At 41.7% G+C, this 72,089-nt stretch overlaps 1 protein-coding gene across 3 annotated transcripts; it reads right to left on the reverse strand.

Annotated features, from left to right (window-relative positions):
* Positions 1-6,379: 6,379 nt before the first annotated feature.
* On the reverse strand, positions 6,380-41,615 carry LOC106571616 (leucine-rich repeat transmembrane protein FLRT2). Of its 3 annotated transcripts, none has more exons than XM_014144885.2 (2): positions 41,230-41,615; positions 6,380-12,283 (listed from the first exon to the last, which is right to left on the reverse strand). In XM_014144885.2, exon 2 carries the CDS (start codon positions 11,797-11,799, stop codon positions 9,787-9,789), a length of 2,013 nt encoding a protein of 670 aa, XP_014000360.1. In that variant the 5' UTR covers positions 11,800-12,283; positions 41,230-41,615; the 3' UTR covers positions 6,380-9,786. The 3 variants fall into 3 exon arrangements, with proteins under 3 accessions (XP_014000360.1, XP_014000361.1, XP_014000359.1); XM_014144886.2 differs by lacking the exon at positions 41,230-41,615 and adding an exon at positions 15,066-15,406; XM_014144884.2 differs by lacking the exon at positions 41,230-41,615 and adding an exon at positions 14,581-15,048.
* Between the last annotated feature and the right edge of the window lie 30,474 nt (positions 41,616-72,089).

The following is a 72,089-nucleotide window of genomic DNA, read 5'->3' on the forward strand; positions in this document are numbered from 1 at the left end:
TGCTCTGTCCCACCTGGAATTGTGACCCCCCTTGACCCTGTAGCCCAGCGCATATGGAGTTCCTACCATGCGCCATGCTGTCTAGGGGAAAAAGAGAGTTAAAAGTTTAATCTAGGAGTCTGTCAGGGAATTTGCTCTAAGTTTATCCTGGCAGGTGGTGTTTTAATTATTTATTTAAATGCTTGGTACACATTTAGCAGTCCATTACTTTTTTGCAGCCTTAAATGTAAATGTGTTTATTGCAGAGGCAATTTGGGCATTTTGAATTCCCTTATTTCCTTTGTGCTTCATTTTGGCTCTGCATGCATAAAGCTTCCCCAAAATGAGCATCTTCTGCTGTTGCATTTCAGTAGCGTATACCATTGAAAACTCAAGAGGCAGTTGACATAAATGTTTTTTTCTCTCCCTCAAACAAGGATACATACTGAACGACAGTTTACACAACACACTCCAATCACTCTCCTATTCTATTATTGTATTATATTTATTCCATTCTATTATATCAACGCATTTGAATCATATCAATGCATTTGAATCATTCTTCTGTTCCATATAGTTAATTATAAACGGGGTGTCACGTGCTCCCTCTCCGGCCTCTAGGTCACTAGGCTGCTCATTATGGCGCACACCTGTCACCATCGTTACGTGCACCTGCGCATCATCAGACTCACCTGGACTCCATCACCTCCCTGATTACCTTCCCTATATATGTCACTCCCGTTGGTTCCTTCCCAAGGCGTGATTGTTTCTGTTTCAGTGTCATGTCTGTGCGTTGTTCGTGTTTCTTGTTTTGTATTATGTTGCGTTTATTTATTAAAACATTCACTCCCTGAACTTGCTTCCCGACTCTCAGCGCACATCGTTACACTGGGTGGTTCGAGCCCTGAATGCTGAAAGCCGTGGTATATCAGACCGTATACCATGGGTATGACAAAACATTTATTTTTTACTGCTCTAATTACATTGGGAACCAGTTTATAATAGCAATAACGGCACCTCGGGGGTTTGTGGTATATGGCCAATATACAACGACTAAGGGCTTTTCTTATACATGACGCAACGCGGAGTGCTACCATGCCGTGGTATATTGGCCATTTACCACACCCCCTCGGGCCTTATTGCTTAAATAATCAATTTCCCTGTGATCTTTCCAAGTACATAGTGCTTATTACCTGATTATAATTAGCTATAGCAGGTAATGGCCAAAAAAACAATTACGTTCTTGTAATCCAACACCTGAGATGGAAAGATACATTTTGCACCAATAAGAAATGTGTAGATGACATTGATACTATTCTGATGTCAGTATGCAAACTGATGCTAAACGGGTTATAGATGAATCAACTGAATGAATGGAATATGCTAATTGTTTACCAACTGTGTTATTCAATTATTTAGCACAGAGGTAATTAACATACTTGAGACCTATTTTAGCAGCACTGGAAAAATATGTAACTCAGGGACTCTGACACATACAGTGTTCTGACGATTGATCTAGAGACATACATAATAGTGAGGTTTGATCTAGTTCAAGACAAGCATAACATGAATTTAGGCCAGTGCTTTTTAATGATCTCTTATAATCCACTTTTAGATTCTAAAAGGGACAATTCTACATTTTCTACCTCAACCAAAAACATCATAGTAAAATTGTCGGTTTTAGTGGGGTAAAGATGGCCGTTCGTGAGTTAGGGAGTATGGAGCAAGACAGCCTGTGGTTGTTATTGGGAGTGTAGGGACTGGAGAGACATCCATGAGATGTTGACAGCCTCAGCACTGCCATAGCTGGGTCTCTGGGGAACTACTGCTGGAGCAGATTTTAGACGGTTATTTTATTCAGAAAAACATTTTGTCGCCAATTAGGTCCGGGAGTAGCTGGGATGCGTCTGCTTGTAGAAGTTCTGAGAGGCAAAACAGAATGTATTTTGAGGACGGGTGTGTTTGGAAAAGTAGGGAAGAGATTTTTACTGGGTTCTGAAAGCAAGTCTCTTTGGTGGCTGTAAACTTGTCATGTTTTCATACTAGTGTTCCTTTTTGGTAAATAGGGTATATTAGTCGGTAATCTCCATTGGGTTACATTGCTCATATTTTCAATCCAGTTGTAGAAACCTTGGAAGGAATGGTCTGTATACACTTGTTTACTAGTACTAGTAATGTCTAGACAGGTCATTTGTAGTTGGGTAGACATTTCCTCACGTCTCAAAGCATAAGGTAGCATAAAGATGTGTACACTTGTTCTTAAATATTTATTTTACTGCGTGAACTTCAGAAATAGGTAGCCTTGGGATTTCAATGGAATCCGATGTTTTGGCCATGAAGGTAAAGGTTGTGGGTTCAGCTCCCAGCATCGTATTTTGTGCAAAGCAAGCCATTTAGAAAAACTAGTACAAAATAAAATAAAACTTTTGCATATTACAAAAAAACTCCATGTTCCGATCAACCCCTGAGCCAAAACATTTTACTCACTAAGCGGTAGCCTACTTAAAAATGTTTCCACTCATTTGTGTGTTCATATGATTTCACCCAGAGCGGTCGACCAAGGCAATGATCTTCAGTGGATTTGCTCTCTCCCTGTACTTAATGATTATGACCCTCTTCAGTGGAAGCAGACGGGCAGAAATTCAGTGACCCATTGTGACTCAAATTAACCCTACAGAACAGGAACAGAGGGCAAGGCCTCACCTCCATGCAGGCCATAATTAAAGCCTATTGAAGGGGATGGAATCAGGGGAATTGAGTCAGAATTAGTGCTTTTGGCAGGCAAACTGCTCAAGTGGAATCCCAGTTGACTATACTTACTGGACATCAATGTAACATTTAATGAGAGTCCATTGACTGGTTCAACTATTTCCAGTTTTCTGTTAGGAGTAATTTTAAGAGCTTGGGAGATATACAGTTGAAGTCGGAAGTTTACATCCACTTAGGTTGGAGTCATTAAAACTTGTTTTTCGACCACTCCACAAATTTCTTGTTAACAAACTATAGTTTGGCAAGTCGGTTAGGACATCTACTTTGTGCATGACACAAGTCATTTTTCCAACAATTGTTTACAGACAGATTATTTCACTTATAAGTCACTGTATCACAATTCCAGTGGGTCAAAAGTTTACATACACTGAGTTGACTGTGCCTTTAAAGAGCTTGAAAAATTCCAGAAAATGATGTCATGGCTTTAGTAGCTTCTGATAGGCTAATTGACATCATTTGAGTCAATTGGAGGTGTACCTATGGATGTATTTCAAGGCCTACCTTCAAACTCAGTGCCTCTTTGCTTGACATCATGGGAAATTCAAAACAAATCAGCCAAGACCTCAGAAAGAAAATGTAGACCTCCACAAGTCTGGTTCATCCTTGGGATAAATTTCCAAATGCCTGAAGGTACCACGTTCATCTGTGCAAACAATAGTACGCAAGTATAAACACCATGGGACCACGTAGCCATCATACCGCTCAGGAAGGAGACACGTTCTGTCTCCTAGGGATGAACGTACTTTGGTGCGAAAAGTGCAAATCAATCCCAGAACAACAGCAAAGGACCTTGTGAAGATTCTGCAGGAAACCAGTACAAAAGTATCTTTATCCACAGTAAAAAGAGTCCTATATCGATATAACCTGAAAGGTCGCTAAGCAAGGAAGAAGCCACTGCTCCAAAAACCCCATAAAAAAACAGACTACGGTCTGCAACTGCACATGGAGACAAAGATCTTACCTTTTGGAGAAATGTCCTCTAGTCTTTTGAAACAAAAATAGAACTGTTTGGCCCTAATGACCATCGTTATGTTTGGAGAAAAAAGGGGGAGGTTTGCAAGCCGAAGAACACCATCCCAACCGTGAATCACGAGGGAGGCAGCATCATGTTGTGGGGGTGCTTTGCTGCAGGAGGGACTGGTGCACTTCACAAAAAAGGTGGCATCATTAGAAGGAAAACTATGTGGATATATTGAAGCAACATCTGAAGACATCAGTCAGGAAGTTAAAGCTTGGTCACAAATGGGTCTTCCAAATGGACAATGACCCCAAGCATAGTTCCAAAGTTGTGGCAAAATGGCTTAAGGACAACCCTATAGAAAATTTGTGAGCAGAACTGAAAAAGCCTGTCCGTGCAAGGAGGCCTACAAACCTGACTCAGTTACACCAGCTCTGTCAGGAGGAATGGGCCAAAATTCACCCAACTTATTGTGGGAAGCTTGTGGAAGGCTATTCGAAACGTTTGACCCAAGTTAAACAATTTAAAGGCAATGCTACCAAATACTAATTGATTGTATGTAAACTTCTGACCCACTGGGAATGTGATGAAAGAAATAAAAGCATTCTATGTACTATTATTCTGACATTTCACATTCTTAAAATAAAGTGGTGATCGTAATTGACCTAAAACAGGGAATTTTTACTAGGATTAAATGTCAGGAATTGTGAAAAACTGAGTTTAAATGTATTTGGCTATGGTGTACGTAAACTTCCAACTTCAACTCTATACTGATTAACTCTGAGCAGCCAGAGTTACTGTTAATGACATAACTAATATGTAATCTGAGGTTACATGTACTGTAACTACAATGGTTAAATGTCATTATTTTTTACATTATTCTAATGAGACCATGTTGGCACCAATCATGAGGAGTGATACAGACCAGAACAAAATGTTATTTTTCTGAGGGAAGAACATGAGAATACATATGTTCCCTTAATGATTCCGAATGCCGGATTTATATTTCATGAAATCTGGGCCTAACGAACGTGGTGCACATTGTCTGCTAATTCAGTGATATTACGGCTATCCGAGTCATTAGCAATAACTTTTGGTATGCTGTGGTTAAACACAGTGTGTGGTTAATTGTCAGAGTGAATTAAGATGAGGCTAATGTGTTGTTAGTGGGGTGGGGTTTGTAAAGGCCTTGTGGAGAAGTGAGAAGGAATGTTAGATTACTGTTGAGACATTTTTTTTACATTGTGGATAGGAATATAGCATTTAAATAGGGATGCACTTGTGTTAAACAGTAGAACAGTACTGTGTTCAACTGAAAGCTAAGCAGTATAGTTATACTGTGACGTGTGATGGATAACTAGGTACAAATAAGTGGATAACTATTGGTAACACACTGTAGGAATAAGTGGATGGAAAGGTCAAATAAGAATAAGTATATAACTCTGTAGATAGGTATAAAGGCCCAGTGTTTGACCCAGAACAGTACTCCAATACATCATTTGACTGTCCACACACACACACACACACACACGCAGGATAACAAGGTCAGTAATATTGTCAGTGGAGCAAGTCAAGGAAAAGTACCTCTTCAGTACATCTATTGACATCTAAAATACACTCTTCTCCGTATTTATTTGGACAGTGAAGATTTGTTCTTTTTTTGCTTTATACTCCAGCATTTTGGATTTGAAATCAAATGTTTCATATGAGGCGACAGTAGATGATGTCACCTTTAATTTGAGGGTATTTTCATAAATATATGTTAACTTGGCAAGTCAGTTAAGAACAACTTCTTATTTTCAATGATAGCCTACTAGGGAACAGTGGGTTAACTGCCTTGTTCAGGAGCAGAATGACAGATTTTTACCTTGTCAGCCAGGGGATTCAATCCAGCAACCTTTTGGTTACGGGCACAACGCTCTAGCCACTAGGCTACCTGCCGGCCCATATCTAAAACCCGCATTTGAAGAAGTCATAAATATTTCGACAAATTCACTTATAGTGTATTAAAGTCGTAAAAAGTGTAGTATTTGATCCCATATTTATAGCACGCAATGACTACACCACCCTTGTGACTCTACAAACTTGTTGGATGCATTTACATCTTGTTTTGGTTGATTCTGATTATACTTTGCTCAATAGGAACTGATTGGTGAATGATGACTGGAGTACTGTAAATACGATTTTTCTGAACACTAAATTAGTCCTGACAATGCCATGACTAAGAAAAATCATAAATGAATCATGAATAATGATGAGTGAGAAAGTTAGAGGTTACAACAAAACATGCTAACCTCTTACCATTAGCAATAACATGGGATGTTAGCATTTTTGGGGGGGCATGATCTTTGCGACCCAACACGTTTGTAGTCACAAGCTTGATGTAGCCATTGTGTACTAGGAATATGCGACCAAATACTAAACTGTTGACTACTTTAATCCACCGTAAGTAAATTTGTCCAAATACATAGTGTTTTCTTTTCTAAATGGTAAAACAGATATTTATGAAAATACCCTCAAACAAAAGGTAATACCGTCGCATTGAGTACAGAGCCAAACAAATGAAAAAATGCTTCACTGTCCAAATGAATATGGAGGGGAGTGTAAATTATATGTTTCAATGAGCCTATAATCTTTTGACTGAAATGACGATGAATGATATCAAATCACATATCACATAATGGCTCTTTTATTTGCAAAAAGCTTAACTTCTATATTTACATTTTGTGCAAAAACATTTAAAGGTTTCAAGGACTTTACATCGTAAGTTAACCTCAAGGCACATACATGGGACAACAACAATATTTTATCATGAGAAAAGAAATGTAACTTTGGTTCCTAAGTAGCATATTGGTTTACGTTATTAAAGTCAAAACAACTCAATGTCGAAATGAAAAGCCATAATAGCCGAGAACCCCAAGCCAAATGATACGCGTTGTTAATTTTCAGCATACTTTCTTCTGTCAAATGATACATGAACAAATAACCTGTCGTTGTTCATATTATTTCCATTAATTCGACCCAGCAGCTGTAAGGGAAAGTGTTTATTATCCAAAACACAGAAAATGTAATTACTTCAAACACCCATGAATAGTTTGCTGAAGACTTCTAGTTTGCTGAAGACTTTTATGTTGGTCTACAAGGTAAATTTCACATGAGGGTTTTGCCGTCAAACTGAACAAAGACGACTTAAAATGTATTCAACTTTATTCACTTGGGTGCTTATTTTGATTTGACCTCTCAGTGATTTAACATAATTATTCCAATGAGAATTATTGAGCTTTAAGGAAATTACTATCAAAGCCTGAAACAGTAATAAACAGAGGTTACAGTCACTCTTTTTCTTTCACTCTTTCTCCCTCTTTCTCTAATGTGTTCGGTCTAATTCCATTGGTCACGCCATTGCGTTTGTGTACTTTCTTCAAATGAGGGAGGGAATTAAGAGTAATGTACTGCCACAAATAAACAACAAGGCTTCTCAGTCACTTTGTATCATTACCCAGCACCACTCAAGGCGTCGTTACGAATGAACAGGCTTTCATTAATTATGTGTTGGGTCTATTGCTGTCTGTCACTCTTAGTTTTTTTCACCAATATGAAAAAATGTGCTTTCCATACAGTAACTATTCAATTACTGTCATTGTCTCTTTCACAGTTTAAACATTACTTCTTCTCTGAAAAAGTCCTTGAACAAACTAAGTGCAGTTAGCCGGTACAGTACTGCATAAAGGTAAGGCAATAAATGGACCTCTATCACTTCTTGGAACATTCTTTAATTTGGGGAAAAGTGTTGCAACAGGTTGGCCTGAAAGACTAACATTACATTTAAATCCTAATCACTAATGAAAATAAAGATACTTTGCTGTATGGGATTGTTGTCAGACAGGCTGACTTTGCCACAGGCAAAAAGCACTACGGCCATGTAGCCGTGTAGTGTGACCTTAGGTCAGTAAATGTCGGTGGGATGTTTTACATAACTTGCCATGTAGCAGTGTCAAACTGACTTCAGGTCAGCTTCCGCTGGTGGAGCTTTAACACAGGGTGATAAACCGATATGTGTACGTTTGTAGACAAAGTGGTGACACTTTGATAACCACAGAAGAGCAACTGTTATTTCTAAACGAAACAAATTATTCTGATTTATAAATATAAATTTGACTCAAAACCCTATGAAAGCACACATGAAAGCTTAAGCATCAACGTGAATAATGGCATTATAGTGTCTATTGCGTCATAAGCTCCCTACCTACTATTTCTGGATCTACTGAAGGAGTTATTACTAACGGCAGATATGCACTGGCATGGCAATTCTTCAAAGAGAGACTAGACAGCAGAGAATTTGTCCATTAACACCTGAGCACAAAGCGAGAGTTCCACTCTTAAAATTGTGTTTACTATTGATACTTTCAAATTCAAGCCAAAACAATGCAATGTAGTGGTTTTACGGTGTATTTAAACCAGTGACTTGGTGCCCTGTGAATGGTTAACTCTTGTCATTTGACCTTCCCCTCTCTCTCTCACTCTTCTCCCTCTCCCAGCTTGTGATTCGAACTGCCAAGTGAAAAATAAAGTCTGCATATTTTCTCCCTTTTTTGTATGAGGATTATGAGTGGGGCAGAGGGGGGGTGGATTCTTTGAACTCGGTCTGCAAAATAAAATCTTGTCAAAGCAAATAAAGTCTGAGTAAGAAGTGCATAATAAAGACTCCTCAGTGGTACCAGGCATTCCTAACTGGGAGCCAACATTGTTTGGAATTGATGATGAATGTGTAGCTCGAACCAATCAATCAATTAATCAATAGAATAGCCAATCCCATGTAGACAATAAAACACATCACATGCTACAGTAGGAAAGTCCTTCTATCAACACATTGTAAAGCAGATAACAGATAAATGCCTCGACTGTTTATTGTGATTCACACTCAATTTTCATTTGAGTACTTAACAATAAAGGACAAAAGAAAGGCCGAGGAATGTATAACTGTGAGTGTATCTGCTCCACATTCATCATCACGGCAGACACCACCTGGCAAAGACAAGACACGCAACACAACCTCATGGACCTCCGCCATGATAATATCCGTATCATTTAGCCGCTGAACAACAGAGCTGAGTACTGTTCATCTTAAATGATTCCATAAGTAGCTCTGCGACCATTAATACTCTAAACAATGCCATTTGAGAATGAGTAATGTAATGTAATGCAATGCATCTGAGGTAATGGACTCATGGGATGCTGGAGGTAAGGGAACTCTTAGACTACCGCTACCTCTCTCTCTACTCTATACTGACTGAGAAAACATGCCCCCTAGTGGCCACAACTGGAAAAACCTCCTGTATCAATGGAGGCAAATCTATATCCAACAGCGACAGCATTATCCCTCCCATCCCTACCACATTGAAAATTGTTCACTTAGTCCTGTTAAGGTAGTCTCCCTCCCATCCCTTCCACATTCAAACGTGTTCACTTAGTCTTGTGAGGGCAAAAGGGGGTGTTGAAGAGTGTGCCCATTCCTCTGATGGGATTTCCACAAAAAGCTCATTTGAATGGCTGCTTACACTCTCTGTTGCATTAGGAAGTGCACTTTGATTCTTAAAAAAAATACCACCAGTGCTTATTTTCCACTGCAGTCTAATCAGCAGTGTTAGTTTTGCCAGACCACTGTGTTATCTTAACTAGTGTTTCTGTGAGGGGGTGGCTCTGCACAAAGGCCATATTTTTGTTTCTGTGGTTAGCAAAGAATCCCAGCCCTCATAGCGCCCAACAACCCAAAATCCTGACAGACAGGACACCGTTCGTCCGAACCAACCCAGCGTGCCGTGATTGTACAAATTTCTATGTACAGACAATACTTGAGCAAAAACCACTTACTGTACTTAAAACCCGCTGATTAGAAAACACATGTATTCCTTTTTTACTAAGAATAAAAAAAGATTGCAGATAGAATTCCACATTATTGTCCACAGTATAAATTACATCGTAGACAGAACTTGGAAATATATATGGTACAGTATATTTAACTACTTTGTTGTTTTTTTCTTCTGTCAGACAACCGGTGTGGGAATATCCTGTGAGAAGCATCACGTGTGGCAGAACTCGGTGCTGGGAACATTGCTGCTCTTGCAGTAGGCTAAGCTATTGTCACTGAGGTGGCAGTCTCTGAAGCCGATGCCTCCGTTGGGTGTGTAGATGGGCTGAATCCTGAAATCCCCTTTCAAAAGTTGCTCATTGTTCAGCGAGACTATCTGGAAGCTGGTCTCAGTCATTTCCAGTATAGAGTTATCCTTTTTGGTCCCAGCCTCGCAGTAGTCGTCTTTTCTCCTGCCCCGGTTGTATTTCCACTTGGACGACTCCGAGCGGCTCTTCTTGTGCATGTGCCAACAAAACAGGCTCAGCAGTATTACCAGGACGACCAGGACGGCCCCACCAATCACCCCGGCCAAAAGGAGGGTGGAGTGGGCGTCCTGTTGGGCTTGCTCTGACCCTGTGGACTTGTTATTGGAGTTGGATGAGGCCGACTTGGTCCTGGCCTCTGAGCATATTGTATCCTCGCCTGGGCGGTAGGAGTTGAGGGTGTCCAGTACGTACACACATATCCGGTACACTGACTTGGGCTCCAGGTTGGTCAAGCTTAGCTTCCGCCTGTCCCCACTCAGCGTCCTCTCGCGGCTGACGTCGCTCATTAGGCTCTTGCCCATCTTGACCCAGGTCACCTTGTAGGCCGTAACGGTGAAGTAGGAATCCCAGCTCACCTCGATGCAGGAGGCGTTGACCACGTGGAAGGATATCTGTAGGGGATCCTCGTAAGGGGGCAGGGGTCCAGCGGGGTGGGGAGGCAGAGCAGGGGGAAGGGAGGGCGATGTGAGGTAGGAGGAGGATGTGGAGATAGGGATGGAAGTGGTCATGGCGGTGGTAAGGAAGGTGGTGGAGGAGGTGGTGGGGAGTTGGGGGTGTGGGGGCGTAGAGCGCAGGGTGGGCCAGAGGTCGGGCTGGAGGTCTGTCCCGGCTGAGCACTGGATAGCATCCAGGGTGAGTTCTCTGATTGCCATGCCGCGCACCCTCTCGGGGCTCTGGCACATGAACCCGCGCACGTTGATGGAGCCTGGCAGTGACTTGAGCCACACCACCACCCATTTGACAGTGCAGTCACAGCGCCACGGGTTGTTCCGAACGGTGAGCTGTCTGAGGCTGACGAGGCCATCAAATACCCCCTGTGTCAGCGTCTGCAACTGGTTGTTGGATATATCCAGTCTCTCGAGCCTCTGAAGGTCGGAGAAGGCCATCACTGGAATATGGTCCATCTGATTATCCTGCAGGCTGAGCTTGACCAGGGACTGGGTCGGGAGGAGGGGTGGGGGGAATGTCAGAGAGTTACGAGCCAGCGCCAGCTCCCGGAGGGTGGACAGCTCCTGGAACGTCCCCGGGGCCACGCCCTCATCCGTCAACAAGTTCCCATCCAGCAGTAGGCGTTGGAGCCGCGTCACGTTCTGAAACGCTTCCTCAGCGATGACGGCGATGCGGTTCTCGTCCAATCGCAGCTCCTTGAGGTCCTCCGGAAGACCAATGGGGACACTGCTCAGGTGGTTCTTGGTGAGGAAGAGCAGCTTGAGGCTGACGGCCTCCCGGAACGCCCCCTCCTCCACCCCCACGGTAGAGATGGAGTTATCATCCAGGTGGAGCTCCTCTAGGCGGGGAAGCTGGGCCAAGGCAGCCCTGGAGATGGTCTGGATGTTGTTCTCCTGCAGGTGGAGCACCCGGATGTTCTTGGGCAGGTTGAGAGGAAACTCATCCAGCTGGTTGCCATAGAGAAACACCGTCTCCACAGAGGCCACATTGTGTAGTTCCCATGGGAACCCAGCGTTGTTGATCTGGTTGTTGTGGAGGTAGAGGATCTTGTAGCCCTCTGTCACCCCCAGAGGTACCGACGTCAGGCTCCGCTCGTTGCAGTAAACAAATGTTTTGTCGCAGCGGCACTCCTCCGGGCACGAGGCTGCGGGGCGGCTGAAGTGCAAGTTGAGGCTCAGGAGGACTGTCAACCAGAAACGCAGAAATGAACCCCAATTTTTATTCCACAGCCTGACCTGAAACTCCATAGTGGAAAAACAGAAGGAGGGGAACTGCCTCAAAAAGGGAAAAGGATTGAAGGCGATGAAGTAAATCCCCCAAAATAGTAGACAAAAACGAAAGTCCTCTAAAATAGTTTGATAATGCTCAGTTCACTTCTTCACGGGGTGGTAGAACAGGAAGCCGTAGGGTTAGGCTTAATCCCCGTGTAATTGGTTAGTCCTCTGCTTTAAGAGGAAGGAGTGTCGCATTAGGAAGAGCAGGTCCTCTGACTGAAGCTGACTCTGACTCCATCCATGCTGATATATTAGACCATGGCAGGGCTCCACAATCTCAGCTCCTCCTCAAAGCACAGGGCCAAGCCTGGGCCAATTTAATGCCAAGTCGCAGCTGAGAGCTACCGTGTCCGGGGCCTCCTTCTCTCCTCTCCTCGCCACACGCCCGTCAACGTCACACACTGCTGGTCCCCGCCCGGGGCAGCGTCCAGGTGGTGTGACATTTGGATCCAGAGACCTGTTCCACAAGACAAAAGAAAGGTGAGATAAGTGGGGGGGCGGGTGTTCAGGGCAGGGGTGGTCTGTTTCTCTCCATGAGAAAAAAAGAGCTGTCTATAACTCACGTGCACACAAAGGCTGAAAAAATTACTCTGTTTCACATACATATTCAGACCCATAAACACATAGATCGTAGACACACACTCACACACACTCTCTCTCTCTGTCTCTCTGTCTCTCTCACACACACAAACATACTTAACCTGCACACAGATCCACACACACTGACATTCTCACACCTTGAAATTGAAATTTATGCACAGGCTATTTCTTTAAAAATGTCATACCATCTGATAAAAATGCAGGAGCGCTCTAGCACATCCGGTTTAGCAGACATAAAGGGGCTTTCATTCCTTCCTCTCAGTCAAAGAGGAGAGAATATAATAGCTGCTAGAACAGCATGGACATTCTGCGGTTTCTACAACAACAAGTCAATGCCTCAGTGCTGAACAACACGCTAATACACACATTGCAATTATTTTGAACTGTCTGAAACATAAATTAGACATAACGGAGACATAAAAGGAGAAAAAGCAACAGAAAGGAGATACAAATACTGCCTGAAAGCAAAAATACTGCCTGAAAGACTTATTGGGCAGCCCTTTGACTTGTGTGAAAACAGTCTCTTCTTTTTCTTTGCCTTTGTTAGAGCAGACAGTGCTTTGAAGTTAGAGCTGATAAACACATTGTGCTCACAGTAGACAGAGAGAGGTGTTGTTTTGCCTCTTAAGGTGCACCATGCACATTACATAAGTAGGCCAGACACACCACCAACCATCTCCAGCACATATACATGATATAAGGCACCGCAAAATGAAATGAAAGGGGAGTGTGTGGGTTGGGGGGGGGTAGTGGGACTTTATACCAATCCCAGAGTGACAAACAGAGCCTGTCAAATGAAATGGGATTGGAAAATAATTTAGCTCCTCCACCTGCAATAAATGATCGATACTGGACTATTTCACAATATGGTTTAGAGGTTTAGAGTGGGCACAAGGCCACCCAGTTACAGTAAGGCCTCAGCTCCCCACATCCCAGTATTCGAGTTGCCCATCACACATGTTCTATCCAGAAGACTGAAAGATACTGCTTGTCATCAGTGCTTTTAACGTAACAGGAGCACATGTCAATGCTCAATAGGCCCATACATTTAATAAATAATGGGTTTGATGGTCTGAATTTTATATAGAGGACATAGGTCATATAGGAAAGGAGGAATGGGCATCGGGGGAGATGAAGGTTATCTGCATTTATAGGTTGCTCTGTAGCCTGATGAGTGATGAGATGTGGCACCACTGCTCCTTATAAGGATGAAGCAAAACAATATGAAATAAATCTGTGATCTACTTTTCTAAATTGAAAAGAGCTAAATTTAATCAAATAAGCTTCAGGGGAAATAAGGAGATACCACAAGCTGCAATAAATGTGCTGCCACAGCAAAAACATCTAAAATGATTATAGCTGCATAAATAAAGACTGTGGACATTGGAATGAATTGTGGAGTAAAAATACATCTAAGCAAGGCTGAACAAAATTCTCATATGGACACAATAAAGTTGGCCTTGCATGTATCCAAATCCAAAATGACATGGACAGAGAGCAAGGTGTATGTGTGAACACATAAAATAACGTTTTTCGGTTGAGGCCAGGTTCAATCCGATTAGGATTGGATTAAACGACAGAAACGCAATTAAAAGTTTTAAAAGGATAGGCTATTTAAAAGGCGATAAGAAGCGGATCAGGTGTAGGCTACTTCAAAGGCAGCCCAGTGAGTGGTGTTCAATTGAATGAATTATTACAAAAGGGATTGAGAGCCGTGCTGAGCATTGAGATTGCAAATGCAAACGGAGGCTTTGCTTTTCTCTGAAGAAAAACAAAAATCTAAAGCAGTGCGCTTTGTAGCTAAGCATTGATCTTCGACATCTAATAATGGATTAATAAATTATACAACTGATAAATAAACGATAAAAAACGAACTGAGAATTTACAAATTGACCATATTTCCTTTAGAGATAGCAGAGGGTTGTGAGGAGAATAGAATTAGGCAGCAGTTTGGCTGGGAATAAAATTAGCACCATAGCTCTTAACAATGGCAGTTCTTCTATGTATATATATCCATAATAAATCACATCTAGTTCAATCTACTCATACAGCCTAACAAACTAGAACTCTATATAAACTATTTAAATAAGTTGTAGTATAGTTGTGTATATAGCCTTTATGCTGCTATAAAACATTTGGGCTTCTGTAGCCTACCTTAGACGAGGCTTTATCCATATTCATTGTATGCCCCTTTACCATGTTCAACTATTTTCTTTATCCTTCATGCAATCCTAGAATATAACCGTGCGCAATGATCCAGCGCCATTCGGTATTGTTTGTGCGAATCGCTTCCAATCGCCCTGCCACCCGTGGGTCTACCGGACAGCATGCTGCCTGAGTCGGGGAACAATCTTCTGCTCTGTCCGCACTTTTCTGCAATTGCGGGGCATGCAGCTCAACCTATGACTACACTCAGCTCAGCCCGCCTGAAAACCTTGGGCAATGCATTCGAGCGGGAGAGCGGGACTATATGGACCAGAGGCAGCACCGACTTCTATCGAAACAGTGAACACGCACTTGCCAAGGTATCCGGGTTGTTTTGGGGACGATTAAACTTGCCTTCTATGCTCGGAATCCCAGAGAGATGTTTGCTAAAATGAATTCCGTTGATAGTGATGTGTGTGCAGTGCACCGCTCACCTCTGTCTTGCGCTCTCTCTCTCGCTCTCTTCTCTCCCTCTCTCATCGTCGCTCAGGTCCCTCCTACCCTACCCTCCCTGAATAAAGAATGCGTCTCCCGGTGCAGCTCGGAGAGAGATGGCTAGGAGCCACTTACTGCTCCTCCCAACACTGCTGCCCTCATACTTCCTCTGTTATCAGGGAATTTCAACTTTCTTGTTTTTTCTGGAGAACTTTATATTCAGCCTATGCATTTGTCACTATATATTTTTCCTATACACAATAGTTTATTAGCAATGGTCCAAAACGCAACGACTAGACTGACCTGGATAAAGTAGCCTACATTTCCATGCTGACTTGACATTTCTATTCGGTTTTCAGGACGGCAGACTATGCTTCATTCTGTCTACATTTACAGCCAAAAGTTTGGACACACCTACTCATTCAAGGGTTTTTCTTTATTTTGCCTATGTTCTACATTGTACATTAATAGTGAAGACATCAAGACTATGAAATATCAAATATGGAATCATGTAGTAACCAAAAAAGTGTTAATTATATCAACATATATTTTAGATTTTAGATTCTTCAAAGTAGCCACCCTTTGCCTTGATGACAGCTTTGCACACCCTTTCATGCTCATTTTAAAGTTATGAAGTGTGGCCTACAGTTTGCGATTCATTTTTTTAAATTTATTTAAAGTGATTTACGTTGGTAAACACATTCTAAACCGCTCTGGTGACAAACACTTTTTGCCTTATCTCCATTCATCCACATGGCTGTTGGCTGCCCATTATTTCATTTTTCTAAGGACCCAAAAACAGAGGCTGTGGGAAAACCTATTCAAGTAAATAAATGCATTTATAAAATGTAAAAAACCGATGTATTATTTGCTCGCTAGCTAACTAGATTGCTGGCTAAAGTAGGCCACTTTGTAGGCTAACTCAACTGAGCAGCTATTTAGCTAACTAGGTAGCTGACTTTACACCTGTTTAGCTAAGGGTAGTAAATGTAATCAGTTAGCTAACTTCATATTAGCTAGAGATCTTGATGTAATGATTGTAAATTAAAAACTAAAATTGCAGCTCTGGCTGTCAGTAAAGGGAAAGTGTAGGCTACTGGACTGGGCAAGTAATTTTGTGAGAGGACATTAAGAAACAATGTAAATAGTCCGGGTGGCCATTTGATTAATTGTTCAGCAGTCTTATGGCTTGGGGGTAGAAGCTGTTAAAGAGCCTTTTGGTCCTAGACTTGGCGCCCCGGTACCGCTTGCTGTGCAGTAGCAGAGAGAACAGTCTATGACTTTGACAATTTTTTGGGCCTTCCTCTGACACCGCCTATTATATAGGTCCTGGATTGCGGGAAGCTTGGCCCCAGTGATGTACTGGGCCATATGCACTACCCTCTGTAGCGCCTTACGGTCCGATGCCTTACGATCGGATCCTATACGCCATGGGTTATATGTGTAGGTTTAGCTATGTTAGCAAACATTGTATACAAACATATGGTTAAACATCACACAAAATGTATAAATCTATTACAATTGGAGCAGGCCTGCTGTTGCTCTGCTGGGTGTGCAGGGTTCTGTTTCAGCCCAGCAATAACACACCTGATTCAATTTATCAAATTTAATGAGTTGATAATCAAGTGTGCTATTGCTCAGCTGGAATAGAAGTCTGCTCACCCAGTAGATCACGGATCAGTGGACCAAGGTTGGCCACCGCTGGTATGGAGTTTTATTTTTTCACCTGAAAAGATGCGTTTAGTAATAATTGCTTACTTGTTACTACTCAATTATCTATTGTTGTTTAGACTAAGATATCTAATCTTTACATATGAGTTATCTTTTTTGTAGATTTTGAAGTATTGATTCTTTAAATATGAAGTGTTTAAACTTGTTTTATTTCTTAAGCTATTATTCAAAATTAACTAGTGTCAATGTCACAATCCTGCAATAAAAGGGGTTCTGTCGCTAATGTGTCTGTTTCTGAGTTGTTTTCTCAAATTAACATTTTATTTTCGTCTAGTTGTAAGATGTCCAATCTGTTTTATTTGATTTTTACGCTCTCTCAGTATATTTATTTGTATGTTTTATTTAAACTCTTACTGACAGTTGTGGCTGCTTTACTTGATGTATTGTTGTCTCTACCTTCTTGCCCTTTGTGCTGTTGTCTGTGCCCAATAATATTTATACCGTGTTTTGTGCTGCTACCACTGCCATGTTGTGTTGCTACCATGTTGTTGTCATGTTGTGTTGCTGCCATGCTGTGTTGTCATGTGTTGCTGCCATGCTATGTTGTTACTGGCCTATGGGCACCTGTCATCTGAGGCAGAGAATAGCTAAACCCACACATTTACATGTTGAGAATTTACATGTTCTTAATGTAAAATGATACCAGTAGACAATGTATATAAGGCAAACCTTACACCAGATTTTGTACATGCCTTTAAAGTGCTGACATATACAATTGTTTAGTGCAAATCCAACCTCGTAATTTAGTTTGAAAATAAAAAATAGGTTGATTTTATTTTATTTCAATAATTTTTGCAATGTTGCTTGCAAAAAGGTTGCAGTTGTTCCCATAGATAGACAGTACATGGTTTCTCAATGTGTCACTGACCTTGGATAACCTAGCGACTGGGCTAACACAACTAACCTTTCAGGTCAATAATTTGCTGTTTTAATAAAAAAATAGTTGGCTTTAGAATCTTGAGAGAAATTGAACTAGCTAGTAGCTAGCTGGTTATACCTAGCAGCATACAAGGTTAGCAGACTTTTCTCAAAACGAACCTCTTTGTGGCTAGCTACTTCTTGTCCCTCATGCTAGCCTTACAGCCAAATATCACTTCAGAAATGTAAAAATTAAAATATTGATATGGCCATTATTGTAAACCATTTCTCTGCCCTTGCTGCAGATTTAACTAGTCTTGAAATAGCAGAGAAATGCCATGAAAACCAGCTGTGTTTTGTCACCAGTGCTTGCTGACATTTTTAGTCCTAACACAATGTTGCGCCTACGGCACTAATCCGATGTGCACCTTGAGCTCCGCCCAAGCAAGAAAAGTCAACTCGAAGCCAGCAGATGGCGATTCCATTGGTTTCCTGTATTATCGACTCTCCATGAGTCAATTTTGTGAGTTTCATTCTGCCTTTCATGTTTAATTTTCTCAGCAACATCCCAAAGATGGACTGCCTTGCCATGTCCTGTCCACAAAATGTTATTTATCCATAAATCACACAACTGTAGACAGCATGAATTATATATTAGACATGAAGAATGCAGGGGAAAATAGACCATTTTAATTTGCAACATGTTTTCATGTTTTGCAGCACAATTCCAATGGATGGAATTTGGCATTATGGAGTTGTAAAATGTTTCTCTAAAGTCAAGAAAAGTTTTTACAGTTGTTGTATATACATTTGATTTAATGTAAGTTTGTGTAGGACAGTGTTAATATCAGTTTACTTTTAGCTACCAAGCCCATTAAAGCGTGCATCAGCTTTAGAATTGCAAATTGATTTTGGCCTCTATCAATGTCATTGTCTGCATCATTTCCAATCCCCCATATATATATATATATATATATATATATATATATATATATATATACACTGCGAACTGAGAAGTGGTCTGTGGTTACCACCTGCAGAACCACTCCTTTATTGGGGGTGTCTTGCTAATTGCCTATAATTTCCACCTGTTGTCTATTCCATTTGCACAACAGCATGTGAAATTTATTGTCAATCAGTGTTGCTTCCTAAGTGGACAGTTTGATTTCACAGAAGTGTGATTGACTTGGAGTTACATTGTGTTGTTTAAGTATTCCCTTTATTTTTTTGGGCATTATATATATATATGCACTACCGTGTATTACTCCCTTCACAGAACAGCGCAAACTGGCCTAACCAGAATAGAAAGAGGAGTGGGAGACCATGGTGCACAACTGAGCAAGAGGACAAGTACATTAGAGTGACTAGTTTGAGAAACAGATGCCTCACAAGTCCTCAACTGACAGCTTCATTAAATAGTCCCCGCAAAACACCAGTCTCAACGTCAACAGTGAAGAGGCGTCTCCGGGATGCTGGCCTTCTTGGCAGAGTTTCTCTGTCCAGTGTCTGTGTTCTTTTGCCCATCTTAATCTTTTATTTTTATTGGCCAGTCTGAGATAAGACTTTTTCTTTGCAACTCCGTCTAGAAGGCCAGTATTCAGGAGTCGCCTCTTCACTGTTGACGTTGAGACTGGTGGTTTGCGAGTACTTTTTAATGAAGCTGCCAGTTGAGGACTTTTTGGGCGTCTGTTTCTCAAACTAGACACTAACGTACTTGTCTTCTTGCTCAGTTGTGCACCGGGCCCTCCCACTCCTCTTTCTATTCTGGTTAGAGCCAGTTTGCGCTGTTCTGTGAAGGGAGTAGAACACAGCGTTGTACAAGATCTTCAGTTTCTTGGCACTTTTTCGCATGGAATAGCCTTCATTTCTCAGAACAGGAATAGACTGACGAGTTTCAGAAGAAAGTTCTTTGTTTCTGGCCATTTTGAGCCTGTAATCGAACTCACAAATGCTGATGCTCCAGATACTCAACTAATCAAAAGAAGGCCCGTTTTATTGCTTCTTTAATCAGCCCAAAAGTTTTTAGCTTTGCTAACATAATTGCAAAATGGTTTTCTAATGATCAATTTGCCTTTAAAAATGATAAACTTGGATTAGCTAACACAACGTGCCATTTGAACACAGGAGTGATGGTTGCTGATAATGGGCCTCTGTACGCCTATGTAGATATTCCATGAAAAATCAGCCGTTTACAACATTAACAATGTCTGATCAATTTGATGTTATGTTAATCGACAAAAAATATAGCTTTTCTTTCAAAAACAAGGTCATTTCTAAGTGGCCCCAAACTTTTGAACAGTAGTGTATGTATTTATATTTTTTCTTCTTTAATTTTCCCCTAACCCTACCATCCCTACCCTAATTGGAGTAAACTAATGGACAACAACACTTACAGTAGGTTTCTACTTCAATCTTATACATACTATATACATTTTATGGACACAGTATATTTTACATTAGTTAATTTTGTTTGTTTTTAGTCCCATCGTTCAGCTATCCTCAAGCCCTCCCATCTATCTCTGAACACCATCCAGTTTTGATTTCTATTTGCCATGATGTTTCACAAAAGTTTTTAGCTTTTCTATTCTCATAGGTTTTACGGATTGTAAATTAAAGATAAACATTTTTGCTAAGAGTTTTATTACAATATATTATTGATTGACTATGACTTTTTGGATCACCCAGCAGTGCTATTTGCAGAGTTAACTCCATTTGAATGTTGCAATTCTTCAGCCATTCCTGAACCTGCGACCAAAAACAAGCTACACATTGACAGTAGCAAAACAAATGATCTAATGATTCTGTCTCTTTGCAGCAAAATCTGCAGAGCTGGGAAGGTTGTATCCCCCGTATATATATTTTTAGTTATTGGTTGCAAGAGTTTTGTATAATCACTAAAATTGAAAAACTTGAATTTTTGAATCCAGAGTCGTTTTGTGTATCTGTTCATAAACCATGTGCCGTGGAATAGGTGTAACGATCGTCGTAGAGAGGTGACCAAGATGCAGCGTGGCACGTGTTCATAATTATTTATTTAAATCAAACAAACACTCGAAGAAAAATAAGAAAGGAAACGAAAGCGCACAGTTCTGTCAGGTACAAAAACACAAAACAGAAAACAACTACCCACAAACAGAGGTGAGAAAAGGCTGCCTAAGTATGGTTCCCAATCAGAGACAACGATAGACAGCTGCCTCTGATTGGAAAACATACCTGGCCAAAACATAGAACTATAATGACATAGAATGCTCACCCCCTGACCTAACAAAATAGAGAAATAAACCGTCTCTCTCAGGTCAGGGCGTGACAATAGGTACATCGTAAATCTCTTCCCAACTATTTTGCAATCTGTATGGCGCAGCTGTCAATTTTTGGTCATTATATTAAACGGGCAAACTTTTTTATTTATCACAATTTTCTTTAACTAATTTTGGTCTTTTTTGCAGAGCTGACAGATTAGTTTCTTACTTTCTCCCCCTTACACTTGCCTCTTCCATTTTTGCAGTAATGCTGCAATTCGTTTTTTGTCATTTTGGATAGAGCAGACATTTCAATATATTTTTGTTAGCTGCATGTGCAACATAACTCATCCAGTCCTATTTATGATATAATTTACAAAGATTATACCGTAATCTTATATTTGACTTTAACCATAATATTTGTAGTAATTTGCAAGCAACTTTCAAAAAATAATATCCGAAAGTGAGAGGTTGTAATCTGAATAAAGGAAAAAAGGCCATTCTTGAACACGGGGTGAGCCATTCGTGCTAATCTGCTAGAGAACCAGTTTGTATTTAACTCTAGCTTTTGTATGACTGAAGCCTTTACTGAGAGTTCTAATGCTTTAACCTCTTAATAGTTAAGAATTTCTTCCCTCAGAATTCATATGAATTAAATAAATAGGCATGTTTCATTTGTGTGGGTTTGATGAGTAGGATTTATTGGTGCAGTGTGGTGGTCCAATCATTATTACTTTCAAAGTAGAATTTTTGACAGATCGTAATTTCAATTTCCAATGCATGACAAGTATCCTTCACAGGGGGAAAACAAGTAAAACATCTCTAATCTGGGGAAATCTCCTAAACCTAAAGTATTTCCATTCCTCTTGGCAGCTTTTAGTTCTTGAAGACAGACGGAGGAGGTCCAGTGAACCCCACACACACACATCGTTTTATTGTTCTTTATAGGCTAATCATCATTGATTAGCTGAACCTGCTTAAACTGCTGATATTGTGTTTCACTTCTGTTTAACTTTGATACTTTCAATTCCCGTCACTCTGTGTACCAGACTGTGACCCTTACACAGGTACTAATATCAAGTTGCGTGTCCACAGAACCTAACCGCAAACTTCCTGATATTCGACTGAAGGTTTCTGTTCCATTTGAAATGCAGAAGACTTAAGACAAACAATGCAGCAGATGGAGAGCATTTACCATAATAGGCAGAAAAAACTAACTTTGTGACAAAACTGCAACCCTCTCAGGTCTCCTCCTTTATCTTTACAAACTCGTATCTGGAATTGTCTTCAATACCATTGTCCATCTCTCAGTGATAGAATAGCATAGAGTCTAACTGGGATGTGGGTCATGTTGACCACACTATATAATCTCAACACTGGGAGAAACGCTGAACACTGTTTCCAAGCTTACAGTTGATAAATACATACATGAATTACATTTTTTCTTAATCATTTTTATGCATGTCAATTATAAATCTACCATTGTTACATTTTTACGGCACAACTCCCACCAAAGAAAAGCCCCATTTTTAAAAGTCAACTGTAAAATTCAAAATTTGTGCATGGCACTGCGTCACCACCATATCAGTTGTGGACTGTGTTTCCGTCGATGTACTGCTGGTGTTATATAGGCGCTCCATTAAATGAAATAAAGAGAAACTTGTAAAGCTTACAGTTCCTTTTAAGAGAATAAAGCTGCTTGTCAAACTGTTGGGCGGAGGAAGGAGGAGGCAGTGCTCAAACAGCCTGGTAGTCAATTCATCAGGAGCTCAGCTCTCACATGGACATGATGTGAATTATGGGGGGAATATAAATGGTAGCTGTAGACCCTCATTGAAGGCTTCCCTGTGAAAATGTCACACTGGAAAAACAGACTGACTGATAACAAGCTGGTCCCTGTTGTAGCCTACTGCAGAGAGAGAGGAAAGAGAGAGGGCAGAAAGGGAGGGAGAGTGGGGGTAGACAGACAGACAGACAGACAGACAGACAGACAGACAGACAGACAGACAGACAGACAGACAGACAGACAGACAGACAGACAGACAGAGACAGACAGACAGAGAAATAGATATTCTCTAGAGATAGAGAATAAACAGATCGACAGAGAGAGTGATATAGAAAGAAAGATGGAGAGAAAGAGCGATGCCAGGAACAGGTCTTTGGGTCACGCAAAGGATGGGCCTTATCCCACCTCCAATCCCTCCGGATTTCTTTCTGTTTGAAGTCACATCTGGGGTGAATTTCCCCTCCTGAGCTGAGTGGAGAGGAAGTCTTAGTCTAGCTGTTCATAGCCTGGATGTGGATTTGAGCTAGCGCCTACCTCCCAGGCTATAGCTCTCTCTCTGAGTCTCTCCCTGTCACCAGATCAGATCTGCCTGCCTGCTGTTGTCCAGACCTCACGTCTCAGTATGTCTGCATTTTAAAATTTATTTTACCTTTATTTAACTAGGCAAGTCAGTTAAGAACAAATTATTATTTTCAATGACGGCCTAGGAACAGCCATGATGGACACATGGCTGGCTATTACTGCCTGAAAGATCTGCTGACATCATATGGCTCAGCTCTCATAGGGCTAGGAGTTTTTCCTGTCTTTGTGCAACAAGCTCTCACAGTCTCACTGCAGAATTAGACGTTCAGCCACGTTCTCCAAATGTCAAATTTTGAAGAGTTTATGACACCCTGAGTTGACTTCTGCTGCTTTGCATCATTCCATTTCTCCAAAGGTCAACTTTTTGAAAATAGCTTCAAAAAGTAGGCTATTTATAGAAAATTATTTGGAAATGCATTCAAATACTTCAAATAAAAAGAGTTGATTCGGCACTACATCATTTGAAAATATTTGATAGACAAATACTTAAATACTCATGTATGTGAACCCTGGTCTGTTCTCCATATTTATATTTCAATGTGTTTGCATTCTCCTGATGAGTTGATTAATTATTGAATTGACTCCTAATTAGGGGAGGGTGGAGAAAGACCCTGCGACATCAATTAAACTAGTGATTTAATTTGTATGGCCAAATTCACTGCTTGCTTATCTCCCGAGAGTATCCCCAGAGGATGTCTGTAGCATGGAGTGTGTGTGTGTGTGTGTGTGTGCGCGCGTGTGTGTGTGCATGCGTGTGCATGTGTGTCTGTGTGCGCATGCTAATTATAGTTCTAGTCTTCTGTGTCTTGGGTTTTCCACTCAGCATGACCCAGTAACAGTGGATTAGTTGCCCGGTTTTTAATGTGCTAATTCGCTTGTGTAGGGTTGTAACTGTTCTAAGACTGATTGAAAAGATAAAGTACATTTCTCAGGATACAGTATGGGGCTACATTTTGGGGCTTTGATAGCTCTACCTTGTTATTGTTCTTCGCAATCTAAATCTTCCCTCCAACAAGACAGGACTTTGGGTAGCCCTCTCCTGCAGTCAAATTACCTAATGCCCTCATGGGTGGAATATTATTAATATTTGTCATAATTTCATAATTAATCCACATAATTTCAAAAAAGCTGCTGAAAGCCCAGTGTTTCAATGTCAAATAGTTTTGTTATATTTCAGTCTTCTATTATGTATATAAAGTGTAATATTGGGATGCAAACTCAAAATTGAATTCATTTTAACTCTATATCTGACATGGTACAGGTGTTGTCTTTTTTGCAGATTACATATTTTCTTTTGATGAGAACAGTGGCGATTTTAGCAAAAAAGAAAATGTATAAAAAAATTAATAATAATAAAAAAATGTATGCATTCCAGCAAAGCCACTACACAACACAACACTTAACAATACATTAATTGCACTATAACGGTGACAAACGGTGCCCACAAACTGTTAGGGCCTACATAAAGCTGTCCCAACACTTTATCACTGCTACACCTGGCTATCAGAGGAGCCTTGTCTGGCAGCGAAACAGTTCATTTAGCCTCATTTACTACCTTTTAAAAAAATATAGCTGATATTGCTGACTTATTGAAACAAATGTGATTTCTACTGACAATTGAGATAAGGCAATTGGCATAAGGGACGACGAGCGGATAAGAGGCAATCCGTAATTTTGATTAAGACATTAATGAGTGAGCTAAGACTGACATTGTCAATATAACTATTTGTTCAGCAGTTTTGAAATGTACAGCGGCAGAATTCAGAACATGGCTGCTCTTACAGTATTCTCTCTGTACACCAAGTCAGAACCGTAGGATAAATAACAGGGCCATATGAGCAGACAATGAAAGCTCTTACAATATTCGATGATTAGATTTCTCTAAAACAGGCTATAGGCTACATGTGCACGTGCACCACCAAGTCAGAACAGTAGAAGAAATTAAGAGCGGTAAATGGACCAAATTATTAGGGTGAGGCATGTGGTCTACTAACATCTTACTACACAACATACACTTCATATTACTTTCTTAGCTGCAGTATACATTTCTCCCTGGCATATTACATAATTTATGCAGCAGCATACAATACATTTTTGAAATCACCTTGTGCTGTGCTCACTTCCTTCCAAACCACTCATTGTTGAATTTGCGATTTCCAACTTGTTGTGTAATGTTTATGTCCAATGGCCGAAGAGCACCAATACAGTTTATCAATAATTTCTCTTAATTATTTCTCTTCATTTGACAAAGATTTGCCAGTAGATTGTCGACTTAATTCAAAATGATGAGTGCTAGCTAAGATTTTGAAAGTATAATGTTTGACATGATCAGTCCAATCAAAGCTACTGTACATTTAACGTGATTTGACATCATTTTATCTGTGGCCAATGACCTTGAGCCTTCTTGGGTGGGCACTTCTAATGTATTGTTATGTCAGCACCCAAAGGGTTTGAGTTTTTGAAGTCTCCCCTTAGACTTCACGGTGACGTAGTTTCCCCATGAGTGACAGAACACTGAGCCATTCACGGCCAACGCCCCGTATTTTCTACTAGCTTGCTGCACCACCACAGAAAGCATTGAGCTGGGCTGAAACCTGCATTTTTGAGCTGCCTTACTCAAGAAAACAAAAAAGAGATAATGTTAGTATGCGACTTTATTAATTCAATGATCTATATATTTTTTTACATTGTTTGCAACCTGATATTTAACACGTATTAATGCCAAAATAACAAGCAAAAGAGGCAAGCCCCTCCAACATTTATTTATTGTTTTATTTATAATTTTTGCTAAAAATACAAGATACAACACAAACTTAATCCACAGTATTTGTGAAATTAGGATTGTTGTATATTCCACACGTTTACCTCCCTAGAACTTGTTTAGTAGCTGGTATTTCCTATATGAGTTAATGATATGTAATATCTAATTCTTTGTTCACGAGACCTTTACCGCCTTCTCCCAACTCCCTACTGAACAAGATTACCGAGATGTGCAAATAAAATGTTTACCCCATATAGCTTTCGCTAAGGCAATAGCCCTCACATACCAATCTGTACCATCTGGTCAATGTGGGTTTCGCATTTACCATTTTCTACCCCTTAGCTTTCACTTACTGCCACAGTGAGTCTTCCCATTTGAAAAGAGTCTTGCAAACATCCTCAGGCGGTCTGCTATGGATCTCTAACATCAGACGATTAGAAGCACGACACTGCCCAGTTGCTGTTGGGACTAGGCTGGTGAATCACACAGCGCCTTTAGAACATGTGCTGCCCTCTTCCAGGTTTATATTAGGTAACACTTTTTTGGGGATAGTAGATTTTGGGATAGTAGATGTCCTACAGACTAGCTACAGACAATCAGCAACATTTCAACTAACTATCTACTAACCTTAGCTCTAACCCTAACCTTAACCCTTATCCTAACCCTAAAATGAACCCTTCCCTAAACCTTATTCTAAACATAACCTTAACTGTAAGCAAGCAGCTGCTTATCAGCAGATAGTTTGTTGATAGTATGACCATCTGTAGAGCATCTACAGATGGAAAAATCCAGACTATCCAAATAAAGTGTGACCTCCTGTTATTATATTTCTGTGTTAGTGTACGCTTTCCAGAGGGAAAGAGGGAGAGGAAGAGGGCAGAGTGAGAGAGAGAGTAAGAAATAGACAGAGAGATGGAGAGTAACTGAAGAGGAGTAGGGAGAGAAGGAGGGAATGGGGTTTGTGTGAGTGATTATGTAAGATCTATCGATTAAAAGGATCCCCTTTCGTCCCTCATCCTTCACAGGGCTGCGTTGCCCCAGAAGATAACTCTCTTAACTCTCTTTCTCTCTACACTCCCCTCTCTCTTTCTCTCATCTCCCATTTCTCATCTCTCACTCTCTTTCTCTCATCCCTCTCTCGCAGGTGGAACAGGGCCCAACCCTGGCGCCTGCCACCCTGCGCAGATTAATTGAAGCATAGCGCTGTAAATTAATCACATATGGCTAATATCTCTCCTCTCAGCGTTGCAGGGAGAGGGCCAGAATCACCTCGCTCTATTTTTCCAGGAGTCAGTCAGTAGTGACTCTCAGGCCACTCAAAAAAATGACAAAAATAAATAAATGAAAAACTGTATTGTAGCAAAGTTCAGTAGCTGGAGTCCCACTATATGATTCACGACTTTTCATTTTGTATTACTCGGATCCTCCGGTCCATTCTCTCTCTCTCCGTTCTTAATGCAAAACTCTAGATTAATTGCATTGTTCCAGGTAAGTAAAAAACAGTGGGGAAACCTGTCCGATTGCATTAAGATAAATTGAGTGATCATAGTTTTAGTTTCATTAGTTATTTTTAAGGGCCACTGCCAAAATAACATTTTACTGAGGAAGTGGAAGACGGCTGGACAACTGGTCATCATTAAGGGTTAATGGAGATCATGGTCTAATGGACTTCAACAAAGTGAAATATGTTCATGAAAGTGCAATAAGAGATGATCGAAGACTAAGCAACACAAGGAACTTTGCAATGCAGTGGCAGCAATAATAATACTATTAGTATGTTGATACAGTTGTGTAGGGTTAAGGTAAACACAAAGCAACAATGCTGTAACAATGTACTGATTTTCCTCTCAGATACTCAATGTAATCTTGTCAATGATACGGACTGTCAACTCTTTGGAGGTTTAAATTCTCTCCCTTTTTTTCTTCCAGTCATGGGTTTGACTTGTTGCTCCTAGATTAAATTGCAGAGATTTACGATAGGATAATATTCCTATAACTAAGGTCTGATATCAACAGTCTTATAACTAATAAGAACATTGCTTTCATACAAAGTTCCAGTGCACTGTTGGTTCACCTTATCGTCTGGCTGATCAACAGTATTCATTGACTTGCCAAAGGCCCTGATTGCATGGTTAGAAATTCATGTGGTAGATGTATTGGCTTTGATATGAATGTTATGTGGTTTTGCCCATGGGGGCAGTTCCATTAGTTAGATTTTCGATCTGTCTGAAGCAAGACTGAAGTCTTTAGCTTTGTCACATTACATTTTCTTTGCGAACTAAAAGCTTTCAAACAATAGACTAACTTAAAGCTGCAATATGTAGCTTTTTGGGCAACCAGACCAAATTCACATAGAACTTTGAGTTCTATATCTGTCATTCTCATTGAAAGCAAGTCAAAGAAGCTGTAGAGTTGTTCTATGTTCGCTATTTCTATGCTTCCCGTTCTTAACTTTCGTTTTGTGTCTTTTACTCATTGTTTTGTACACCAGCTTCAAACAGCTGGAAATACAATATTTTTGATATTTCAAAGTGTTTTAGATTATACAATTATTCTCTACACAATGTCTGCTTGTTTTGTCACAAACTGAAATTAGGCGAACTATTAGAATTTTAGCAAACAGGAAATTGTGGAGCAATTTCTGCATATTGCACAATTAAAGTTGAAATATTGACATTTGTCAAGGAATTTTTACTTTCTAAATTATGTTTCTAGCTTGTGCCTTGAAATTATTTCCCTATTGAATCCTATATCTAGGATTATGATGCTAAGAAATTCATGTATCAATTCCATGCTCTTGTACATCAAAAGGAGCGGAGACCATGTTGTGTTATATTTAGATGCAGCAGCACCCTTGTTCTGCGTGGTGTATTTACTGCTAGTACTGTGTACTATTGTTATCTGTCAGAAAAAAAACACGTTCTTAGAACACGAGAACAGAATCAGATTTTGTTGAATTGATGTGCCATTCAGCCCATGTGTTCTATGCAATGTTTCGCCACATAGAGCAAGCAAGCCTGGGTCTGATTAAACATAATCTTGATGTGTGTAATGCATATACTAAGCGCCATGTCTTCCCTGCTGTGCGTGTGCACACACTGCCCACACACATTTGTCATGCCGAGCTACTTGTTGAGACTGTTGATGTGATTAATGTGGTGGTTTAGGGTGGCTTTAGCGTGATCGCTGCACTGTCAAAGCAGTGTGTGTAATTTTGCTGTGCATGCCGCAGTTTTGCTGAACCACATTCACATTAACAGCAGGCACGAGGAAAACAAATTGAAAAAAAATAACAAAAACAAACTCATTTAAACCGCAGGTTGGTAGGTTTGCGTCCGCGAAACGGTGAAGTGGCATTCCCACAAACAGTAAACCCCTTTGTTCTCCCCACGATCTTAGTACCAACACTTTTATTTCACATTGAGGTGTGTCCTGCCCAACAACGGTTGTTAAAGCATCTTAAGTCCCCTTAACACACGGATATGTCTCCCGTGTGAGATTATGACTGTAATAAAACAACCTTGGCTCTGTTTCCCTGAGAAAATAAAAACAATAGTCAACACGTGTGAGGCATGTCAAAAATTCCCCCTGCGTTATTTAAAACTGTTATGGCAGGTAGCATGGCGGGTAGGAGCGTTGGGCCAGGAACCGAAAGGTTGCTGGATTGAATCCCTGAGTTGACAAGGTACAAATCTGTCATTCTGCCCTGAGCAAGGCAGTTAACCCACTGTTCCCCGGGCACCAATGATGTGGATGTTGATTAAGGCAGCTCCCCGCACCTCTCTGATTCAGAGGGGTTGGGTTCAATGCAGAAGACATGTCAGTTGAATGTATCCCTCTTTCCCCAATTAGAGTGAGCAGGTATTTCTCATGAGTATCTGTTTTCTCCTGGGTGTCCAGTGACTTTGAGGTGAAAAGCCTGGGATTGGTAGTCAGGACTGGGGAATGCTCTAGACGTGCACATGGAAGTGTTTTAGAGATATTTTGTGGGGGAGGCGGTTTGCCAGAGAGATGTAGGTTCAAACAATGTCCTCTTAAATGTATCTTTTGGAAGGAGAGTGTTAGCACATGTGCGTTCCTCTCTAGCTATCTGTGCATGTCTGGATTTTGTGGGGGAACGGTAACTGTCGTGTAGCACAGGGGTTGTGTTAGAAAACCCACCTCAGGACTTGAGAGTTGGCTTCAGTCCAGTTCAACTGATTGGCTAACAAGAATAACTTATAAATGGAGCCCTTCATGCTGTCTGTACATGCAAACACATACACACGCATACAAGAATGTAACGCCCCATTCACATCCCAAATTTGCAGTCCGTTGCGTTGCAGTCCGTTGCGTACAACATTGGATGTTAAGCCAATTATATTATATGACTGTAGCCTCACGTTTTAATTCGGAAAAGTTTCTTGTGACGGTAATGACATTTGTTTATGAAGTGTAGCTACACCATCTTCAACCGAGCCTAGCTTTTAGTTAGTTAGCTATCGTTAGCTGCTCTGTGTAAACTAGCTTGACTTGCTAGAAACTAAGAGAAAGAAGTTGAGGGAAAAGTAACTCAATGTTTTATTATCACCTGAAACATTGTTTATAAATGGAGCCCTTTATGCTGAAACATTGTTTCAGGTGAGTGCTATCTCTGTCGAGATAGCACTCACGCGTTATGAAACCCTATGCTCATCCGACCAGTAGAGGAACGAGATTACGTGAAAAGGAAGTATGGCCAACTGAATTGTGTCAGTTTGGGTATGGGTCATAAGCTCGTAAACGCAGGCACGCATACACACATACACACATGCGTGCACACAGGTAATCACTCATTCACATGCACGTGTACACACACACACATACACACACACACACACACACACACACACACACACACACACACACACACACCACTGCCTGCAGGTGTCAGAGAAAGTAGTGTTTTCAACTCCCCAGCATTCATCACAGCACTTCAGTAACACAGTCAGAAAGTCATTGTTATTACTCTTACAGAGAGGAATCCAAGCCCCTCATAGATAGACAAGCTGAACTATGCCAAGAATAGGGAGAGGTGGGGGGAGAGAGAGAGATCACAATGATGATAGGGAGGAGGAGAGACCTGTCACTTCTCTTGCTGGAGTTTTTCTTGGCTTCTACACTGGATACAAGACAGGGTGAGGTACAGCAAACAGTACCGCCACTGAGCGTGCCCAGTTGAGCCTACCAATCTCTCAACGCACTCCGACCTATCCGGCCCACTGACAGAATTTAATTACAAACAGGCTAGTGTCAGGCACACACGCACACACACACACACACACACACGCACGCACGCACGCACGCACGCACGCACACATACGCACACACATACGCACGCACACACACCGAGTGTCAGGTAATTCCTTGCTCTCCCTCTCTCACACTTCCCCTTCCCAGGCAGCAATTACACCCTTTCGCTCTTGTCAACGCAGCAGCGTTTTTTTTCCTGCTCTGTGTAGCCAAACATCTACCCCTACCCTCCCTACCTCATCTGTCACCCCCCCCCCCCAAGTAGAACAAAGGCCAACTGCTCCATTACTCACTTGTTCAGTTTAACTCAACAATGAGAGCCTATAGTATTGGCTCTGTTGAAGCTAACATAATACAGTAATTCTACACCTAGAAGTTGATAGATCTAGGATCAGGTTCCCTTTCACAAGTTTTCATTGGTCTATTAAGGGTTAAAGCACATAATTGACCTTCTGTGTCACGAGCTGATCAGTGTCTCAAGGCATGTTGATTGAGAATACATTCTTTTGCCAGAAACGCCCTCGGGAAGACCATGAAATCATCTACTGGATTAGTTCATTCAATTTGATTTGTTTTGATAATGACTCATTTATGACTAGCCAAAGCGATGGAGGCGTTATACTGTATCAGGTTAACGGGAATTCACTTAACTAAGATCAATCAGCAGTGTTTCCATCTGTTTTCTCTGGTTTCATCTGAGACTATAATTATTATTTACGACAAGATACATTCTGAATGCAAACAACACCTGTCTTTCTTACCAGATAAAGAAGTTGTAAAAAACTACAAAGCCATTGGATTAATAAAAGCATTTCCTGTAACTAGACAATCAGCTTTTGAAACAACACAACAATTACACTTAGTTTGATATAGCTGTCATTCAGCCGTTTACAGTAATTTTCATATATTTTCATAGTAAAGTATGGCTTCAGGCGAGGATACACAGTAGGCCTATAGAATAGTGCCATAGCATAGGACCTGATGAATGAAAATATACATTTAAACAGGGATCCTTTCTGTGGTCATTAAGGGATTTTATGAAAGCTACTTGTCACCTCCTTAATACTCAGAGTACTTACTGGAAAAAAAGCCTGACTTGATTCTTCCCTAGCGTTGTTTACCGAGCCAGCCAGAGCCGATGAATGCCAAAGAATAACTTCACCCTCAAACTCTCCCTCTTTACCCACAGCCAATTTCCTCCATCGGAGGTGATTCTTTTTGCTGGGCTTATTGAGGCGGATGCCACTCTGGCTTTTACACAGTGGAGTGAAAATGAGGGATTTCTAATGACTGTGCACTCTGATAGTCTTCCAACGGAACAGGGTCCAAGGCCGCTCTGCCCAAGGCCTCTAACTCCAGAGCTCTAACTCAGCATAACTCATCAACAGCCACATAACTCTCCCTACTCTCCACCAGGCCATAGTAGAATACTGGAGAATGGAAGGAAAACCGAGCTGCTCGCTGTACTCTATGAGTGTTAGCAGATGGAGAGAGTTAATGCGAGTCTGTAACTGAAAAATATGTGGCGTACTCGGCCAAAACCTTAAAGCTTATTATATCTCATTATGGAGATTTCTGTTGTGACAGCAGGAGAATGTTCAGGTTGTTGATATAGCTTCTTTTTTTTTGCCGTGAACATCTGCAGAGAAAAAACTGTGGTGGTGTTGGTGGTGGATGCGTCGGAGAAGAAAAACACACTACCATGTACACTCCAGTGTACTGGTACATTTGCTCATGCTAACCTAAAGCACAAGTAATGAGCACTTAAATGTGTAGTGTCAAAAATGCTAATGGACTTAAAAATGTTAACGGTTTTAATTGATGGAGTAATTAGTGGTGTGTTTGTTGAATAACATCCAACCTTCATAATCGTTTTCTTGAGAAAGTAATGTTTCTTGTTCCTAGTTCAAGAATTTAAAAAATAACACTTTTGTCCTTAGTTACGGGCTAGATAGTTTTGTATATGCTTTTTTGTTGTTGTATTTCCTTAGTCATAAGGGAAATGTCAACTATATTTGTTTTATATAGTATGTGGAGTTTCAGTCTAATTTGGATTCAGACGTCTCTCTGTGTAGTGTGTCTAGATTGCTTAAATCCATTTATTGTTTATTAATCAAGTAAATTAATGTACAGGCAGCTACTGTATATCTACAGTAAAACTTTCCTACCATCCTAATATTTTACAATTCTAGAGATACTGTTTTTTATAAAAGGGGGATAATTTATTTTTTTAAATGACAAAGGGGGATGGTCAAAGGCACATTTTTGATCATTTAAACAAATTATATATACCCATTGATTCTTGAAGAATATCGATTAAAAATGCCTTATACATTTATTCAATGGGCATTTCAAGGTTCATAATTTTTCAGTGGAGGTTCATCAGTTTCTAATCTGGTTCCAGTGACAGGTTTGGTATAGTAGCCTATATAGACAGTAGACACTGGGGGACTATTTTCTCAGGGCCAACACTTCATCTCCTCTCCCTGAGTGAGCGTTTGCTCTGTGTAAAAGGAGAACACTTGACCCCTATTGTCTCCATGTACAGACATATTCCCCTGTCTGGGTAATGGGCTTTTACATATAGATGTCAAGACACACACACACACACACACACACACACACACACACACACACACACACACACACACACACACACACACACACACGCACACACGCACACACACACACGCACACACGCACACATGCACAGGTAGGCACATCAGCATGCACATACACACACACGTGGGAGTGCATCCACAAACACAAGCCATATTACAGAGATGCACATACACACACACATGTGGGAGTGCATCCACAAACACAAGCCATATTACAGAGATGCACAAACACACAAAGTCGCATTTCTTTTCATTGACGTACCACACCCAGGATGAGCGTCTTTTAAAGGCATTCGTTCCATGGCATTTGACTTGCAACATTCAACTGAAGCAAAACAAATTCCACTCATGAGTGCATTTGAAATAGCGCGGCGCAAAAACAGACGCGCCCAGGAATGTCCTGTCGACTTGCAAAGACCTACCGATAAGAAGTCTTGAATTGATACAGTACTATGTTCTGAAAATAGCTACAATAGAAGCAGTGTTGAAATTCATAGTCTATGTGGTTGTACGGAGATGAGAGAAGGGTTTAGCAGATAATGATGTGGCTTTACACAGTAAGAGGTTAACTAAGTTTTAACCCAGTAGGAATTCACTGCTTTTGCTCGAAAAGTTCTTAGTAAAAACTGCTTCCGTTTCTTGCCTTTATGTATCGGGTTTTTTTCTTCAGTTTAGTGCACTTTTCCTGTAGGCTAGTGTCTGTCTGTCTGTCTGTCTGTCTGTCTGTCTGTCTGTCTGTCTGTCTCTGTATTTTTTCAGCAGTGCCACTGGACTTATTTTTCCCTCTGTCTGTCTTTCCTCTCGCTTCAATGGGCCATATGCTTCAACAACATGTGGGAGGCAGGGAGACATCTTGGGTGGAAAATTGATTATAACTGGCTGATCCAGGGTATACGTGTAATGGTGGCCGAGACTGCCTCAGTCCCACAGTGCAATGTCACCACAAGCTATCAGCCTTAGCGCTCTGGGCTTTGATGCTGCTCAGTGCATATTCTGAGCCGGTAAGCCTATATGCCCCAGGGGACCAGGTCAACCAATGGGCCCACAACCATCTCCTCTTCTTTGATATTGTTATGGAAAAGTGGCAACCGACAGATTTTTTTAGGGGCTTGATGTTGAAACAGCTAGAGCTCAGCAGAAACAAAAAAGGGTGACTCTTCTAGCTACGCTGAGTGTGAAGGAGATGTAACTGACCACCGTTGTTTTAGTGCCAACACAAACTCACTCACTTCTTGGAATCTTTTAACGTGCCATAATAAATTGCCGCAGAAAGCAATTGCTGGGCGATATGCTGAGGGGTTTGAAATTGAATCCTGTATCATTTGGGGACGACGAGGCACCCTCAAAGAAAAACGCCGGGGTCCCTGGGGGATTCTGGGAAGGCCATCCGATCCCACCTCGAATGAGCTGAATTAATGGACATGATACAGCTTTCAGAACTACAGGTCTCTGTACTGTCTGACTGAACATACACACAGACGTACACACATTCACACAAACACAAGCACGCGCACACAAACACACACACACACACAAACACACACACACACACACACATACACACACACAGGGATAGATGAACCTTGACATGTGTCGTCTAACTACTTCATCACACGATACAGCAAAAAACCCTCCCAGCAACAAGAACATTCCAGCAAATGACAGCCCTGATCTGCTGCACCCTCCAAGAGAGATGCGAGTAAGCCCATTAAATATGTCTCTATAACTCTCACTGGCTAAAATCACCCTGGTCAGCCCAAGGCTGAGACACTCCCTCTGATTGGTTGGCTGCAGTTTGTTTGAGTTTAAACGGTGGGTCGTTGCCGTGGCGTTGGAGCCCCACTGTGTGGCAGTCAGCCCTGTTTACTCGAACTCCAGGTGGCATTAGCGATATGCATTAGGAGCCCTCTGCCCTCATAATGGCAGAATAAAAGTGAGCCCCAGCGCTGTTGGGCTCAGATGTAACTGGATAAAGGCTGTCAGAGGCTTGTCTGCACCGCAAGTGGAAACGTAGACAGAATCTAATAAGGAGGTCCAACCCGCAGCGATTCAGACAGAATCAAAACAAAGGGGCTCTGAATATGGGCCCTAAGGGTAAATTGGGCCCTTCTGGGCCTAAACCAGTGCCGCCTCTAGCCCGTTTGGGGCCCTAAGTGTGATTTGGATTGGGAGCGCCTTCTGCGTATAGGCCCCTTCTGCGTATAGGCCCACTCTGTGTATTGGGCCCCCCCTCTAAATCTGGACCCCCTCTGCATATAGCAGAGCACTGCTGACATGGGCTAACTGAGTGACTGACATAACAAATGGAAAACTCCTGATGCACAACAGATTTTGGAAATTACACCTTGTGTATTCCACTTTTTCTGATTCAGTTCATAAAAAAAAGGCCCCCTAGTGGCCGCATTTTGTTTCATTGAGTCCAACTAGCCGATTCGGGATGGTAGCCTACTTTAGGAATATAGATAACCACAGTCAGTCAATGTCTTGTTTATCTGTATTCAGACAGAAGGATGTTTTTTCTTCTTCTCTTCTATCAGGGATAAAATTATGGGAAGAGAAACCACCAAAAAAGGATTGGGGAGGGGAGAGAGGCAGAGCTGGGTCAGCGTGAGGTATCTGATAGCTCTGTGTGTGTGTGTGCGTGTGTGTGTGTGTGTGTGTGTGCGTGCGTGCGTGCGTGCGTGCGCGTGTGCGTTTCTGAGTGTGTTCATGCGTGTGTTTCTTTTTTTTTTAATCCCAGTACAATGTGTGGGAAGACAGACCCTGGACTAAAAGACCCATTCATCCTGAGTCATGTTTCACTAGGGCTGCAGTGTCAGGCTGAGAGAGAAAAATAACAGAGCCTAATATCCTCCATATGTCCTAGCAGCCCCATGCAGGAAAACAACATCCTGGTCCTGGCTGCCTCTCCTACTGCCTGATCAAAACAATACCTCTTCCTCTCATCGCTGCTCCTGTCCTGCTTACTGGTGTTGGATGGGAATAACTAGGAAAATATATGCGTAACCCTCCCCTGACATAGCGCCTCGTTTGATGTGGATTATTCAAACACATGCACTTTCTCTCCGTTCTCGGAGCAAAAAAATACATCTGACTCATTAAGTTTGAACAGCTCTGACAGAATATGAATGAGGCCAGTCAGTCAACAAGTTTTGTAGACCTGATTTTTAGGCCTGAGATAAGTTGGCTTGTCTAAAGCTTTCTCTCAGATGTTGAGCTGGAGGGCTGTCAATTTTTCAAACGTGGTGTAAAAAGAAGGTGTCTAAAATGACCTCTTTTTATCCTTTTTTGAAAAGCAGCTGATCTTTAATGAATTCACAACTAGAGCTCTTCCACGGTTGGGCTAATGCGTCTAAATGTTTTTCTTGATAATTTTGATTTTAACGTAAGAGTATACAGCAGTCAGATCATGTCAAATGCAACAGATAAAAGCCCATGAAATTAACAACACCTCTCACTGATAAGTAGAAGTGAATAATTGCTACGCCTCACCAAATATATTAGATTTTTTGGGAAAGTGATTCAAAATTATTTAAACAAGATATCAAACGTGTGTACCAGCTGACTTATTAAGTTTGAACACCTCTGTTTCTCGCAGTGACAGAATATGAATGAGGCCAGCCAGTCAACAAGTTTTGTGGACCTGATTTTTAACCCTGAGATGAGGTGGTGTGTCAAAAGCTTTCTCTCAGATATTTAGCTGGAGGGCTGTCAATTTTTCATGCCAGTCAAAAATAAGGTGTGTCGTGGGATATGATAGTTTAGCCTTGCTTTGCTCCAGGCCAGGTCTGTGGGTCATGTGAAAATGTGAGTGGCTTGGCTGATATTACTGGCTGCTGGAAGACAGACAGGGAGAGGGGACAGTACTTTCTCCCTCTGGCTGATAAAAAGCAGAGAGGTGATCACGCTGCTGCCCAGGCCTACAGCCCTCTGTTGGGCTACTGCCAAAGCAATACATACATACATACGCACGCGAGCACACACACACACACACACACACACACACACACACACACACACACACACACACACTCCACCCCCACATCACGGGCCACAGGGATAAAAGATCTGCCTGCCAGGCAGCACTGTCGCAGCCAGGTCGTCAACTGAGCCTGCTATTAGCAATCTGAACGCAGCCGACAGACTGAAACCAGAGGAGGGCAGGTAGCAGAGCTTGGATGAGCATGCCTTTACATTACAAGCCCTGGGCAAGTGAACAACCAAATGTATAGGCTTGCACAAAGTCCACAAAGTTTATCTTGGATATGTGCTAATGTATTTGTTGATTAAACCGCAATGAATTCAGACTATATTCGTGATGAATGATATGGAATGGAATAGATGTTGCAATAGCAACATGAATAATGACTGATGGTTTAGTGTCTGATTGAGAGTGGAAGAGGCACTAAGGCATGAAGGGGGAGTCGGTGGTCAGTGGTCAGAGACGTGATGCCTGTTAAATGAGTCTACTGTGACGGTGGCTGGACAGAGGAGAAAATACAGAGACTGAGCGAGAGACAGAGAGAGAGAGAGTAAAGAGTGAGAGAGAGCGAGAGCAAGAGAAGAGTGAAAGAAAGAGAACGAGAGAGAGAGAGAGAGAGAGAGAGACTGCGCGGGAAGCCTTGGCTGCTGGCAGCTCGGAGCTCCGGAGTGCTCTCTTGGCCGCCTTCTGAACGTTCCAAAACAAACAACAATGGCCCGTCCAGCCTTGCTGCTCACAGCCCATAAAATGACTCTCAGAATTCAGTCAGTCACAAACTACTTTGCTCTCTGGATATCCATGCTCTAGCCAAGAGAGGACGCACACAGCGCAGTTATCACGAGAAGGCTAAAACATTTTCTGTGATTAATCTGAAAGTGGGTTAGAATCAGTTAAAATGATGTTTTTGTGTTTTTATAGATTCATCTTCATTTTTTTTATAGTACATAAAAATATGTTTTAAAAATCCTATAAATAAATACAAATCATTGACGTCTAAATAAACAAAATTCATATTTTTTCATCTGGAATTGGGCTCAATTTTGAAACAACCCAGTGGGCAAAAACTGGTGGAATCAAAGACGTTTCCATGTCATTCCAACCAAAAAAATGAAATGTAATGATATTAAATCAATATGGAAAACTGATTGGATTTGAAGAAAGTCATCAACATATGGGAGTTTTGTCTTTTTTTCACCCAACTTTTAACCTAAATCCAATGACACATGACATTTTTTGTTGATTTCACGTTGAATTCACATTAGTTGACAACTTAACCAAATGTAAATCAAAACTAGCTATTGAACTGATGTCTGTGCCCTGTCTGTGTACGAAATAAATAAATAAATAAAAAGGTATGAAATGTATGCATTCACTACTGTAAGTCGCTCTGCTAAATGACTAAAATGTAAAATGTAAATGTGCCCAGTGTGAACTAATTAAATGTGGCTGATGGTAAAAATGTAAATAATCAAATTATTTGATATATTGTACTATGCTTATGCACTATTTTAGGATCCTACTTTTACAATTATTCAGACACACAACATTTGTATTTTATTTACATTCATCTGTCATCAAGTTCCAAGGAAAGGTTAGCTCACAAATTCTAGTACAGTATGTTTTTCCACATATAGACTTTTTAGGTCAATTACACATTATCCATTCCTTTAGCACTAATGACATTGCCCGCTGGTATTTGGTTCTATTTTTCTTTCATCTGCGGGAGGTCATTTCTCTCTCCCTCTTTTTCTGATGCCCAGAAGAAGGTGAGGGTTGAAGGCAGTAGGTTATAACTCAGTACGGTTCTTCCCTTATCCCTGGCTCTCAGTTTGCCATGTATGTTCTGCTCTCCCTGGCCTCCCTCCCTGCATTTCTGGGCTGTGCCCTGAGGCCAAGTTGCTGCTCTAGACAATGCTTGATTCATGACTGAGTTTCCCGACGGTCATCTGACTCAAGACACTAATGGAGATTTAGGTCATGCACTCCCGAGGCACCTAAAGCGAGGGTTGGTATGACATATTCTAAGTGGAGACGTGTAACTGTTCTTTGTAGTGGTATCAAACCTGTTACCAAACCTGATGCTCCTATCACGTAGCAAGTAGCAATATGTTGTTCTGATGTCATAGTTACATCATGATTAAATAGTATGTGAATAGAGTTCTGGTTTCTGAGGAATGTGTTAATTGAAGGTAGGGAAAATACCATTTTACATGGTAGAATTACAAAAAATATTGTGGGGTTTGTTTAACAATGGTTCAATAATCAAACTGCAGTTTTGGCAAGGGCCTTATGAGTTCCTGCTTTTTCACTGAAATTAAAACTGACATAGAGATAAAAGAAAGTACTGTATGAGAAACCCCAGTGCAAACAGTGTGAAAAGAACGTATCTAAAATCAAATCATAACCTCTTTTTATCCTTTTTTAAAAAGCCGCTGATCTTTAATGAATTCACAACTAGAGCTCTTCCACGGTTGGGCTAATGCGTCTAAATGTTTTTCTTGATCATTTCGATTTTAATGTAAGAGTATACAGCAGTCAGATCATGTCAAATGCAACAGATAAAAGCCCATGAAATTAACAACACCTCTCACTGATAAGTACGCCTCACCAAATATTTTATAATATTCATTTGGAAAGTGATTCAAAAATATTTTAACAAGATATCAAAAGTGTGTACCAGCTTTTAAAATGTACCATTATCTTCACAATTTCCAGGCTACTCCTAAGAGCCTATCTTTCTCAGCTACCCAGAATAATACCCTACTTTATCAGGCTATAAAAAATACCATAAGTCATTCTAGGTTTGCTCTGTCTGAACGCATCACAATCTTTCTGAAACGTTTCACAAGGGAATTATCCTAGTAAACACTACATTAACAAGTTAAACAAGTTTCATTGGCCAAAAATACATAGCTCAAACTGCACAACAGTCAGTGAACTGGAAAGGGTTAGGGTTGTGGCCAATGGCCAATGCCTTAAAAATGGATAGACTACTGTATCTAATAGCACCATTTAAATTTTAGAAATAGCTTCCTTGTATTCAGATCCAGTGGCTCCCTTTCGGGAGTATGTTCTTCCTTCGCTCAAACTCTACCTCTTTATGCAGACGCACTGATTGGTTTAATTATGATTGCACCGATTAAGTGTGTCTTCACTGCTCTCCTAGCTATCTCAGCCTGAATCACAAAGATCCAGGGAGTTTGAGTTTGGAGCCTTGCTTTAAGTGCCGTGGGGTGTTGTTAGTCTCTCACGCTCTCTCTCTCTCTCACACTCTCTCTGCTGTTACTTTCTCTCACATGTTGTCAGACACTCATTAGAAGAGGGGCTCTTACCGTTTTTTGAGGCAGCTGGTGGTCAGATCAGGGTCAGAGAGAGAGCGGCGACCTCCCGGAGTTACACACGCATCCCAGGACAGCTCCCGGACGGCAGGGTAGTGAGGGCTCGTTATCTTTAAAGAGCGCAGCGTCTGTCGGGCAGCATGTAGCAAGCGGCAGACGTGTGTCGGGCGGAAACTACAGGCACCAGTCAGAGAGGCGAGAAAGAGCTGAAAGAGAGAGAGAGAGAGACAGAGCAGGACGTCGGCAGTCGTTTCGCTTCCTCCTCTTGCGTGAGGAGTGTATGTAACTTAACCCCTGAGCAGCCTCAACCTTCACACACTGACACACACAACCAGTTCGAACCCGTCCAACAATGGTTGTCTTTTTTTGTTATGTTGTTTAACTCCTCTAACTCCTGAGAGTGGCGATGAGCTCACCGTGGTCTCGTGTTTCAGGGCTGGGGTGTCTTGGAGGAATGTGAGAGCAGGTTCACAGAGAGGCAGAGGCGATGGAGAGGTCAGAGGGCACGAGAGGGCACCTGGGGGAGTTATCAGGGGAATGATGGGGGGGGGAGTTCCAAGAGAATCGCTGAGAAAAAAAGAGGAGTTAGGGACTGTTCGACATTTCTGGAACTGGGACCCGGAGAAAAATGGGGGAGGGACATGTTTTTCCAATTTCAATCAGAGGAAGGGTTTAGTATTTTTTTAATCTAGTCTAGGAGAGGGTCATGTAATTTGTAATCGATGAAATTTCTAAATTTCCCATTCTGCCTCTCATCCCTGATTCTCTGCTGGTTGTGCAATATCAGGTGCACCTTGTGCCTGTGGTCTCAATAAAATGATACAAAGCCTGTAGTTATACTATAGGCTATAGGCTATACGAAGTACATGCTCAGATAATTTTTGCTTTTCAGTGGGCCCATCAAGCAGAAATTGCTCAGTTCTGCCTCCAGGACAAGATTCATCCCAATAATCATCAACCTACTCATGTAAAATTATGTAGAATTGCTTGAATTATATATTTTTTCTCTGATAAAGAAGATCTTTCCACCCTACTCTTGTCCACGGCGGTCTTCGAAACCCACAACCTTCTAGCCCACAGCCCTGTGCACTATCAAAATTGCTACGTTACAAATGTAATGCTGACAGGAAGAAGAACAGCTTCTAAAAGTGCATACCTAAGGCTCTGACCTGTCCTAAGAGTGAGGGTAAATGGTAGACATGTTATCGGCTATCCACATTATGATTGAATTATTATTTTGGGTATAGGGGAGGGTCACTTGTTTTTTTTTGTGTGTGCAGGGAGGGTTGGGTAAAAATATATTTTACTGAAGGGAGGGTCATCCATAACGTACAGTTCCTTATAGGGGTCAGGTGTCAGACATGCTGCAGGGCTAGAGGAGCGCCCAGGTGGATTGAGAGCTGTAGGCTATGAACATGAGGACAGAGCGCAATTAGCACTCCCTTCACATGCCACAAACCCACTGTCGATTTACCCCTCGCTCAGAAACTGCACAGGCTCTGTGCTTTGCTTTGAACAGAGACAGCAGCCGAGGTGTGTGTTTTACTGTCTAATGCTCGAGGGGGGAAATGACAGGCGCCTGCTTTGTTGGAACTGGGGCCTCTCCTGTCTGACTAGATGATTTCTATATTTCTGTTATGTTCCTCCGTTCCACCTGAGGAGAGGACAGAGGTGTGAGATTGTTGGTGTTAGTCATTTTTTCCTCAGGCTAAATCCATACAAAAACTTGCCAATTAGGAAAGGAACAAACTGGTTTCTTAAAAAACTTATATGAACTAAATCATCATCCCATATCAGTTCCAACACACGCATAACTCACTGGGCAGGTAATAGGGAGTTGGAGCATTTATTTGTTTCTTTTTCAGGGCTTTGTTTACTCTCCTTGCCTGCTGTTGCTGTTGCAGCTTCGAACTGCCAGATCAGCATTGCTTCAGAGCCTCTGGGAACGTGTGGTCTGTATTAGGGAGAGGAAGTGTGTGAATGAACACTGCAGGCCCCACATCCCACATCTCAGGAATCTTAATCCCTTTTTCTCTTGTGGCTGATTCAAGAGCGGGACTGGCTAATCGCTCGCACTGATAGCCTCCTTTCTGAGGCCTTTTGGGACTGTAAACACCCACCTCATTACGGGATGGAAGTGTGTGTGTCTCTCTGTGTGTGTGTGTGTGGCGTGCAGTGTGTATGTGTATGTTTGTGCAGATGAATGTAAGTTTCTGCGGGATGGGCACACCCTGGTGGGTCCGATCCCATGGGAATGCGGTGATAGCAAACAGCTTGTTTTTGTGTTCTTTGGCGATGCTGCTGCTCCTGGAATTCTGACAGGCACAGGGGAGGTCTAACATTTAAAAACACTGCCAGGTATGAAAAAAATGTTTTTTTTAAGTTATAAAACCTTTTTTATTTTTTTACTTAAAATGTCTTCTTACTTTTTAATCCATGTTTGTCTAATTGCTGCCATATTTTAACTGTATGTTTCTCAGAATATCATTTTGATGCTAAAAACCTTAGTTTGAGTATCAACTTAGTTTTGAGTCAGTTTCTAGTGGCTCCCATTTTTGTACCTACCTATGTGTTGATCTAATGTAGCTTGTATTCTATGTTAATTCCTTGTCACAGCCTGACAGGTTGAACTTGAGGTTGAGTTTAATCCTCTGGTGAATCACCTGATCTGTCTCAGCCAAATGAGTCAGGTCAGTGTTACACGACCCGACACGCCCAGCATACTAACACTTGGCTCTGGTCATGTCCCCTAGGCATCCACACTACATAAACAGGAAAATAACTTTAAAAATGCCCCCCCCCCCCTAAATAATAACATCCCTGTATATTTACTCTCAGGTCATTAGCATATAAGTCATTGGAGACCAATCTCCTTCCTGAATCTTGATTAGAAGGGTGAGAGAGAGGGAGCTTTCAAACTAACTAAGATTAGATATAGCAGGTTGCTATGGTGAGAAGTTGTAAACATGTTGTGGGTCTGATTCCCATTTAAATTGCTTACACTAAAGGTGTTTAAAATATAATTATTAAACTGGGATGAAAACAAAAGTGTTTTGTCTTGGTTTATAGGAAGCAGCAAAGGTTTGATGTTGGGTAAACAAACACATTCCCTATCTCTGTCCAACAACTAGAAACAAACCCCACTGCACACATCAAAGGGAATTCCATAACCTCAAATTATCAAACGTTTGTTTTATACACCGCCCCCCAGCTCTCTTATACATTACAAACATAAGCCACCAGCTGAAACCGCAGTGGAAGGGCTCAAAATGAAATGAAAGTGTACGTTTATTGTGCAAACTACTACCTCTCTTTATGGTGTTTTGAGTCTTAAATGAAAACATATTCCTGGAAACCCCCGACACTGGCCTCTCGCCGGGAGCCCACAACCTTTAAGTGAAGAGAGTGTGTGTGCGCGCATGTGCATGCGTGTGTGCGCACCTCTCCACCAATGCAAGCAGGGTCGAGGCTGCTGCTACCCTGCCCGGGACGCCTGGCTAATTACATCATTTTGGAGACAGCATGAAAGCACTTTAAAAGCAAGAGCAAATGAAATTCTTTATTATTTGCGGAAATGCCAATTAAAAGACAACACCTGGACACATGGCCGCTAACATGGCCACCGTCTCCCTGCTATGCTGAGGAGGCATTTGGTCTTCGTACGAACCGCAAAGGGGCCCACCGCCATTTCGATTCTCTCTTGACAGGCCGAGGAGGCATATGGTCTTCGTACGAAAGCCAACGGGGCCCCCTGAGAATGTTTTTCTTTCCATCTTTTTTTTTTACTACCTCTTTTATTTGTTAAACGTCACCAACAATGTCAACAACCTCTCACGGTCTCACTGCAGAATTAGACGTTTCTCCAAATGTCACATTTTGAAGGTTATGGGTAAAGGGTTTGGATAGGTTTAAAACATGACGTTTAACGTAAGTGTGAAGGTATGGGATAGGGTTAAATAATATAAAAAAATAAAAAATGAGTGTCTACCACTGGGATTGAACACACAACCTTCTGATTCAGATTCATGGAATTATGCTCATCTGCCACACCCAACCACAAAGCCCCAGCAAAACCCAAGCCTACTTGATGGTAATAGCGCTGACTGTTGCCCCTAGCGGCTCATGAGATAGGCAGACGTCCAATTTCGAAGCAATTCTTGAGCGATCTGCCTGGACAATGTACCTTCACATTCTCTCCCATTGGCCCATAAGTCACTCTTTGACGTGCTCTTAACAGTATTAATAAAGGCTGTTTCCTGGACGAACCATATGGAATGGATACAACGTAAACTTGTTTGTGGCACGCTACTGAAAAAGAAAACCCTCCTGATTCTCTAGTCAGCATGCAACACCCATGCCTAAGTCCTATCCCTCATCAATTTAACACTACCCCCCCACCTTAGTTTGAATGCACACATGCAAACAAACACACATACAAACATACACACACACATACATAGCCGCGGGAAGATCTTTGCGGGTGGGGGTGATGGGAATGGGGGGAGTAGTAATGGCCCAGTGAACTACTTTTGTGAAGCAAAAAATGTTTCCCGTGCTGCAGAGGGCTATATTGGTCTGCTAATACAGGAATCACTCATTCGGCAGGATTAGGCGACCGCCTACGGCGGCAGATTGATGATGGCGCCATTTTCAGAGCTAAACTGACCAAGACGCATCTCCAACAACACAGAAAATCTCACAGAATTCTGCTGAAAAACTATGACAATTTCTCTGATGCCACCCTGTGATAAGCAGTGCCCTCATTGTCAAAGGCAGGGGCGCAAAATATTTTGCTTGTCCATTCCCAGTGGACAAGCTGTTGGAGAGACGCATCGCTGCCACACTCCACCAACGTTCCGTCCAAAAAATTATCACTCATAAATCATATAGTATATGGAAGAAAGAGTATGTAGCTTTTTCTGTAGTCTACAGTCTGGAGATAAAATGTATGACAATGCAATGAGACAGACACTTTTTCATCATGCAGGTTTCTCTGATCAAAAAGCCTAATATAAATGGTGCACTATCAAATACAAAATGTGCTGACATGTTAATTAACAAACAATATATCCTAAAAACAGGACAGGCCAATGTAAAATGGACCATATGGAATGCAGAATGAGGCTACTACAACTGCTGTCCTGGAGTTTCACATCATGGGATAAATTGTCATGATCAGTGGTTTCAAGTTTATATCCGTATATTTTTGATGAGCTGATCATACCGAAAAATAAAATACTCATGCATTTCCCAATGTGTAAACACATTTCAAATAGGCTCTGGATAACTCCTGATGAAGTTGGTTAACCTGTCTGGGAACCTGGGACGTTTGCGTCCCACCCTAGTCAACAGCCAGTGGAATCGCGTTGCACGAAATACAAATACCTCATAAATGCTATAACTTCAATTTCTCAAACATATGACTATTTTACACCATTTTATAGATACACCTCTCCTGAATCGAACCACGTTGTCCAATTTCAAAAAGGCTTTACAGCAAAAGCAAAATATTCGATTATGTTAGGAGAGTACCCTGCCAAAAATAATCACACTGTCATTTTCAAAGCAACTAGCATGCATCACAAATACCCAAAACACAGCTAAATGCAGCACTAACCTTTGACAATCTTCATCAGATGACACTCCTAGGACATCATGTTACACAATACATGCATTTTCTGTTCGATAAAGTTCATATTTATATATAAAAACAGCATTTTACATCGGCGGGTGACGTTCAGAAAATATTTTCCCTCAAATGCTTCCGGTGAATCAGCGTTACAATTTACTAAATTACTATTCGAAAACATTTTAAAAATGTGATATTGTCATTCAAAGAATTATAGATTAACATCTCGTGAATGCAACCGCATTGCCAGATTTAAAAATAACTTTACTGGGAAATCACACTTTGCAATAAACGAGGTGCTATGCTCAGAAAAATAGGCTAGGCGATACAGGTTAGCGCCATCTTGGAGTCATCTAAAATCAAATATACTATTGTAAATATTCACTTACCTTTGATTATCTTCATCAGAAGGCACTTCCAGGGATCCCAGGTCCACAACAAATGTAGTTTTGTTCGAAAAAGTTAATAATTTATGTCCCAATAGCTCCTTCTTGTTATCGCATTCCGAAGGCTACTCAAAATGTACGAGGCGCGCGGGACTTGTCGTCACGAATGTGCAAAAAAATGATATTTACGTTCGTTCAAACATGTCAAACGTTGTATAACATAAATCTTTAGGGCCTTTTTCAATCAGAGCTTCAATAATATTCAAGGCGGACGATTGCATTGCCTTAATAAATGTTTCGGAATGAAAGGGTACCCACGGGCGCCCGCGTCATAGTAGTAATGGCCCTCCCTCTATGACCAACTTTCCAGGCCTCTCGTTCGGTCAGTTTTTACCGGAGAAGACTCAAACCACTTTGTAAAGACTGTTGACATCTAGTGGAAGCCTTAGGAAGTGCTAAATGAATCCTAACTCACGGTGTGTTTCATAGGCAAAGTGTTGAAGGTGATTCCACAAATCCACTTCCTGCATGGAATCTTCTCAGGTTTTTGCCTGCCATATGAGTTCTGTTTTACTCACAGACACCATTCAAACAGTTTTAGAAACGTTAGAGTGTTTTCTATCCAAATCTACTAATTATATGCATATTCTAGTTACTGGGCAGGAGTAGTAACCAGATTAAATTGGGTACGTTTTTTATCCGGCCGTGAAAATACTGCCCCCTATCCCAATTAAGCTGATATTTAAATATTAAATAGCCAAATTTATTACAGGAATCAGGACTAATAAAGCCAACGCAACAGCCTGTTTAAAACTTCTTAGGGATAGGGGGCAGTATTTTCACTTCCGGATGAAAATCGTCCCCAAAGTAAACTGCCTGTTTCTCAGGCCCAGAAGCTAGGATATGCATATAATTGATAGAGTTGGATAGAAAACACCCTAAAATAATGTCTGTGAGTATAACATAACTGATTTGGCAGGCAAAACCCCGAAGACAAACCATCCAGGGGAAAAAAATTTGAGGTCATAGTATTTCCCATTGATTTTCTATTGAAAGCCCTATTTAATAGGAACCTGGTTGCAGTTCCTATGGCTTCCACTAGATGTCAACAGTCTTTAGAAATTGGTTGATGTTTGTCTTTTGAGAAATGAAAAAGTACGGCTGTTCTTTGTTTGTGTCACTCCAGATGGATTCTACTGTTTGGTGCGCGTGAACTGGAACGCGCTTCACGTTGTTTTTATCCGGGATTGAACACAGTATATTCCGTCTTAAATTGTATCGATTATTTACATTTTAGGATACCTTATGTTGGATTAGGAACGTTGTTTGAAATGTTTGGACTAAGTTTACAGGTAACTTATTAGATACTTTGTAGTCATGTTGGGGGAGTTGGAACCGGTGTATTTCTGAATCAAACGCGCCAAATAAATTGACATTTTGGGGATATAAAGAAGGACGTTATCGAACAAAAGGACCATTTGTGATGTTTCTGGGACATTTTGTAGTGCCAACAGAAGAAGATCTTCAAAGGTAAGGCATTTATTATATCGTTACTTCTGACTTTTGTGTCGCCACCTGCCTGGTTGAAAATGATTTTCATGTGTGGGGTGCTGTCTTCAGATAATCGCATGGTCTGCTTTCGCCGTAAAGCCTTTTTGAAAAGACTCTGCGGCTGGATTAACAAGACGTTAAGCTTTATTTTGATGTCTTACACTTATATTTTCGGTTATCTTGAATATTAAATATTGTATTTCTGTTTGAATTTGGCGCTCTGCAATTTCACTGGATGTTGTCAAATCGATCCCGCTAACGGGATTGGAACAGGAAGGGATCACTAACAGGTTTTTAACAAACGGTAGGCCTAACACAAATGGGCATGCATTAAATTCCATTACAGGCTGATATGGTAGGCAACACCCAAGTAAACATGCACGGACCGACGACGAAATCTTTTGGACGTCTTTTTTTGGTTTTGTCCGGACCAACAGTCTTTTCTTGGTGCAGTCCAGACCAGCCTTGATTTCCACGTCCACGGATGTTGGTTTTTGGGCTGGTCTTTCATTCAGAACTGAAAATGAATCTGATTTCAACGTCCGGAAAATACGTCTTTTCACCTTTTACTCAGAACCTAAATTGAACCCAACTTCAACGTCTAGAAAATACATATTTTAGACGTGTTTTCAACATAATTTTGCTTACTGGAACTATTCTAGTTTTATTCTAGTTATTTTTGTCTCAGAATGGCCGGGACCAGCCCTGAATACAGGGGTAGGAAAGGTACAGTGCGCTACCTTTGTGAGAGAAAATATATACACACACATATATATATATATATATTCATTTTTTTAAAGGGGTGCTGCAGCACCCTCAGCACCCCTACTTCCCGTGGCTATGCACACAGTATATACACACAAACTAGCATTCTAAAACTGGGTCCAGACGTTTCCTCCATATGGGGTCCACGTCAGGCCTCATCATGTCCAACAGTAGCACACTGACACGTCGTTCGCCGCGTCACACCGTTTCGCCGCTGTGTCGAAGCTGCAGAAGAGATTAGAATAAACCGTGGTGCCGTGGCGACACTGAGGATGACTACAGTACGTTGACAGGCGGTGCCATGTTGACAACGGTCCTACTACACACACATTGCGGTGTCAACCAGAGCCATATTTACTTTAGAAATGTCTTTACCAGCGGTGGTGAGAGGTTTTTATGGGTTATTACACTAACGGCAGACAGACAGTACATGCTCCCTGGAAATTCAGCAGGACCGCAAGGCATATACTGTATGCATCTGGAATGTCACTCATATTAGTTTTCTCTTTGCAGTGTGTTTGTGTGTGTGAGCGAGCCAGTGTGATGAAACATGGTGAATTCTCTAAGAAAAGATGCTATTTTCATGAGAAGGAAGATGAGGATGTCTTAGAAGTACGAGTAGTGCTGCGTTGTTCACTCTGTTGTGTCACTGTAGTTAAGAACCTCAAACCGATTCAGCGTCCTCCGCCAAGAATAATGTACCTCTCATATCCAAATAATTGATGCTGCGCTTTTGTACGACCTCGAGTTTAAGGTCTGGGCTACAGTTTACAAAGTGTAGTTTTCCCCTTTGCCTAGAGTTAAGGATCTATTATGAAATAAAGTATCACATTCCCTCTTTGTGCATTTCTCTTTCATAAAAATGACATTGCAAAAAGAACAATCTTTAATGCATGGTTTGTGTGAAACTGCCTGTACTGTACAGGCTTTAGGGCCGTTCCTGTTCTAGATGTGTTCCTCCGTGTGAGCGAGGCCAGAGAATCATCTGATACGTAGCCATTGTGTTATGTTAACATGGACAGCATACATGGGTTCAAATAGTATTTAAGTACTTGATTGAGCTTGTCTGGCGAAATGGAACCAACAAAATTGTCATAAAAATTCCAAACGCTGCCCCTCTATCACTCCAGGCCAAGCTCAGACAAACGCTCAAAGTATTCCCAAAAAAAACAAATACTGTTTGAACCCTGCAGCAAGGCCTGGCCAGTGTGTACTGGTTCTTGCTTATGCCCCACCTGTGGTGTTACTGCCTGTACCAGGTCCACTCAGTCAGATATGATATCCATTTGACTCACTAAAATATTCATAGATGCAGCCAGGGCAGCCGGAGTTTGTGTGTGTGGGTGTGCTTGCGTGTGTGTGCGTGTCTGTGGCGGGGTGGGAGTGTGTGTGTGTGTATTCATGTGTGTTCATGTGTGAGCGTGTGCGTGCTTGTCTCACAAAAGGGATGTGACAGCGCTGCTCTTTAACCCCCCCCCCCCCAGAAAAACACTTTAAACCAGACATATAAAATAAAAAAAATCCATTACTATTTGAAAAAAGAAACTTACTGGAGGAACATGTGCATAATCAATGCAAGGTATTATTAAAGTGGAACATATTCGCGTCTTGTTTTGGGATGCAGCAGAAAATAACTTAAAGGAGTTGCAGTCGAGCTCATTCCAGAATTCGATCTTACACTTTGATTAAATGAGTTCCATGATTTCTTGAGTGAGTGAGTAAATGCTGACTTGGCTCTCGTTCCCTGAGCTCATTCTTTTACCCTTTTCTTCCAATCAGCAGGGAGTCTAATATATATATATGGAGCATATGACTGAATGCATCCCTTTTAAAGTGGCAATCAGCAGTTGAAACAATAACAAAGCATACTCCCCACCCCTGTTTCGGGCAAAATGCTGGGGGGAGATTATTCTTACTGTGGAATGCAGTGTTTAGTTTTTGCCAGATATAATGGGACCCATCTCATCCAAAAAGTTGACTCAAGTTAGCCTAAAACACCTGGTGTCACCTGGACGATCATCAAGACTATTGGAAGAATGTTCTATTGACAGATGAGTCAAAAGTATAACTTTTTGGATGACATGGGTCCCATTATGCCTGGCAAAAACTAAACACTGTTTTCCACAGTAATAACCTTATACCAACGGCCAAGCATGGTGGTGATAGTGTGATAGTTTGGGGATGCTTTGCTGCCTCAGGACCTGGACGATTTCCATTAATAGAAGGAACCATGAATTCTGCTCTGCATCAGAGAATTCTACATGAGAATGTCAGGCCCTCCGTCTGTGAGCTGAAGCTGAAGCGCAGCTGGGTCATACAGAAAGACAATGATCCAAAACACACACTCAAGTCTACATGAAAATGGCTAAAAAGCAACAAATATGATGTTTTGGAAAGTCCAGACCTAATCCCAATTGAGATGTTGTGGCAAGGCTTGAAAACCTACAAATGTCTCTGAGTTACAGCAGTTCTGCATGAAGAGTGGGCCAAAATTCCTCCACAGCGACGTGACAGACTGATCAACAACTACAGGAAGTGTTTGGTTGTAGTCATTGCAGCTAAAGGTGGCACAACCAGTTATTGAGTGTAAGGGGGCATTTACTTTTTCACACAGGGGCATTGGGCGTTGCATAACTTTATTTATGAAATAAATAAAATAAGTATGTAGTTGTTGTGTTATTTGTTCACTCAGATTCCCTTTATATAATATTAGGTTTTGTTAAAGATCTGTAAACATTCAGTATCACAAATATGCAATAACAGAGAAAATCAGAAAGGGGGCAATACTTTTTCACGGCAATGTAAAATTATAGTTGTAACCATGTTTTGAGGCTATATAGAGTTTGGTTACATTTACTTTGTTTACAAACACTGGAGTAAAACAAGCTTATATTTTGTCATTGATAAGTTATGTTCTTCAAGAATCAATGAGTGCATATCATTAATTTATAAGTAAAAAAAATTGATGTAACAACTGCAGATTTCCCCTTTAAAGCAATACGGTGGAGTGATTAAGTCCTGGAGGGTGCATCCACTGGTTTGGGAACATGGAAATCCCAGGTCACAGACACACACGCGCATGTCGGTACAGCACTTTGAGATATCAGCTGATGTAAGAAGGGCTATATAAATACATTTCATTTGATTTGATGTAGGCACATGTACACACATGCATGGAGACACCTACACACACAAAGGCACACATGATAGAAACACACAAACACACTACGGAGATGAGCTTACAGAAAGGTCCTGATAATAGACAATATACAACAGCCCTGCCCTGACAGTATCCAGTTCAATAAACATGCATTTGCAATTTAATCTGAGGGCTACTCTACACGTCATTACTATGGGAAATCTGAAATGATATCCGAGTGGCTGCAATAAATTTAATACGTAAGCTTTTGAGATTGTCTTTAGTCTGCAGACCAGAGAGAGACTAAGTGAGAGACAGAGGGAGACGGAAGGAAAAAATAGAAATATGAAAAGATGGAGGCCTGAGATATGAATAACCCTCACCTCTGGCTAGCCACCCATCTGTACCCCCCCCCCCCTCTCTCTCTCTGTCTGTCTGTCTGTCTGTCTCTCTATCCCCATTCCTCTCTCTCTTTCTGTTTTCCCCTGTCCACCCCATCTCTCTCTCTCTCTCCCTCACACCAATCTCTGTTTCTATTTCCCTCTCTCCCTCCCTCCTTCTCTCCACCTAGTCTCTCTCTCCTTCTCACCATTCTCTCTTTCTCCCTCCCTCCCATTCTCCCTCTTCCACCCTCTCTCTCTCACTGAGTTCAAAGCTAGCGGGCAGTGATACAGAGGTTGTCCCCACTGTTCCTGTTCCTGTTCCCGTTCAGAAGCACCCTGAGTGATTTACTTCCATTTGACAAATATTTTCCGTAGCCACACCTTCATGAGGCATGCACCCACTTTATAACTTACACAGTATCTACAACCTCACTTGTTGAAATTGGGCACCTTGTATACAGCTGCTGAAGAGATTGGTAGAGAGGTGATTGAGTTGCGATGGAGATCTGAAGTGAGAGGTTTGAGATCGTTTTAAGGCCGAAAATGTTATCGACCTCGTGTCCTGTGTGAACTTAAGTATGCTCCCTCTAATTCTCACATCACTCTCTCTTTGCATCGCTCTTTCTCTTTCACACATTTCCTTAGTTCTGTGTCCATAAACACTAGAAACAGACAGAAACAGGCATATTTTTCGGCTACCTGACACCACCCTGGATAATCCTATGTAAACGCAACTGGGTTCTGTTTTCCAAAAGCATCTTAAGCTTAAGCTCATTGTTAGACCCTTTGTAGGAACATTGTTAAATCTCTGAGCTTTTTCCCAAAACCATCATTAGTAAAGTTGCACTTGAAAACACTTGTTATTTACAGACTGCCTCAGACCACTCGCAGAACAGCTAAGTGCGATGTTAGATTCTTTTTTGCCCTTGCGTGTCACTTTATACACAGAAAATGTCTGCTAAATGTAGAATCAAGATGTTTATCTGTCTCCCTGTAACCGCTGATAACTTAAGAACGAAGTTGACTACCAATACAAAGTTGGCAATAAAAAGATGCTTCAAATCGAGATGACTGCATTAAATAATAATAATAATAATAATACAGTCTAGACTACATAGGTATTTATTTTTCAGTCATATTGAAATCAATTTCAAGTTCAATCAATTGAGCTCTATTTTGCTAATAATAGGCTACCATCTGCCATTTTTTGTGTAACAACGTGCTCAATGATGTGCCAAATCTAAGATTTAATGCCACCTCAATACTTGCTGACATAGGTGGTAATACAGTTGAAGTCGAAAGTTTACATACACTTAGGATGGAGTCATTAAAACTCGTTTTTCAACCACTCCACATTTTTCTTGTGAACAAACTATAAGTTTGGCAAGTCAGTTAGGACATCTACTTTGTGCATGACACATTTAATTTTTCCAACAATTGTTTACAGACAGATTATTTCACTTATTTCACTTATTTCACTGTATCACAATTCCAGTGGGTCAGAAGTTTACATACACTAAGTTGACTGTGCCTTTAAACAGCTTGGAAAATTCCAGAAAACTATGCCATGGCTTTAGAAGCTTCTGATAGGCTAATTGACATAATTTTAGTTTATTGAAGGTTTACTTATGGTTTATTTCAAGACCAACCTTCAAACGAAGTGCCTCTTTGCTTGACATCATGGGAAAATCAAAAGAAATCAGCCAAAACCTCAGAAAGAAAATTGTAGACCTACAGAAGTCTGGTTTATCCTTGGGAGCAATTTCCAAACGCCTGAAGGTACCACGTTCATCTGTACAAACACCATTGGACCATGCAGCCGTCATACCGCTCAGGAAGGAGACGTGTTCTGTCTCCTAGAGATGAACGTACTTTGGTGCGAATGTGAAAATCAAATCCCAGAACAGCAGCAAAGGACCTTGTGAAGATGCTAGAGGAACAGGTACAAAAGTATCTATATCCACAGTAAAACGAGTCCTATATCGACATAACCTGAAAGGCTGCTCAGCAAGGAAGAAGCCACTGCTCTAAAACTGCCATAAAAAAGCAAGACTACGGTTTGCAACTGCACATGGGGACAAAGATCATACTTTTTTTAGAAATGTCCTCTGGTCTGATGAAACAAAAATCAAACTGTTTGGCCATAATGACCATCGTTATGTTTGGAGGAAAAAGGGGGAGGCTTGCAAGCCAAAAGAACACCATCCCAACCGTGAAGCACGAGGGTGCCAGCATCATGTTGTGGGGGTGCTTTGCTGCAGGAGGGATTGGTGCATTTCACAAAATAGATGGCATCATGAGGGTGGAAAATTATGTGGATATACTGAAGCAACATCTCAAGACATCAGTCAGGAAGTTAAAGCTTGGTTGCAAATGGGTCTTCCAAATGTACAATGACCCCAAGCATAGTTCCAAAGTTGTGGCAAAATAGCTTAACCTGTTGGGTCTAGGGGGCAGCATTTGCACGTCTGGATAAAAAAAATGTACCCGATTTAATCTGGTTACTAATCCTACCCAGTAACTAGAATATGCATATACTTATTATATATGGATAGAAAACACTCTAAAGTTTCCAAAACTGTTTGAATGGTGTCTGTGAGTATAACAGAACTCATTTGGCAGGCAAAACCCTGAGACATTTTCTGACAGGAAGTGGATACCTGATGTGTTGTATTGACTTTAAACCTATCCCATTGAAAAACACAGGGGTTTAGGAATATTTTGGCACTTCCTATTGCTTCCACTAGATGTCACCAGCCTTTACAAAGTGTTTTGAGTCTTCTGGAGGGAGATCTGACCGAACAAGAGCCATGGAACGGTGATGTCCCATTAGACACCTGGCGCTACTTCATGTTGGGTACCCTCGTTCCAATACGTTATAAAAGAGTATGCATTCGTCCACCTTGAATATTATTCATGTTCTGGTTAAAAAAGGCCCTAATGATTTATGCTATACAACGTTTGACATGTTTGAACGAACGGAAATATATTTTTTCCCCTCGTTCATGACGAGAAGTCCGGCTGGCTTACATCATGTGCTAACGAGACGGAGATTTTTGGACATAAATGATGAGCTTTTTTGAACAAAACTACATTCGTTATGGACCTGTGATACCTGGAAGTGACATCTGATGAAGAGAATCAAAGGTAATGGATTATTTACATAGTATTTTCGATTTTAGATCTCCCCAACATGACGTCTAGTCTGTATCGCAACGCGTATTTTTCTGGGCACAGTGCTCAGATTATTGCAAAGTGTGATTTCCCAGTAAGGTTATTTTTAAATCTGGCAAGTTGATTGCGTTCAAAAGATGTAAATCTATAATTCTTTAAATGACAATATAATATTTTACCAATGTTTTCTAATTTTAATTATTTAATTTGTGACGCTGACTTGACTGCCGGTTATTGGAGGGAAACGATTTCCTCAACATCAATGCCATAGTAAAACGCTGTTTTTGGATATAAATATCAACTTGATAGAACTAAAAATGCATGCATTGTCTAACATAATGTCCTAGGAGTGTCATCTGATGGAGATTGTAAAAGGTTAGTGTATCATTTTAGCTGGTTTTATGGTTTTGGTGACCCTGTCTTTGACTTGACAAAACATTACACACAACTCTTGTAAATGTACTGTCCTAACATACTCTAAATTTATGCTTTCGCCGTAAAACCTTTTTGAAATCGTAAAACGTGGTTAGATTAAGGAGATGTTTATCTTTCAAATGGTGTAACATAGTTGTATTTTTGAAAAATTTGAATTTTGACATTTATTTGGATTCAAATTTGCCGCTCTTGAAATGCACCTGCTGTTGATGGAGTGCACCACGGGTGGCACGCTAGCGTCCCACCTAGCCCCAAGAGGTTAAGGACAACAATGTCAAGGTATTGGAGTGGCCATCACAAAGCCCTGACCTCAATCCCATGGAAAATGTGTGGGCACAGCTGAAAAAGCGTGTGCGAGCAAGGAGGCCTACAAACCTGACTCAGTTACACCAGCTCTGCCAGGAGGAATGGGCCAAAATTCACCCAACTTATTGTGGGAAGCTTGTGGATTGCTACCCAAAACATTTGACCCAAGTTAAACAATTTAAAGGAAATGCTACCAAATACTAATTGAGTGAATGTAAACCTCTGACCTGCTGGGAATGTGATGAAAGAAAAAAAAGATAAAATAATTCTGATATTTCACATTCTTAAAATAAAGTGATGATCCTAACTGACCTAAGACAGGGAATTTTTACTAGGATTAAATGTCAGGAATTGTGAAAAACTGAGTTTAAATGTATTTGGCTAAGGTGTATGTAAACTTCCGACTTCAAATGTGTCTCTCTAGGAGCTGATCCTTCATCAGTATTGTGAAATAATTATAATGCTATGGTAAGAATTGAATATAGAAAGCTGATCCGACTCTGTCTGTGTGGTGTTGTTCCATCTTCGGCCGTTGTTGGAACGATGTGTCGTTAAAGCACTCGTAAGACTAAGTTCCATCACTTTTGGGAAAATGGGCCCAGACCAGGAAAAAAAAGGGATTGCGTCCACCATTCACTGGTTTTCACATTTCTTGTTTTTAGAGCAGAAAACATTCAGCACATGGGTATAGCACGCAACTATTCTCAGGGCTTCCCGGAGCCTATACTACACGAAGGGTGAATGATGGCAGGTATGTATTCATATACTGTATGTGAAGAGAGAGAGAGCGAGAGCGAGAGCGAGAGAGAGTCCATGTTCCTTCCTCGACATTGTTTTCCCATTTGGCTGCTTGCCTACAGTCAGACATGTGCCATGTCCTGTGTTTCCAAAGACAGTTCCCCCTCTCCTCCTCCCCCTCTTATCCTCATCCACCTCTACCAGACCTGGGCTCGGCAGCACCAGCTGTTGAATGCATCGCTCTTAAAATGGATCCTCAGCTGCTGTGATGGCGGCCGGAGGAAAGGCAGGACAAGGATGACTGCATAGGCAGCTGGGGGACCATGGCAGCATACTACCAGACCTGGGTGTAAATACTATTTGAAATCTTTCAAATCATGGAAGCATTTGCCAGATGGAAGCATTTGTATTGGTGCCATCGATTGGTGCCGTTGAAACAGGCAAGCTCAATCAAGCATAGCTAAGGCATTTGAAATCATTTCAAATAGTATTTGAAACCAGGTCTTCCATTACAGTTTACACACATATGCCTGCCCAATGGCAACAGGGATCTGTTTTGGTCTCATCAACAGTTATGTGCCACCAACCCCATGTTAGAGGGTGCTGCCATATAATAAGCCAATCAATGGTGTCAGTTTGGCTATTCTGTGAAGTCATTTAATGTAATTTGTCCATTGTTCTCTTAGCCGAGGATATGAAGGACAAGAAGCTATAAAGGGACTCCGGTTACCCAGTGTTAGAGGATTGATCCCAATTATCAATGTATCCAAAAAGATCACTCACTATTCTTCATGGTGTTTAGAACTATGGATATATTCTGTACATGTTGGGTTTGATTTCCAGCTGATATCATTTGACCATTGATCTCAAAGATTGAAATCTAAAGAAGATATGAATATAAAAATACATTGTCTATTCAGTGAAAGTATGGTTAACACGCTAAATAGCCATGTGAAAAGACAGACCCCACATGTTCCATTCGTTCATTTATTTATTTGGATTGGATTTCCTTATGCTCTTTTTGTAATGTAATGGATATTTTTGTGGAAATTGCAAGCTTCAGAAGCCTTTTAAAACCTCAAGTACACAAATATCCTACATACTGTATGTGTGTTTTTGTTTATAAGGTCCGCAGGTTAAGTGAAAACTTTAATGGCTATTGTATCATGTTTCATGTTTCATACTGGGCCTGCTGACTGTGTTTCATTGTTTCACTGTGTAACGGCCGTCATTGTGAAGAGACCAAGGTGCAGCGTGGAATTTGTTCATCTTTGTAATTTAAATGGGGAAAAATGAACACTTTACAAATAAACAAAACGACTGCCAAACAGTTCTGTCAGGTGAACTAGAACTAAACAGAAATTAACCACCCACAAAACCCAAAGGAAAACAGGCTACGTAAGTATGGCTCCCAATCAGCGACAACAATGTACAGCTGTCCCTGATTGAGAGCCATAACAGGCCAAAACAAAGAAATAACAAACATAGAAAAAAGGACATAGAATGTAACCCCAAAACACACAGAAAAACACCCCCTGCCACGCCCTGACCAAACTACAATAACAAATAACCCCTTTTACTGGTCAGAACGTGACACTCTGTTGGGAAAAAGCGGCCATTTTAATAGCAGTGAGAGTTAAAGCTGTCAAAGACTCGGCCTGAGGCGAGTTCACCTCTTGAACAAAATAATAATAATATATGCCATTTAGCAGACGCTTTTATCCAAGCGACTTACAGTCAGACATGTCAGTCTGATTGCGTAAACTCCTGAAGTACAACAAAGGCAGCTTTGTCAACACATCTCTACTGTAATTAACTCTGGATTTACTTTGACAGATAGGCCGTTTTACATCCCAAGGTTATGATTTCTTAGATATGAATATCTGTGGAAGTACTGTGCAAATTAAAGATGTACATTTATTAGGTATTTGCAACTCTAACATGTCACACACTTTGTCACACACTTTGTTTAGATGTTGGCTTGGGATTTAAGGAAGGAGACAAATATATAATTTCTATTTCAGGTATGACAAGTCTATACCCCCTCTCCCCTGCCTGCCTCAGTCATAGCACCACTAGTCTGGGGAGCATTAGAACTGCCCTGTAGGTTTTCCTGTCTGTACATTTCTAACACACACACACACACACACACACACACACACACACACACACACACACACACACACACACACAGAGTCCCAGTCATGTGAACATAATATCTCTGCTTTTGTGTATCACCAAGGACTACAGTAGCTATAGATGTTGTTCTATAAACATCTGATGAAATATGAATTCAAAACATTATCCTAAACTATGTGCATCTTAATCAAGATAAACAGGAAATTAGTTTGGGGGTTACAGAAATGTAAAATGAATCCTAGGTAATGATCTATCATTTTGTTTATCGACGGGGTACATTAGTGTTCCCAAAGCTGCTTATTTTGGTTTTGTCAAGCTTGGGTTTGCTTTCTCCACACTTTTATCTTGGGTTTAATTTCTGCACACTGTAATATGAGTCATGCTTCATTGGCTTATCATGTATCTTCTCAAATTATATAAAATATTTGTGCTTTTTCACTTGGATAAACAATTTAGAAAGCACTGATCTGCCACACTGAGACAAAATTGCATGCAGAGAGACAGAGAATGAGCGAGAGAGAGAGCGTGAGAGAGAGGGAGAGAGAGAGAGCAAGCTAGAGAGAAGGTGTGGGCGCTGTCTCAAATAGAACCAATTACATTCCTCTGTAGTACACACATTTTTCTAAAAACATATTGATTCGGACTGGACCTATTTTATGCCATTATATCCCCACGTAGAGCCAACCACCTGGTGAAAATGTTATGCACTTTTCCAAGAATGTGAACCATGCAAATTCCGCAAGCCATGCTGCAGAAAGAATAGGGGAACTAAAATGCTCTCAGGTTTGACACACCTGAATACTCTATGAAATATTTGACCTGATATCAATATTTATTTGGATATTAATATAATGTACATTTGGAATGGGAACATTGACTATCACACACTGTCACGACTTCCGCCGGAGTCGGTCCCTCTCCTTGTTCGAGCGGCGTTCGGCGGTCGACGTCACCGGCCTTCTAGCCATCACCGATCCACTTTTCATTTTCCATTTGTTTTGTCTTTGTTTTTTTACACACCTGGTTTCAATTCCCCCATTACATGTTCATTATTTAACCCTCTGGTTTCCCCCATGTTTGTGTGCGTGTTTGTTTTATTGTAAGGCTGTATCTGACGGCTGGTATATTGTCTACCGGGTTTTGTTATTACGCCCGTTTATTTCGTGGTACCGGTATTTTTCCAGCACCGTAGTATTGTGTTTATACTGGTGTTTTCTTGTATTAAATACCTTGTCCACGCATCTCAGCTCTCCTGCGCCTGACTCCTTTCACCAGTTACCCACAGCCTTGACACACAAAGACCCAGTCAGTCCTCCCAGGAATTGTTTGTTTTCAGTATAAAATCAATTGAAATCTCATGATGTTTTCTACAATTTTCCTGCTCAGATAGAGAGAGAGATACTGCAGAATTCATGCATGATATGCTTCCTATGAAAGTAGAGTTTAACAGCTACATTGTAATGTCCTGACCAGTATAGAGCATATTTGGTTATTGTAGTTTGGTCAGGACGTGGCAGAGGGGAGTTGATGTATGTTTATGGGGTTTGTCACTGGTCTGTGTCTGTGTTTCTATGTCTAGTTAATTGGGGTTGGACTCTCAATTGAAGGCAGGTGTGTTGAGTTGCCTTTGATTGGGAGTCCTATATAGTAGGGTGTGTTTGTCTTTGTGTTTCGTGGGTAGTTGTTTTTTGCACTGCTAGTTATAGCCTGCGAAACTGTCTCCTGTTGTGTTGTTTGCATTTATTGTTTTTTCGTGATCAACGTGTTTAATAAACATGATGTTGAGCACACAACCTGCTGCGTATTGGTCCACGTTCTCCGACAGTGATTTCGTGATATCGTCAGAAGACGAGGATCGTGACATACATGACTACATCTTAAGTGTAAGCCATAGGAGAAAAGCCATAGAATATATGGGATATGTGAGCCAACGATGCACATTTAAAGAATAATACCATATATGATTCTCTTCAAACAAATGGTACAGATACATTTTTATGTTTTTATCTAGACTAAACCCTATGGAAGTGAGTATTTACAGTGCATTCTGAAAGTATTCAGACACTTTGACCTTCCACATTTTGTTACGTTACAGTCTTATACTAAAATGCATTTTTTCCCTATTAATCTACACACAATACCCCATAATTACAAAGCAAAAACAGTTTTATAGAAATGTTTACAAATGTATTAAAAATAAAAAACAGAAATATCACATTTACATAAGTATTCAGAACCTTTACTCAGTACTTTGTTGAAGAACTTTAGCCAGCGATTACATCCTTGAGTCTTCGTGGGTATTACGCTACAAGCTTGGCAGACCTGTATTTGGGGAGTTTCTCCCATTTTAGTCTGCAGATCCTCTCAAGCTCTGCCATGTTGGATGGGGAGCATTGCTGCACAGCTATTTTCCAGTCTCTCCAGAGATGTTTGATCAGGTTCAAGTCTGGGTTTTGGCTGGGCCACTCAACGACATTCAGAGATTTGTCCTGAAGCAACTCCTGCGTTGTCTGGCCTGTGTACTTAGGGTCATTGTCCTGTTGGAAGGTGAACCTTCATCCCAGTCTGGTCCCGAGGGCTTGGGAGCAAGTTTTCCTCAAGGATCTCTATGTAATTTGCTCTGTTCATATTTCCCTTGATCCTGACAAGTCTCCCAGTCCCTGCCTCTGAAACACATCCCCACAACATGATGCTGCCACCACCATAGGGATGTTGCCAGGTTTCCTCCAGATGTGAGGCTTGACATTCAGGCAAAAGAGTTCAATCTTGGTTTCATCAGACCAGATAATCTTGTTTATAATGGTCTGAGAGTCCTTTAGGTGCCTTTTGGCAAACTCCAAGCTCGCTGTCATGTGCCTTTTACTGAGGAGTGGCTTCCGTCTGGCCACTACCATAAAGGCCTGACTGGTGGAGTGCTGCAGAGATGGCTGTCCTTCTGGAAGGTTCTCCCAGCTCCACAGAAGAACTCTGCAGCTCTGTCAGAGTGACCATAGGGTTCTTGGTCACCTCTCTGACCAAGGCCCTTCTCCCCCGATTGCTCAATTTGGCCAGGCGGCCAGCTCTAGGAAGAGTCTACGTGGTTCCAAACTTCTTACATTTAAGAATGATGGAGGCCACTGTGTTCTTGGGGACCTTCAATGCTGCAGAAATGTTTTGGTACCCTTCCCCAGATCTCTGCCTCAACACAATCCTGCCTCGGAGCTCTATGGACCATTCCGTCGACCTCAGGACTTAGTTTTAGTTCTGACATGCACTGTCATCTGTAGGACCTTATATAGACAGGTGTGTGCCTTTCCAAATCATGTCCAATCAATTGAATTTACTACAGGTGGACTCCAATCAAGTTGTACAAACATCTCAAGGATGATCAATGGAAACAGGATGCACCTGAGCTCAATGTTGAGATTCATAGCAAAACGTCTGAATACTTATATAAATAAGGTATTTCGAAAAACCTGTTTCCACTTTTTCATTTTGGGGTATTTTGTGAAGTCGGACTTTCTGAATGCACTGCATGACATTCAAGAATATTACCTGAAGCTCAGCTCATGCTAGGTCAATGACCTGTTTTATAAACTGTGAAGGCTATTTAGCAGAGCTTTAAAAAAAATCTATATAGCACTATGCTGTCCTATAACACAGCAAGGAGCTGAGAGAGATATGAACTCATCCCTCACTGGATGAAGAGGTAAATGTGAGCTATAGTGTGAACCTCTCATTGTATACTGTTGAGAAACATACCCTCTGGGACTCCTTTTGCTAAAACAACAGTTTCTTTTGCATGGCTTCTTCCTCCGCAGTGATACATAATTGAAGAGTACATCTAGTTCAGATCAAATCACATTGTATTAGTCACATGTGCCGAATACAACAGGTATTAATTTAACCTTACAGTTAAATGCTTATTTACGAACCCCTAACCGACAGTGCAGTTTAAAAAAAAATAAGGATAGGAATAAAAGATAAAAGTAATTAAAGAGCAGCATTAAAAAATAATAATACAGGGGGGTGCCGGTACAGAGTCAATGTGCGGGGGCACCGGTTAGTTGATGTAGTATGTACATGTAGATAGAGTTAATTAAAGTGACTATGCATAGATGACAACAGAGTGTGGTGGTGGTGTGGAAAGGGGAAGGGTGGGGGGGGGGGGGGGCAATGCGAGTAGTCTGGGCAGCCATTTGACATGATGTTCAGGAGTCTTATGGCTTGGGGGTAGAAGCTGTTTAGAAGCCTCTTGGACCTAGACTTGGCGCTCCGGTACCACTTGCCGTGTGGTAGCAGAGAGAACAGTCTATGACTAGTGTGGCTGGAGTCATAGACCAGGCAGCGATGCAACCAGTCAGGATGTTCTCAATGGTGCAGCTGTAGAACCTTTTGAGGATCTGAGGACCCATGCCAAATCTTTTCAGTCTCCAGAGGGGGAATAGGTTTTGTCGAATGTCATGGTGTGCTTGGACCATATTAGTTTGTTGGTGATGTGGACACCAAGGAACTTGAAGCTCTCAAACTGCTCCACTGGAGCCCTGTCGATGAGAATGGGGCCATGCTCGGTCCTCTTTTTCCTGTTATCCACAATCATCTCCTTTGTCTTGATCACGTTGAGGGAGAGGTTGTTGTCCTGGCACCACACGGCCAGGTCTCTGACCTCCTCCCTATAGGCTGTTTCGTTGTTGTTGGTGATCAGGGCTACCACTGTTGTGTCATCGGCAAATTTAATGTCGGTGTTGGAGTCGTGCCTGGCCATGCAGTCATGCCTGGCCATGCAGTCATGAACAGGGAGTACAAGAGGGGGCTGAGCACGCACTCCTGAGGGGCCCTTGTGTTGAGGGTCAGCGTGGCGGATGTGTTGTTACCTACCCTTACCACCTGGGGGCGGCCCGTCAGGAAGTTCAGGATCCAGTTGCTGAGGGAGGTGTTTAGTCCCAGGGTCCTTAGGTTATTGATGAGCTTTGAGGGCACTATGGTGTTGAACGCTGAGCTGTAGTCAATGAATAGCATTCTCACGTAGGTGTTCCTTTTGTCCAAGTGGGAAAGGGCAGTGTGTTAGTTAGCTCACACTGCTCTTGAATAGAGGGCTGTCAGCCTGGGGAGAAACAGAGAGAGTAATGGAATTATCCCTCACTAACTGGGCCTAAAATAGTGTATAAAGATCATTGTGCTATGTGAATGAATGATGTTATAAATATTTATTGGTTTAATGTGATTAATAAGGAGCATCCAGACGCTGCACTTGATGAATTTATGAAATTGTTTCTTCCAACTTTTGGTAAACATGCACCTGTTAAGAAACTGTCTGTTAGAACTGTTAAGGCTTCATGGATTGATGAGAAATGTAAAAACTGTATGGTTGAAAGAGATGGGGCAAAAGGAGTGGCTAATAAATCTGGCTGCACATCTGACTGGCTGACTTACTGCAAATTGAGAAATTATGTGACTAAACTCTACAAAAAGAGGAATAAACTGTATTATGAACCAAGATCAATGATTTAAAGAATGATGGAAAAATTTACTTTGGAGTACTTTAAATGAAATTATGGGCAGAAAGAAAAATTCAACTCCATCTTTCATCGAATTAGATGGCTTATTTATTTACAAAACGCCGCTATTTGGATATAACTATGGATTATTTTGAACCAAACCAACATTTGTTATTGAAGTAGCAGTCCTGGGAGTGCATTCTGACGAAGAACAGCAAAGGTAATAACATTTTTCTTATAGTAAATCTGACTTTGGTGAGGGCTAAACTTGGTGGGTGTCTAAATAGCTAGCCCTGTGATGCCAGGCTATCTACTTAGAATATTGCAAAATGTGCTTTCACCGAAAAGCTATTTTAAAATCGGACATAGCGAGTGCATAGAGGAGTTCTGTATCTATAATTCTTAAAATAATTGTTATGTTTTTTGTGAACGTTTATCGTGAGTAATTTAGTAAATTCACCGGAAGTTTGCGGGGGGGTATGCTAGCCTCTTCAGCGTCTCGTCCCGTCAGCGGGATCAAAATCCAGGGAAAACTCCTAGCGACATTAGCATAACGAAATTTAATATTTTTTTTTTCAAATATAGGACTGTCTCATCGTTTTATAGATACACCTCTCCTGAATCGACCCACGTCGTCCGATTTCAAAAAGGTTTTACAGGAAAAGCAAATCATTAGATTATGTTAGAGGAGTCCATCGTAAAAGCAGCAACATAGCCATTTTCCGACCAACCACATGCATCACAAATAACCAAAAAACAGCTAAATGCAGCACTAACCTTTTACAAACTTCATCAGATGACACACCTTGGACATCATGTTACACAATGCATGCATTCTTTTGTTCAATAAAGTTCATATTTATATATGAAAACAGCATTTTACATCGGCGTCTGACGTTGACTAACTATCTTCCCGTCAAATGCAATCCGGGGAAACAGAGCTACAATTTACTGAATTACTATTCGAAAACATGTTTAAAATGTAATATTGTCATTCTAAGATTTATAGATGAATATCTCTTGAAAGCACCTGTCATACCAGATTTAAAAATAACTTTACTGGGTAATCACACTTAGCGATAAAAGTGGATGCGATACTCAGAAAATGAGCTAGTAAATACAGCTCGGCGCCATCTTGGAACAATCGCATCTAATGTTGTATAATATTGTCAATAATCCCTTACCTTTAGTTGTCTTCATCAGAAAGAACTTCCAGGAATCCCAGGTCCACAACAGATGTATTTTCGGTCGAAAAAGTCCATCCTTTATGTTCCATTAGCTTGCTGTTGTTAGCGCGTCTGAATGGTGTATCCAAATACTCTCCCGGGCGCGCCACAGCCGTTTCGAAATAAAACATTTTTTTCCCATTTAGGTTCGTTCAAACATGTCAAACGTTGTATAACATAAATCTTCAGGGCCTGTTTCAACAAGAGAGCCAATAAGATTCGAGGGGGATGATTGCATTGTGTTTCAAACCGTTTCCAAAGGTGGGGGTAGACAGGGCCGCCGGCGTCATAATGGTGATGGCCCTCCCCCTGTGACCAATTTCCAACGCGTCTCATTCACTGAGTTTCGACAGTAGAAGGCTCAAAACACTTTGTAAAGACTGGTGACATCTTGTGGAAGCAATAGGAAGTGCTCAATGAACGATATCTCACGGTGTGAATAATAGGCAACGACGTGAAGTTGAGTCCACAATTCAGAATTCCACTTCCTGGTTCAATCGGTCTCGGGGTTTTGACTGCCATATGAGTTCTGTTATACTCACAGACACCATTCAAACAGTTTTAGAAACTTTAGGGTGTTTTCTATCCACAGGTATTAATTATATGCATATCCTCGCTTCTGAGTCTGATTAGTAGGCCATTGAATATGGGCACGAATTTTTTCCAAAATGCGCTGTGGCGCCCCCTATCGTAGGGTAACGTCAAGAGGCTAGTTCTGAACGTCACATGCTAATGTAAAAAGCTGGTTTTTGATATAAATATGAACTTGATTGAACAAAACATGCATGTATTGTATAACATAATGTCCTAAGATTGTCATCTGATGAAGATCATCAAAGGTTAGTGCTGCATTTAGCTGTGGTTTGGGTTTATGTGACATTATATGCTAGCTTGAAAAATGGGTGTCTGATTATTTCTGGCTGGGTACTCTGCTGACGTAATGTAATGTTTTGCTTTCGTTGTAAAGCCTTTTTGAAATCGGACAGTGTGGTTAGATTAACGAGAGTCTTGTCTTTAAAATGGTGTAAAATAGTCATATGTTTGAGAAATTGAAGTAATAGCATTTCTAAGGTATTTGAATAACGCGCCACGGGATTCCACTGGCTGTTACGTAGGTGGGACGAAATCGTCCTGCTGGCCCTAGAGAAGCTAAACCATTTGATGTTGCCAAGTATTTTAAGGATTACTTCATTGGCAAAGTGGACAAACTTAGGCAAGAAATGCCAACAATGAATGGTGAGCCATCATATTCATTATAATTCCAAATTATATAGAAAGAAAAACATTGTAAGTATGAATTTAGTAGTTTGTGTGTGAGAGGTGGAACAAGTATTGTTGTCGATCAATAATGACAATCCTCCTGGTATTGACAACTTAGATGGAAAGATACTGAGGATGTGGCCACTTCTATCTGTCATAAAGAATGGTTAATCTTCGTCTGGAGGAAGTTGTTTGTCCTCAGGCCTGGAGGGAAATCAAAGCCATTTCGCTACCCAAGAGAGGTAAAGTGTCCTTTACTGGTTCTAACAGCAGACCAATCAGCTTGCTGTCATTTCTTAGCAAACTGTTGACCAAATACAATGCTATTTCTCTGTAAACAAATTGACAACAGACTTTCAGCATGCTTATAGAGAAGGGCACTCAACATGTACTGCACTGACACAAATGACTGATTATTGGATGAAATACATTGATAATACGAAAATTGTGGGAGCTGTACTGTTAGATTCAGCGCAGCCTTTGATATTATTGACCATGACCTGTTGTTGAGAAAATGTATGTTTTATGGCTTTTTAACCTCTGCCATATTGTGGATTCAGAGCTATTGATCTAATAGAATTCAGAGTGTTTTCTATAATGGAAGCCTCTCTAATGTCAAACATGTAAGGTGTGGTGTACCGCAGGGCATCTCTCTAGGCCCTCAAATCTTTTCTATTTTTACCAATGACCTGCCACAGGCATTAAACAAAGCCTGTGTGTCCATGTATGCTGATGACATTTTACATTTTTTTTTTTACATTTTAGTCATTTAGCAGACGCTCTTATCCAGAGCGACTTACAAATTGGTGCATTCACCTATAATATCCAGTGGAACAACCACTTTACAATAGTGCATCTAAATCTTTTAAGGGGGGGGGGGTTAGAAGGATTACCTTATCCTATCCCAGGTATTCCTTGAAGAGGTGGGGTTTCAGGTGTCTCCGGAAGGTGGTGATTGACTCCGCTGTCCTGGCGTCGTGAGGGAGCTTGTTCCACCATTGGGGTGCCAGAGCAGCGAACAGTTTTGACTGGGCTGAGTGGGAACTGTGCTTCCTCAGAGGTAGGGAGGCGAGCAGGCCAGAGGTGGATGAACGGAGTGCCCTTGTTTGGGTGTAGGGCCTGATCAGAGCCTGAAGGTACGGAGGTGCCGTTCCCCTCACAGCTCCGTAGGCAAGCACCATGGTCTTGTAGCGGATGCGAGCTTCGACTGGAAGCCAGTGGAGAGAGCGGAGGAGCGGGGTGACGTGAGAGAACTTGGGAAGGTTGAACACCAGACGGGCTGCGGCGTTCTGGATGAGTTGTAGGGGTTTAATGGCACAGGCAGGGAGCCCAGCCAACAGCGAGTTGCAGTAATCCAGACGGGAGATGACAAGTGCCTGGGTTAGGACCTGCGCCGCTTCCTGTGTGAGGCAGGGTCGTACTCTGCGAATGTTGTAGAGCATGAACCTACAGGATCGGGTCACCGCCTTGATGTTGGTGGAGAACGACAGGGTGTTGTCCAGGGTCACGGCAAGGCTCTTAGCACTCTGGGAGGAGGACACAAGGGAGTTGTCAACCGTGATGGCGAGATCATGGAACGGGCAGTCCTTCCCCGGGAGGAAGAGCAGCTCCGTCTTGCCGAGGTTCAGCTTGAGGTGGTGATCCGTCATCCACACTGATATGTCTGCCAGACATGCAGAGATGCGATTCGCCACCTGGTTGTCAGAAGGGGGAAAGGAGAAGATTAATTGTGTGTCATCTGCATAGCAATGATATGAGAGACCATGTGAGGATATGACAGAGCCAAGTGACTTGGTGTATAGCGAGAATAGGAGTGGGCCAAGAACAGAGCCCTGGGGGACACCAGTGGTGAGAGCACGTGGTGCGGAGACAGATTCTCGCCACGCCACCTGGTAGGAGCGACCTGTCAGGTAGGACGCAATCCAAGCGTGCGCGGTGCCAGAGATGCCCAGCTCGGAGAGGGTGGAGAGGAGGATCTGATGGTTCACGGTATCAAAGGCAGCAGATAGGTCTAGAAGGATGAGAGCAGAGGAGAGAGAGTTAGCTTTAGCAGTGCGGAGAGCCTCCGTGACACAGAGAAGAGCAGTCTCAGTTGAATGCCCAGTCTTGAAACCTGACTGATTAGGATCAAGAAGGTCATTCTGAGAGAGATAGCAAGAGAGCTGGCCAAGCACGGCGCGTTCAAGAGTTTTGGAGAGAAAGGAAAGAAGGGATACTGGCCTGTAGTTGTTGACATCGGAGGGATCGAGTGTAGGTTTTTTCAGAAGGGGTGCAACTCTCGCTCTCTTGAAGACGGAAGGGACGTAGCCAGCGGTCAAGGATGCGTTGATGAGCGAGGTGAGGTAGGGGAGAAGGTCTCCGGAAATGGTCTGGAGAAGAGAGGAGGGGATAGGGTCAAGTGGGCAGGTTGTTGGGCGGCCGGCCGTCACAAGACGCGAGATTTCATCTGGAGAGAGAGGGGAGAAAGAGGTCAAAGCACAGGGTAGGGCAGTGTGAGCAGGACCAGCAGTGTCGTTTGACTTAGCAAACGAGGATCGGATGTCGTCAACCTTCTTTTCAAAATGGTTGACGAAGTCATCCGCAGAGAGGGAGGAGGGGGGGAGGGGGAGGAGGATTCAGGAGGGAGGAGAAGGTAGCAAAGAGCTTCCTAGGGTTAGAGGCAGATGCTTGGAGTTTAGAGTGGTAGAAAGTGGCTTTAGCAGCAGAGACAGAAGAGGAAAATGTAGAGAGGAGGGAGTGAAAGGATGCCAGGTCCGCAGGGAGGCGAGTTTTCCTCCATTTCCGCTCGGCTGCCCGGAGCCCTGTTCTGTGAGCTCGCAGTGAGTCGTCGAGCCACGGAGCAGGAGGGGAGGACCGAGCCGGCCTGGAGGATAGGGGACAGAGGAAATCAAAGGATGCAGAGAGGGAGGAGAGGAGGGTTGAGGAGGCAGAATCAGGAGATAGGTTGGAGAAGGTTTGAGCAGAGGGAAGAGATGATAGGATGGAAGAGGAGAGAGTAGCGGGAGAGAGAGAGCGAAGGTTGGGACGGCGCAATACCATCCGAGTAGGGGGAGAGTGAGAAGTGTTCGATGAGAGCGAGAGGGAAAAGGATACAAGGTAGTGGTCGGAGACTTGGAGGGGAGTTGCAATGAGATTAGTGGAAGAACAGCATCTAGTAAAGATGAGGTCAAGCGTATTGCCTGCCTTGTGAGTAGGGGGGGAAGGTGAGAGGGTGAGGTCGAAAGAGGAGAGGAGTGGAAAGAAGGAGGCAGAGAGGAATGAGTCGAAGGTAGACGTGGGGAGGTTAAAGTCACCCAGAACTGTGAGAGGTGAGCCATCCTCAGGAAAGGAACTTATCAAGGCGTCAAGCTCATTGATGAACTCTCCAAGGGAACCTGGAGGGCGATAAATGATAAGGATGTTAAGCTTGAAAGGGCTGGTAACTGTGACAGCATGGAATTCAAATGAGGAGATAGAGAGATGGGTCAGGGGAGAAAGAGAGAATGTCCACTTGGGAGAGATGAGGATTCCAGTGCCACCACCCCGCTGGCTCGATGCTCTAGGGGTATGCGAGAACACGTAGTCAGACGAGGAGAGAGCAGTAGGAGTAGCAGTGTTATCTGTGGTGATCCATGTTTCCGTCAGCGCCAGGAAGTCTAGGGACTGGAGGGTAGCATAGGCTGAGATGAACTCAGCCTTGTTGGCCGCAGACCGGCAGTTCCAGAGGCTGATGACTCAACCATATACATGTCAGAAACCACAGCTAATGAAGTCACTGAAACACTTGGGGCTAGGTGGGACGCTAGCGTGCCACCCGTGGTGCACTCCATCAACAGCAGGTGCATTTCAAGAGCGGCAAATTTGAATCCAAATAAATGTCAAAATTCAAATTTTTCAAAAATACAACTATTTTACACCATTTGAAAGATAAACATCTCCTTAATCTAACCACGTTTTACGATTTCAAAAAGGTTTTACGGCGAAAGCATAAATTTAGAGTATGTTAGGACAGTACATTTACAAGAGTTGTGTGTAATGTTTTGTCAAGTCAAAGACAGGGTCACCAAAACCATAAAACCAGCTAAAATGATGCACTAACCTTTTACAATCTCCATCAGATGACACTCCTAGGACATTATGTTAGACAATGCATGCATTTTTAGTTCTATCAAGTTCATATTTATATCCAAAAACAGCATTTTACTATGGCATTGATGTTGAGGAAATCGTTTCCCTCCAATAACCGGCAGTCAAGTCAGCGTAACAA

Source organism: Salmo salar, chromosome ssa15, assembly GCF_905237065.1.
Source record: "Salmo salar chromosome ssa15, Ssal_v3.1, whole genome shotgun sequence".
NCBI lineage: Eukaryota > Metazoa > Chordata > Actinopteri > Salmoniformes > Salmonidae > Salmo > Salmo salar.

Coding starts and splice junctions, on each gene's coding strand:
- LOC106571616 (XM_014144885.2), bottom strand. CDS start 11,799: ATGGAGTTTCAGGTCAGGCTGTGGAATAAAAATTGGGGTTCATTTCTG.